Source organism: Puccinia triticina, chromosome 6A (assembly GCF_026914185.1).
Source record: "Puccinia triticina chromosome 6A, complete sequence".
In the NCBI taxonomy this organism is placed as follows: Eukaryota; Fungi; Basidiomycota; class Pucciniomycetes; order Pucciniales; family Pucciniaceae; genus Puccinia; species Puccinia triticina.
Window position 1 is genome coordinate 950,323 of NC_070563.1, and position 70,451 is coordinate 1,020,773.

Here is a 70,451-nt window from a genome sequence, read left to right on the forward strand (position 1 = left end):
TGAGGATTGGATGACGATGGCTCGCGAGCAATACTATGCTCATGTTAAAAAGCATTTTCTTAATGAGCGACCCTGGCAACTCCTGAGGCACGTGGCCAAGTTCAAGATGTTGGGCGGCAAAGCGAAGACAGGTCGAGTTGTGGAGGCAAATCAAGATGGTTGCGCAAGAGAGGGAGCCACTGTTGATGTCACCACTGAGTCTCAACGCTCTCAAGACGCCACCCATAATTCTTGTCCTGATCCCAATACTGATAACAATTCAAGTGCAAGCCCTGTGAAATCGAAGGAGTGGAAGCGCCCCATTGGAATTAAGACTGTGAAGCGTCTCGAGGCAGAGGAGCTGTACAAGTGTAAAAAGATGAAAATGCTTGAATTGGCTCACGATGACGCGGTCAAACGGCTGGCTGAAGCCAAACGCGGGAACGATATTCAATCCGAGCTCGTCGAGATTGACCGCCGCAAAACCAACTTGAATTGCATGCTTCAAAATATTGAAGACTGCCCAGATGAGGTATCGCGCGAGTACCTCATCTCCGAGAAAAAAATGATAATGGAGGAGAGGCGACGGGCCATAGCTGCATCAACAACTCAACAAGCAGGACCAAGAGGTCCTGGATCCTCGGTAACACGTTCAAGGCCTCAGTTGCAAGATTCCAGCGAGTATCAACAACGCTTCGATGAGAATGAGGACACTAGCAAAGACGAATCATCGGACAACTGCTCGGACAGAGACACTCTCCCAACTCAGACTCAAAACTTTGGCCCCAATGATCTTCTCCCACTTGACCCACTTCTCTCGTAATTTAGGTTGTACTCAACAGGGTTTTTTTGTATAGTTTTTCCCTGTCTTCAATCAGTCTTTTATAGGATCTTCATTATTTATTGCAATCAAGAATCCACAATTATAATTCTTAAAATAACCACAAGAGAAGAGATTACGAGTGACATAAAGTGAGAAAAATAAAATTAAGAAGCAAGGAGTTCATCCCAATCGATGAACCCCTCCTTGCGAGATGAGTTCCACAAGTTTTTGATGAGATCATTTGTCAGGTTGTGATGGAGCAACTCGGACCTCATTTTGATACCTCGCATTCGCTGCTCTAGAACTGTGAACGGTACCTGGCGCGGAGGAATGAATTTAGTCGATGCCGGGAGTGGTGGGTAGGATTGCGGAACTGCTCGGGTCTCCACAATCATGTTGTGGAGAATTATACATGTAGTCATGATAGCATTTAAATCACCTGGGTACCAACTCATCGCTGGTACCCTTAGGATTTTGAATTGGCCCTGAAGGGCTGCAAAAGTCCGTTCAATATCTTTTTGGACTGACTCTTGCCGCTTCGTAAAGAGTTTCGTTGCTCGATCTTGTGCAACTAGAGATTTGGATTGTATCAAATTCGACCATGGGTAGTAAATACCATCAAAAAGATAGTAAGGCCGCTTGTAAACATTGCCTTCAACCTCAAACTCGACACCCCAAGACGTCCCCGCAAGTTCCGCATCAAACAGAGGCGATCAATCCAAAACATTCTTATCGTTCAGAGCTCCGCACGTCCCAAAAAAGGAGTGCCAGATCCAGGTGTCCTTTGTGGCGACTGCTTCTAGTACGACGGTCGGGGTATGCTCTTTGCCTTGGAACTGTCCAGTGAGTGCTGTCGGGCAGTTCTTCCATTCCCAATGCATGCAGTCTAGGCTGCCAATGCATCCCGGAAAGCCCCTGGCTGCATTTTCTGCGAGAATTTTTTTGAGGTCTTCTTTGTTTGGGGCGCGTAGGTAGGTTGGTCCATATGTTTCTTGAATGGCAGCACAAAACTGTTCCATGTTTTGTCAAGCTGTGGTCTCTCCGAGTCGACAGTACTCATTGGTCGCATCGAGGGGAATTGCATACGCCAACTGTCGAATAACGGCGGTGAGCTTTTGATGCGGGCTCAAGCCCAATTTACCAGTACAATCCTACAGAGAAGGAAAAGATCATTAATCAGATATGCTGCCGTGGATCTTTGAAGAAATAAAAACCAGTCTCACCGGGCGTTGAACAAAGTAACGGTATCAAGCCGTGAGATAGTTCAGAATACGCAAAAATAACCCCTTCTCCATGCGATAACACCGAGCAAAATCGTCCGAGTCATAACGCAAGCCCTCCTTGAAATAGTCGTTCATAAGCTCTTCATGGTGTTTCAGGTGGCACCGGTCCTTGTTGGGCGCTCGAATTAACTTGATTGATGGTCGTGTTTCATCCTCAGAGCTGCTAGAATCAAGGTAACTGTTGTCAACTTCTTTCAGGAGTTCTTGGTTCGTTCGGTGGATGTATGACAGGTGTCGTCGAGTGTTGAAGTCCTCGTCGTTGAACAGGAATCTTGGTGCCATTGTTTGGTAGTAAAATCAAGCCGATGTGGATGACCAGGGTAGATGAAGTAGTAGCCAGTTTACTCTTGTGTTTATGCCGGACTGATGCGGTTGACAGGCTGGATTAGCGGTAATCCAGTATTAGGCTAATCTACTCCGACCCTATTTACTCCCGCACCGATGCGGATGCCCTGAGGACAGGAAATCTTCAGCCCAAAATTTTTGGCAGCCGGTATGTAACACTAACTTAACTGATTTGCTTTGCTACCCAGGCGGGGTCGCATGCCCAGAGTCTAGGCTTTGAGTTCCCGGCATCTTCTTCAATTTATGAGGTCGATGCCGTTCACCTTGGCATGTAATTGTAGGAGTTTGGGGTAGCCAACATTTAATCATCCTAGTTTATCCTCAGTTATGCATATACCATTTCCTGTAGATACATGCATAACTGCGGCACAGTCCACCTTGTACCTACACCCGGGGAGTCCTTTGACAAGGACATCTCGAGGAATCCTCGGGGATTCCCCGTAGTGCCCCTGCGCGAGGTTGGACCAGCGGCTGCTGGTCCACACGTTCACGTGCTCTCCACCAAATGGATCACGGGGGCTCCTTGTGATGATCATCCGAGGATACCGATTCCGCCCGCCGTGGAATCCACGTGGAGCACGGTACCAAACTGGTGAAAAAAGGCCTGCACTCAAAAATGACACGGATAGGAATCAAACCAGAGCTGCGTGCCAAAGGCCACCCAGTGCCGCTCATGATTAGCGGCTACACTATTCCAGATTGAGGGAACCTCTCATTTTCAAAGAGTTGACCCACTCAAGAAGCCGTTTGCAAGTTGATTTTCCATCAAAGGTTTTTTTTTTCAACCCTTTTTTTTTCTTCCTTTCAATGACATATTTTCTTGAACTTTCAACACTTCAGGACCAGCCTGAGCTAGTCCTGGTTGGAAGTGAAAAAAAAGGCTGTGGTGGTGGAACCAACGTGAACGTGGTCTCTACATGTGTTACAGGAGTGTGCTTTGTGGAACCAATGGGGAAAAGTGACAACCCCATTGGTTCCATGGGGAAAATGATGTTCTGTGGAACCAACAAGCTTACTGAGCACTTAGAGCATCCGCATTGGTGCGGGTGTAACAGATCTGCTTACTCCCGGATTAGCGCTAGTCCCGACCGGCAACCGCATTGGTGCGGGATAAAAAGCTGTGTAAGTACGCGGTATGCACCTACAGCTTATGTAAGCTGTGTTTGGTGCATACTTTTGGGTGGGGAGCAGTGTCTGCATGCAGCGCTTACTCCCAGGATTAGCAAGGAGTAACTTTACTCCCGCTTACTCCAAATCGTACTCCCGGGAGGAGTTTAGTCCGATTAAATTGGACCCGATGCGGTTGCCGAGGAAGATTAGTTACGCTAATCCTCCCTTAATCCGCAACCGATGCGGATGCTCTTACCAAGCTGATCCTCGTCGGTTCCACGGATCAACAGCTCCTTGTTGGATCCACAAACCTGCTCGTGAGAAAGTACCCCCGGTGTGTAGTCTAGCAAACACAGCAGTATTGGTTCCCTTCTCTCCTCGCCAAGATTGGACCCAATATTGCACGTGCTTGTACTCACCAGCAATGCATTTCTTACTGTCAGGTGAGTAGCAATCAATACCAAGATTGGACCCAATACTGCGCGTGCTTTTACTCACCAGCAACACATTTCTTACTGTCAGATTTGCATTCACCCCTTGGGCGTCTTATAGTAATCTTACAGAGTGTAGCACACAATTTGTGGTAGTTGCGGCGCGCAGAGCTCAAAGCCGGGGTTAGGGACTGGGGGAAGCCCTGGCAGCCAAAGCACTTCAGCAGACGTAGCTGGGGCAGAGGCGGTGTAGAAATACAGGTTGGTCACTGTAAGAAATGTCTGCATCTACCTTCTTCAAGAATGTTTTATTCAGGCTTGAGTGATTATCAATGATGTCCGCTCCGCACCACTATGGTTCACTAATCTTCAGCGCTCTGCAATGATTCTGATTTTCAACGTAATAGTCTGTGTGTAGTGAATCTCTGAACTCTGCAAGCACAAAGTCCACAATAGCAAGTAAGTAATAAGCTTCACATAAAACTCTTCTAATACTCAAGTACCATCCGCAAGTGTAAGTACAATAGTGAGTAGTAAGTAAGATGATGATAACAGAAGAGAAACCATGACTCCTTCTCCTCCCTCCCCTCTATGCTTGTCCATTTCCCATTCCCACTCAAGTCCACACTAGTCCACAAAATTCCGCATGCTTTACTCCCAGGCTCTGCTCCTCTCCATTGCCTGGCCTCCCACATCCTCTGTCTAGCCCCCAACAGTCAGTCTTTCACCAGTGCCTCCAACCTAGCTGCCCTGTCTCACCTGATTTTGTGCCACTGCTATCCAGCCCACACCTTTGGTCTTCCCAAGTCCAGTTCACGCCCTCCGCTCTGGTCCAACCTCCCACAGTCCGCAATCTGCCAGTCATCCTGCTCTGTGATTTTTGTGCGTTCAACTCCCTGTATGCTTTTTTTTAATTGTGCATTCTGACTTCAGCCTCAGTGATTATGTCACCAAATGCACAGTGAGCTAGCCATGTGTGCATTCCCCCCTGTGCTATTGCTGGATGGAAATTGCCTGACACTTGCCTATATAAATCACTAGACAGGGGCGTGGTGTGAAGCCCCTGCTGTCAATAGGGTTTCACACAAAGGGTCACTGCATCATGTGACCACTTGCGCAGTCAAGTACATATCCTTGTCCTCCTTGCTTTCCAATTATGGCAGAGAACATATTATCTCCCAGTGTGGAGCTCTGGTGTGTACTCAGGAGCCTACACAAGATCATCAAGACACCAAACTGCCTCAAGATCCCCAGTTTCTTTTTCTTCCCTTTTATTTTTTTTCCTTCTGTCTATTCTTTCATCTCTTGACATTTCTTATTTTTCCTCTTATAATGTCACAGTCTTTTGCTCTTATTTCCTTTCTTCTTGTGCTTTTCATCCTTCATGTGTTTTGTTCTCTTCATGTGTCTTGAATGTTATATGTAGGTTTCAGAGAGGTGTTTTGGTTTTGGTTGAGTTCTGTGTTTTCTGGTTTTGTTTTTGTTCTGTTTCCTTGTTTCCTTAAGTTCTCTCATCTCATTTGTACACGCGTGGCGGGCACTGGGGCTTGTCGCGCAGCATGTCACGGGTCTGGAATCCAAGTTCAGCCAAACTTTGAGGGAGGATCCGCATGGTATTCTGCTCTCCCCAACAAGAAAAGATATCATCATGTTTTTGATCTTATTGATCCAGATTGTGTTGATCCCACCCCACATTCCTCTGAGTTTTGGAGCTACCTGAGTTTACTGAGTCCCTCCATTCTGAGCACTTCCATTCCCAATATTCCAATCATCCCAAAAAGTTTCATTGATCCTCTTTCCCGATTCCCATCCAATCAAACCCGCCAAGGCCCAAGGGCATTTGAATCTCTTGTTTTTCTCTCACAATCCTCCCCAACCGCTACCTCATCTTTCAATCTGTATCCAGCATTTCTTGCATATCAACAAACAGGGCAGCACCAGCACCATCCCCTCAACCCTGCCTCAGCTCATCCCTGACATGATTCCATACTGGCCAGGTAGGTAGAGAATGTAAAAAGGTACCCAGCACCGCCTGGCGGGTACTTCCCGCACACGCCCAGCAGTGCTGGTTGCCTGTCTTTTGGCAAAAAGCGGTGCGGTACCCAGGTACCGCTTATCCCCAGCCGGGGAGCCGGGTACTCTGGCATGTGGGCCACCTTTGGTCGGCCATTGAGGGGATCAATTACTGCTCTCAATGGCCAGCAGGAAATTGTGTCTTCTTCTCAATGCCATTGAGAGGAGTTAACCATTCCCTTGATGGCATCCAGAGGGGGATGGATTCCAATTGGTGCCATTGAGGGAGGTGTGTACTCCCCTCCACCCCCCCCCCTCAATGTCATTGAGAGGACATACTCCCCTCCATCCAGGGGGGGAGTGCACCATCCCCTCAATTACCAAGGGGAATATCTAGAGACCTTGATGCCATCAAGGGGATTATATCTTCCTTGCGATGCCATGAAGGGGAGTGTTTCCCCCCCTCAATGTCATCAAGGGGGTGCACTCCTCTCAATTACCGGTCTCTGCCGGCCATCAAGGGTGTAGTAAGTCTTCATTCCCTCCCTTTGGGGCTTGGGAGTGACTTTTGATAATTAAAAAAAAACCCCGGCTGGTACCCGTGGTAACCGCCTAAAAGACCATTGGTGCCAGATGTGGTGCCGGGTGCCCCTTTTTATCAAAAAACGCGCGGGTACCAGCGGTGCAACCGGTACCCGGGTCCGTTTCAACATTCTCTACAGGTAGGTCATTTTCCTTTCTCATTCAGTTCACATCATTCTAGCTGTACTTAGAACGGAGAGAAATTCTTCTCTCCTGGCTAGCCCCACCATTTGGAACTAGAAGGTCCCTTGACCCACTTTTCTTTCTGTCTCCAGTGATAGTCCACCTGAATCTTACATGTGGATGATGGGGTGAGGAAGTAAGATATTGGTCAAAGGCAAGCTGATATGAGCCATAGCGTGGGCTCTGCAGCACAGAATCTCATGTACATGCTTACATGTACATGTCACAGACCACACTCTCAAGGCTTCAGAGTCTGAAGATCCAGACTGATTCCACATCCTGCAATCTATCAACTTGGATCCTGAACCCCCAGAGCCCCAGATCTTATTTTTTTCTCCATAGACCTGACCATAACACAAGGGGCGGAGGTGACAGGTGTTGAGAATAAGAGTGGAGCTTGCTGGATGTTGTGTGTGTGTGTGAAAGTGGGTGGAGCTTGGAAGATGAGGTGCCTGTGATGAGAATGTGTGGGAGGCTTCCTTGAGGGTCTCTCTGCTTCTTTGGCGGGGACTTAGTCCCCCTTTTTACTCTCTTATGTTTTACAGAGGAGGCATCTCTTGTACTTTAAAATGCTGGTTTTATTTTGTAATTTTGGGAAGGAGTCTTATGGTTACTACTTTCATTATGGCAGCTACCACTCATGTATGGCTATTTACTTTATTTTACAATAATATGTGCATGAAATTAAATAGAGTTTCTGGCATGGCCTTTACAGTTGAGGCCTTGCCAAAGGGCCTGCTGATGCATGAATTTCTCAAGGTTTGATGCAGGCAGACAGCATCAGCAGTCCCACCGTCCATGTAAATTCCTTGCAATGAGCCCCAGGTGGACCACTGGTGCACCAGGGGAGAAAGTGTGGTACTCTCTAGAGAGTGCCAGACCATAACTTTATCTTTGACTTGGTCAGAATTCAGTTCAATGTGGGTGGGTAACTTGCGTTCAAATTTGTTGGAAAACTCATTAGAAACAATTGTATAAGAATATGATGAGTTCAGTTCAACTCATCTGTACCTCCTGATAGTATCAGTTTGGATTTTGTTTTATCCTTTGGGCATCTGGATTTGAAGATATGTCATGATGACTGCCAGATACTTACCCAAAATTTTCTGATGCTGTCCACATTACAGGCCTTTTGGGTGATTTGTGAAGATTTTGTTTTGTGGCTTCCTCATCAAACATATTCAGCCACCTTATTCACATGAGCTATTTGGATGCAGATGTGAATTATCTGGTTTCTCCCTATGACCCATATTGTTTGTCTCCTAGTGGTTTCCCGAAGCTGTTGCTTGACCATGATGACCTGGAGAGTTGGTGATGGTGCCCATTCAGGGGATTGGGGAACCCTCTTGATGGCATGGTTGTACTGGCCATTGAGGAGACACACCCCCTTTGATGGCCAGTACAGCCCAGCCATCAAAGGGAGTTGCCCCCTAGTTGCATACTTGTCAACCTTAGAGACTTTATAAAAGTCCAAAAGGTTTCAAACAGAACATAAATGTACAATACAAAGCAAAGAAGAAGCAAAGAAGCACTAGCGTTAGTACCGCAGGAATTTTTAATGCTGAATAATGTGTGAAAATGGATAATATGTAAAACATGACAGATTGAGCGTGAGCGCTACAACTAAGCAAAGCGCTGAGCACTCCAATAGAACAAAACAAACAAAAAAAATATAAACAGGAAACACTGAGCTGCAGTCCAAATAGTGTCCACTCAGGAGCTAAGATTAGGCAAGATGAGGACATTGATCACACATGATTTGGCTAGTAAAGAGATGACTTCCTGTGATTGAGAGAAGGAAGCCGCTCTCTGGAGTCAACCAGAACACCAGAACATTCACAAAAGAAATCCTTACTCAATCTCAACCTTACTGTTACATTTTTACTGGCTTGTTGCAAGACACAACCTAGTAACGGTCCAACTCTAGTATAATCAAATCACAGTAAGAATTCCTTAGAGAAGTTTCTGTTTAGGATTACTCCCGCTGACTGAATAAAATCTATTACTGAATAGTAACTCACCAACATAGGCGTTTGAAGACCTTACTAACTCATTTTTGGATTAAAAAATTAGTTGTAAGTCACTGTTATTGACTAACTCATAGATATATCATTGAAATCCATCTTGAATCCCTTTACTTTCTTTATACCACTTTCTACTCTCAATTGATATTAAATATCAAATCTCTGGGTTTGATAGTAATAACCTGTCTTCCTCTTTAGACAACTCTAAACTATTGTGATCTGAAAGATATCTTGATTGTTCCTTTGATACCTTTTATCAAAGAGGCCAGCTAATTCAGTCTTCATAGACTAGCATTAAACCACTATAATAGTGTGTAAATAATAAACGTGAATTATACATTATACTTTCTTTCTCTTCTTCCTCTATTTCACTCTTATACATTGTAACTAGCTCTTTATGGTAATTCATATCCAGAATTATCCTTCACTCTTGTCTAACTTGCTCTCCACAAGAGAGCACCAGTTGACAATACTACATGTCCACCTGTGACATAGGCCAGCAATGTCACATGAAGATCCTGTACAACATTGTCACCCTGATGTTTGCCCAAACATCAGGGTGATCAGGGTGACATTCATGGCCAGGTTTTACCTGCCATCAAGAGGAGTTGATGGCAAGTACAACTTGGCCAATGATTTGGATGGAACCTGGCCATCAAAGAGAGTACACACCCTGTTTGATGGCTGTTGAAACTCATCCATCAAAGGGCTTCTATGGCCAAGTTGTAACAGTAATCAAACAGAGTTTGTACTTCCTTTGATGTCCGGTGCAACCCGGCTACCAAAGGGAGGCTGCCTTCATTAATTGTCTGCTCTGTACCAGCCATTGCGGGGAGTTCACACCCCCTTCAATCGCTGGGCTGCAGCGGCCATCAAAAGGAGTACACACTCCCTTTTATGGCTGGTACAACTCTGCCATCAAAGGGAGTGGGGGAGTGGTAAATCCTCTTGATGGCTGGGTTGTACCAGCCATTGAGGAGACACCCTCCCTTTGATGGCCAGTACAACCCTGCCATCAAAGGGAGTTGCCTGCTAGTTTCATCCTACAGGTATACCTGTGACATAGGCCATTGATGTCACATGAAGATCCTGTTCAACATTGTCACCCTGATGTTTGCCCAAAAATCAGGGTGACATTCATGGCCAGGTTATGCCCACCATCAACTCCTCTTGATGGCGGGTACAACTTGGCCATCGGAGGCAGACTCCCTTTGCTGGCCAGGTTGCACTGGCCATCAAAGGTAGTACACACCCTGTTCAATGTCTGTTACAACTCAGCCATGTAAGGGCTTTGATGGCCAAGTTGTAACAGCCATCAAACCAATTTTGAACTCCCTTTGATGTCCTGTGCAAAACAGCTATTTAAGGGAGTCTGCATCCAGTTTCTGAGCTATACCAGCCATTGGGGGGAGTTCACACTCTCTTTGATTGATAGGCTGTATCTGCCATCAAAAGGAGTATACTCTCCCTTTGATAGATGGTACAACTCTGCCATCAAAGTGAGTGGGGGGGGGGGATGGGAAATCCTCTTGATGGCTGGGTTGGACCAGCCATTGATTGAGGAGACACAATCACTTTGATGGCCAGTACAAACCGGCCATCAAAGGGAGTTTTCTGCTAGCTGCATCCTACAGGCCCAACTGTGAAATAGGCCAGCAATTTCACAAGATCCTTTTCAACCATTTCCACCCTGAAGTTTGACCAAATGTGAGGGTGAAATTCATGGCCGAGTTGTACCTGCCATCAAGAGAAGTTGAGAATCCCTTCAATGAATGGTACAAATCAGCCATCATAAGAAGTTTGCCTCCCATTGACCAGCGCTCTGTACCAGCCATGAGGAGAAATTCACACTTCCTTCAATGAATGGGTTGTAGCAGCTTTTGAAGGGAGTACGCACACCCTTCAATGGCTGGTAAAACTCTGCAATTAAACAGAGTGCATACTCTGCTTGATGGCAGGTTTGTGCTGGCCATTGAGGAGACACACTCCCTCAAATGACCAGTACAACCTTGGCATCAAAACGCTGTTGAATGAAGGTTGTTACAAATAGTTATTCACCGGACCACACTTGTTCACACACTTTATAACTTAAGGGACAATCCTGGATAAGGTAGCCACTACTCAGGTCTGGTGATGATTGACTGTTACACTGTGGAGCCCAGGGGATCATGTGTTTCCAGAGGTTGGGTGATTTGAAAAAATGATGCTAATTACATCACATATGAACAATGTTTGGCCTGGACACAATTGTTGCAACATGCCAGGCAGTTAAGAGATGATTCTGGTGTCTTCCACCTCCTCCCACTTCAGGTCTATCTGAAAGAGAAGTTGGATTGTACCACCCTGAAATGATAACCAGGAGATGCATACAACTTGAGGTCCCCTTGTGGCTTGATTATTAGAGCTTTCCTGGTCACAGTGAAGCTGACCAGGATTTACCTTTTCTGATGGAAACATGGCTTTCAGGATCCTCAGCTGGAACACCCATTGAAATTGGTGAAGTTTAGTCAAGCTGGAGTTGATCATTGGTTCAACTTCAGGTGAAGATATGAAATTTGCCATGAGGTTAGGATAAAGATCAGATCAGCCTGAGGTGAACATAACATTCCCATTGACACAAGCTTAAGTTGCATATGTGTCACACATGTTTACATGCTTGATACCCGCCAGGGTTGCTAAAGGAAGTTACTGTCTGGCACTCTCTGGAGAGTGCCACACTTTCTCCCCTGGTGGTGCAGATTGGAGGCCTGGGAACTTCCATCTCACCACCCCCCCAGAACACACTAGCGTGCCCCCGACTTGCACACCACAGATCCACATGCCAACCGCAGAGATGAACCACGACTGAAACAGGCATGGTTCTGGCAGACGCGGTCGAGATGGATGAATGATGTTCAATTACTTCGAGTTATAGCTAGAGATACACAAACACACACACACACACACACACACACACACACACACACACACACACACACACACACACACACACACACACACACACACACACACATGTAGCCGTGCGGGGCTGGTTGGAATGGCTTGGACAACAAAACAAAAGAGGGGATAGGAAAGACGAGGGAATTACGGAGACAGGTGGCGCAGATGGCGGGCGATGTGTGTATGGATGACGGGAGGGAGCTTTACCAGAAAGAGAAAGCAGAGACAGGTGAACGAAAAAAAGAGGGACGATGGTACATCTGGGTGGGCAGCAGGGGCGGCGAGGGTCGCCAGGGGGAGAAGGGGGCCGACAAGCGGACGGGGAAAGAAAGGACAGGGCGCGGCTGGAAGAGCGCGGGAGGCGAGGGCAAGCGGGACGTGGTGGCGGTGGAGAGCGGCGGATGGGTGGCGGCCTGGCCGACGACCTCCGAGGCTCACGCCATCCTCGTATGGGAGATCGTGCCGATATTCGGGCGCGGAAGGGCTGGAGGGAACGGGCCGGAGACGGCGGGGGCTGGAGACAACGGCCGACGGCGCGGCCACGAGGGGCGTGTCTGAGAGAGCGTGAGGAGGGTATGGCCAGGAGAGAAGTCTATGACGAGGGGGCTGGTGTTGAGTATGAGTGTAGCGGAAAAGGAGAAAGAAATCGGGGGGCGGGGGGATTCGTCGCGCAAGAAGGCCACGATCGGCCGGGCGACCCGGGGGCGGGAACAAGGAAGTGGCGGGCGTTACTGGGGCACCGGGGGAGGCGACAGGTCGTCGCGGGGAAAGACGAACGGCGGGATGAGAGGGGCGCGGTCGTTGGGCGAGGGCGGCTTGGAGCCGGCGGCCGAGGCCGAGCCGGATGTGGACGCGGGGGCCGACGACAACGAAGCGACGGGGGGGAAGCTGTGTGGGTGGTGGTGGAGATGGTGGGGGCGGGGTGTGAGGGAGATTGGGGCAGGGGGGACGCGGGCTGGCGACGGGCGTCGAGGATGGGAGCCCGGGGGGACGGCCAAGGCGCCTCCCCCGCCCCCACCTCCGCCGCTGCCGCTGCCGGGGCCGGGGGTGGCGGAGCCAGACCCGCTGATCTTCTTGAGCTGGCCCAGGGCGCCCTGGATCTCGGCCTTGGAGATGGAAAAGACGTCGACATTGAGCTCGGAAAGGTCGATGGTCTCGAGCCTGTTGGTCACCTTATTCTTGATCGACAGCTGTGTCCACAGCCCACATCATCTCGTCAGTTTGTTTATTGGAGCGCCAAGGGGGGAGGGGGGAGGGCACTTTACTTTGAACTGGAACGAGAAGTTGACGGTGGCTAGGTTGGTCTTGCAGGTCTCGCCGATCGAGTAGTGCGACTTGGACTTGACGAGGGGGACCTTGAGCTTGACGAGGAAGCCGTACTCGTATCTGGCCGGCGGATGCTGTGGCTGATGCTGGTCGAGGAGCGAAGGGTGAGGCTGGTGGTGATCCAGATGGTTGAGGAGGACGGATTTGGAGATGCCTTCGGTATTGGTGATGAGGGTGTTGACGGTGGTGAACTGTCTCTTGGCGTTAAGATTGCTACCGAGGGCAATAGAATGCGGGGTGCTGTTGCTGGTGGGGGTGGTAAGGGGTTCGGAGGAGAGGGGGGCGGTGAGGATGGAGGATGGAGAGGGGGCGGAGGCGGAGGCGAAGGGGTTGATGGGGCGCAGGGCGGGGTTGGCGAGGTGGCGGGCGAGGCGCCATGGCTTGTGGTCGATTGGGATGGGCTGTGTGGAGGAGGGCGAGGGCTTGAAGAGCTCGATGGCGAGGCGTCTGACGAGGGAGACCTGTAAGCGTTTGAGGATCAGCTCGGGCTCGCCGCTGCTACTCTCGGAGCTGGATGATGATGTTGCTGGTGCTGGTGAATGATGGTGGGGGTGCTGTTGTTGTTGTTGTTGCTGTGGTGGTGGTGGTGGCTTGGTTCCGATGAGGATCTTGATCTGGATCTCGTCTCCGCAGCAGACGGCGGTGGGTGAGGTGATTGAGTACCTGATCCTGGAGTTGCTGCTCTGGATGGTCGTTGTGGGTTCCTCTGGGCTGCTGTAGTACTTCTCGGCCTCGCGGTAGTTGATGAGATAGAGTGGATGTGATTTCATCAATTTGGAGCCCATGATGCCCGCTGGTTTATGATAGATGACTGCAGCAGTAGAGAGGGTCAGTCAGATGTGTGTGTTTTCGGTTTTGGAGATCGTTTGCTTACCCGTTTCGACCTGCCACCAGGATCTCCAGGTCTTGTAGGTGATTGAGCCGATGGCTGGGCAGGATTGCTGGGCGTTGCTGTTGTGGGTGGGGTCGACGGCATGGGTGGGGATGGTGAGTTTCCAGGGGCGGTTGGAGTCCCCGAGGGGTTCGTAGCCGGCGCTGCTTCTGGCGGCCCAGAGGGTCTGTTCGGTCTGCCAGAGGACGTTGAGGTTGGAGAGCTTGTTGAAGGAGTCTGGCAGTTCTGGGCGAGTGCCCTTGGAGAGGGTGGATCCGACGGCCTCGTAGCATCGGATCCGGACGACCAGCCGGCTCGCCTCGAGGGGCTGGTTGTCCTCCTCGAGTCTGGTGTGGACGTGGCCGGCGAGGATGACGGGGGAGAGGCCGAGGAAGCCGGCGTGGGGGAAGTAGCGGGTGTGGTTGCCGTGCTTGGGGGTGATGGTGAGGGCGACCATGCTGTGGGGGGAGAGCCATCGGCTGGCAGTGGGGCGAGCGGAGACGATGGTGTGCTGGAAACCCCGGGGGAGCCCCCTGGAAACCCCCGAAACAGAAAAAGGAGCTACATAACCAGACCCTCTTTTGAATCTATGTATACAGCTAGCTGGGTGATTGCTCCAGCAAAACAAAAGCGTCATTTTCTGACCACAACTATCATCACTTGAAATGTCTGCCAGGTACAGATTGACTATTTCACAACCCTCACAAAAAATGGCCACCAAAAAGGATGTATGCCAAACCACTTGTATCACACACAACCAACCCAATCACCAACTTCTTGGACATTAGACCCTTGGCCACAGCTCTTTGACTTGGGCAGTGACTTATCACCTGCCACATTTCTTTCCACACTGCTGAGGAGGAAGATCTTGGCCACTCCCTTTAGGCCTTGACCCTGCAACCCCAACATTGACAATCTTCTCTGCTCCAAAGGCACTCTAGCATCCTGTGTTCAAACAATCTTCCAGGAGGGAAAGAATCTCCGTTGTAAGCAGCTTTAATGTGGAGTCAACTCAAGAATCAACCTGACTTGTGATGCTTGGACTTGGGGCTGTGACTGTTATATTCAGATCTATGGATGGAAGGATGGGTCTGGGATTGGGGGTTCTGGATCCAATATGATAGATTGCAGGATGAGGAGGATCACCAACCTCTTGAACCATAAATGTGCAGTCTGTGAAATGTACGTGATAGCTATGTACATGTGAGTCTGCCCTACAGAGCCTGCACTACAGCTCATAGTCTTATCTCCCTTTAATCAATGATGCATCTATTAGGCTAAATGTAATTAGCACCACTAGAAAAGTAGTGTAGCGCTTGTTGCTAATAATCTGGGGCCGTAATTTTTAGTGTAATACCAACCCGCTAACACCAATGAAAATTGCACTTTTTTGCCCAATCTGAGTTAGCTTTAATTGCAATAGTCCATCTGCTGCAATTTAGTTGAGCATTGCGGCTCTAAAAAACCCTCTAAATGAGAGTATTGCACGCTAACCATAGCATAGTAGATGCCTGGTTTCTTTAATGCCCAGCCCTCCCCTTTCTCTGTTCTGAATCTGATTGATGAGAAAATACAAAAATTAAGCAAAAAATTCCTCCTCTCTTGGCTCTGCATTCTATCCACAGGCAGCATTAAAAAGCTTGCCCTCTCACTTTCTTCTCTGCATCCGTTGATGTCTGGCTGTTGCCTCCGGGAAACTCTGCCAATAGGTCTCCGCAGTTCTTTGGTTTGCCTCTGGTTCCCACCAGTTCTCCGCCGGTCCAAATCCAGCCCAACCAACAAGGTATTGAAGGGTCCCCCACTAGTGGCAGTCCAGGATCCCATCCACTTCCCACTCATTTCTGCTATTGATTGTGACTGGTTCAGGGGTCTGCACGGGCTGCTCCGTGATTCTGTCAGGTTTGTGCTGGCGGAGTATCTCCACATGGAAGACAGGTGAAGAGTTAGTTTGTCAGTGGAATTAGGAATTTGGCCAGCCAGCTATTGGAGATGCTGCCATGTGCACAGCGAGAGCGGCAGGCAGGCAGGCTGCGCAGAGAGAGAGCCGCAGCCATGCTACGCCGGTGCTCCCCTTCAACGGAGGCGGCAGTGGATCCCGCCCGGCGCCCGGCGGTCGGCGGCACTTCGTTCACCCGGATATGTATGCAGGGGGGACTTGAGTTCGCGCCCCGGATACAACACCCTTCGCAGCCAACCACCCAGGAGCCCAGAAGCAGGATGGTGTTCGCTCGGCTGGGAAGCGCATATCTCCGCCGGCTGCAGACCCACACCCTGCCCACCCAGATGGCCACTGCCGGTAAGTCCATACACAACCCCCACCCGCGATATGTAATCCCCCGCTGAGCAGGATTCCTTCCCAGCCGTCGTCTTCCCGCTCGGCGATGCCATCTCCCAGCATCTTATCGACCGGCGCCCATGGGCCCAGCACAACGTCAGCCAGCCACTGACCATCCCCAGCAGCCTGCGCTGACACCACCATCTGCCCAGTTCAACCGCACCCTGCGCTCGATCACCTACGGCAGTCTGGCTTGGGCACCCATCGGTACGCCAACCGACTCACTGACTCCCTAGCTTGACCACCGGCTCATGACCATCTCTTCCACACACATCCAACAGCCTACAAATGGTCCGTACCACCCACACCACCACCACCATCATCCATCCAACATCCATAATCACATACAACAATCCACAGGAACAAGCTGCTCAGCGGGATCACCTACCCCTCATCCACCCTCAAGAGTACGCCGTCTACATACTCCCCTCTCACACACACACACACTGCAACACTGACCGTGAGACGGGCGAGCAGCCGTGCTGTGCAGGGTAGCCATCGACATGGCCCTCTTCACCTCCTTCGCAACCTGCTACTTCTTCACCTGCATGGGCCTCCTCGAGGGCCGCACCTGGAAGGAAATCCAGGCCAGGATCGACAGAGTATGCTCGCACCCACAACAGCCAAACTGGCACACACTGACACTGACTATTTAAATAAATAAATAAATATGTAGAATTACTCCACCGTCGTATGGACCAACATCAGCATCTTCGGCCCCGCACAGATCATCAACATGAGGCGAGTCACACCCATACACACACATTCATCAATACCCACTAACACCACTAAAAATCCATAGCCTCGTCCCCGTCTACGGCAGACCGCCCTTCCTCAACCTCGTCTCGCTCGGCTACAACTGCTTCCTGGCCACCCTCAACAACAACACCCCCGCCCTCGCCGCCGGAGCAGCCGAGAACTAATCACACTGGAACCCCGCCCCCGCTCATTTCCTCACCATCATACTCTCTCTCTTTCGGATTTTCTAGAAGTGCCCTTTTTTGCGTGGATTCCGTTGCCTGCCCTTTCTTTTTTCTTGCAAAGCCGGCCCAACCCATGCCCCGCAAACGGATAGAATCAACCTTGTTTTCTCTTGACCAGATAGAAACACATACCCTTTCCTCTCTCTCACAATCACTCAGGCATCCTCAATAGACCGATAGAGCCCCTCTTTCTTCACTTACACTCATCGAATACCCACACACACACTCTCTCTCTCTCCAGATGTTCTTGTTTATTCTGTTAATTTCTGATCATTCAAAGATGGCCGTTTGCTTTTCGGTCAGCTTTTTATGCTCCTGCAGAGCAGAAATAAGATCTTCAGAGCTCCCTTTATGAAATACTTGCCTAAGATACAGTACTAGAATTGGCCCAGGATGCATGTGTAAGTGTAAGGATCAATGGATGATCTGAGGTTCGAATTGGTGGAACATGATCGGAGGCTATGTGAGGATATTATTGACAAGTGATGGCAGTTCGATCTTGTCACTTGATAATGCAATAATCACCAAAATCGTCTAAATCTCTATACAACGATGGTGAAACCCTTCTTGGGGTTCATCAAGCAATGGAACAAAAACTGAATAGGACCGGGTCCAGGCAGGAGATGATAACGACGGGTGGAGATCTAATCACACATTTAATGCACACATCAAACATTTACGAAGAAAAAAAAAGGGGGGAGGCAAGAAGACAAAAGGACGAGCTGAAGCTGATACCGAGAGGCTAAGCCATCGAGCGATGAGGATCAAGGAGCAGGATGTGGACAGTTTTTGTTTTTTCTGGTAGGCGTATGGTATATAGGATAGTGCGTAGTCGAGAAAAAAGGAGTGGTCGATGGGCGGCTCGACGGTCGACTTCAGTGGTGCTCAAGGCAGGGGACGGACGTCCTTATAGTCCTTCACGAACGGCTCCGAGCCTTGGATCGATGCCCGCTCGTCCATCCTACACATCCAATCCAAAAAGTCATCAATCAACTTCAACAACGTCGTCTTCTTTTTTTTTCGGTCAGGGCTTACAGCTCGTGCGCCCAGCCGGCCACTTCCGGATGCTTGATCAGCGGCACCGTCGTCTCGAAGAATGTCTGGATCGACGCCAGCTTGTCTCCTAAAAACAAGTCAAAACAAACACGGGCGTTCAGTCGGGCGGCTCTGGACCGATGATCGGCTGGCTGCAAGAGCCAAAAGGGGGGCTGACTGCGCTCGTATTCTACGCCCTGTAATGCGAGCTCGAAGCGGTCCTGATGAGAGACGAGCCATGAGAAAAGCCGAAAAAGTCAATTTGTTGTTTTCCCCTATGGATAATCAGGGAGGAGATGGGGAAGGGAACGGACAAGGTCCTTGACGAATTTGGCCTCCCGAGTCTGCCCGTCCTCGTACTCCAACCACAGGGATTTAAGACGCTGGCTTGCCACCGATTGGGCCGGCAGGAGATCCGCGGTGAATTTCTCGATCGCCAGGGCCTCCCTCCTGTGTTTCTCCTCGCGCGAAATGCCGTCGTGTGGTGTGATATCTGCATGGTGTATTACCTCCCATCAACATTTCGCGCTCATGAGCCCTGCCGAAGTCGATCACCTACCTCCTACTTCTGCTTCCGCAAGGTCGTGGACTAGCGCTAGCATCACACATCTGTTCGAGGAGACAGCGCGTCAATTCCCTCTACATTCGCGGAGGAAGGGATAGGGACCTACTTTGAGATATCGAGCTGCGCGTCTTTCTCAGAAAGCATCGCCAACATAGCCATCCGATACATATGGTCAGAAATACTAGACGCGGAGACAGAAGAAGATGAGCATCAACACGCCAGCCGCATTTCCATGGCGCGCTCGAGGGCGTGTGAAAGGGGAGAGGTGATGACGAGGCAGAGGGAGACGGACCTTTCCGGGCCTGGGACACCCAGCCTGACCCATCCACTCCGTTTGGTTGTCTTGAGCTTTTCGATGATGTGCATGAGCTCCAGGAGCCCCGATGTCGGGGGAGTCGGCGAGCTCATTTCGTCCTTCTCTTCTTGCAGGCCGGGTGAGTGATGCGTGCGGTGTGTTTGTCTGCTGGGGTGGTCTTGCGTCCGTGGTTGGCGGCCGTCTTGGCGGGAGGGCGGGCTGTCGAACGGCGCGAGTCCCCAGACCCGCGTCGTTTGGAGCTCGACAACGGCTGACAGACGAGGGCATGAATACAGTATGCATAAACACTGTTTTCCCAAACCTGTTGGGGCAAAGACGTCTTCAATGTTACGCGCTTCCTAAGATGTTTATCTACTGAGATAAGGAGTCTGAGATTCAGGGCAGAAGGCTTTATTCATTTGTAACTGTATGTGGGCAAAGTGTCAACTGCCAAGATAATACAATGTACTGCTGGTCTGGGTGGGTGAACTTAAGCCAGCACATGCGTACCAGGTTGCCTTACTCTATGCGAGCGTGTGGCATTGGGTCTGCTGAAACAAGAACTGATAAGGACTTGGATACCGCAATCAAGGCGAGCGGCCGAGCACAGCTGGTGTTTGTACATAGTGAATAGCTCAGGGTGATATTGATTTCTTTAAAGATTTAATGGCATAAAAACGACTACAACAGCTTGATCAGACAGAAAGAATTGAGGACAGGACCAAATTAAGAGAAGAAGGACTTTTGAGAAAAGATGGCAATTTTATGACCGTTCGCCGCGTAGGCGTCGGGCCAGCTGGATGTCTTTCGGTTGGATGGTCACACGCTTAGCGTGGATGGCAGCAAGATTGGTGTCCTCAAATAGACTAGGGGATCAAGGAGTTAAGAATCAGTACCCCGCGTGTAATGGAGAGTTGTAGCTGAGCAGGGGAGACATACCCGACGAGGTAGGCTTCGGCAGACTCCTGAAGGGCCATGACGGCGGAAGACTGGAAGCGGAGGTCGGTCTTGAAGTCCTGGGCGATTTCACGGACGAGTCTCTGGAAGGGGAGTTTCCGGATCAAGAGTTCGGTTGATTTCTGGTACCGACGAATTTCGCGGAGGGCGACAGTTCCGGGACTGTGTAAGGGAGACCGCAGATGGGTTAGGAGAGGTTGAGGGGGATGAGACAGGGGAGGGAAGAGCTACTTGCCGGTATCGGTGGGGCTTCTTGACGCCGCCGGCGGGAGGGGCAGACTTGCGAGCCGCCTTGGCTGCAAGCTGCTTTCGTGGGGCTTTGCCACCAGTTGATTTTCGGGCAGTCTGTTTGGTGCGGGCCATTGTTAGGGGGGTTGGTGAGGCTTGTTGGGGGAATGAGTTGGAGGGGTTGTGTCGAGGTAGGTGGGATGGCTTGAGGTGGTTGGTGGGGGGCAGACAGATGACTGGAAGAAGTGTCTCTTTTTATAGCCAAGCTTCTCCCTCCCAGATCACCACAAAGCATGGCCGTGACGCGCAGTTGGGATCATCCAAGCGCGCCGCGAGAGCTGAACGGAAGATGACACCACTGCCAATCCTGACCAATAGGAACGCGCGGTTCTTGGGACCGTTTGAAGCCCGGCCGGGGCCTCGGGCTTGAATCTCCGGGCCCGGTTAGAGTTTACAATGCCGGCGTCACCGAGCTTGCAGTTTAGAAAAACAGCTCCCACAAAACCCGAAACCGCAGGCACTGCCCGCCTCAGTGGCAGGAGAGCATTCCACGACTCGGAGGACCGTATTTGAGAGCTGGAACAGAATGTGTTACCGGCCTATTCGCTCACAGTACGGTGCCACTGCCGAACAGACAAGACCAATATAGAGTGACTGGTCGAGCGAGCCTTGCGCTACCGAATTGCACTTTTGAATGCGACGCAAGGCCAAGATGCATCACGGAGGTCCATTAACGCAAGGCCAAGATGCCTCATCGAGGTCCAAAGCAGATTTCGGCGAAGGCGATCTCGGCGTGACTTACTACAGCTGCCGAGGTATATGTAATATGATTGAGCGGCACGGAAACAGCAACGTCGATCGGCCCGGCACGCGTCCCGCAATTATAATCAACGTAAGTAATTGATGCTCATTGGTATAATCGACCCCCATGCTACCATACGGTAGGAGAGGTGTCTGACCTTCGCTTCGCTCACCCAGCTCCAATATGAATATTTGCTTCGGTAGGTTTGCCAGATTTCCTCTTAACGCTATCCCTGTACCAGTGAGCAGCTACGCTACGTCCAACTTGGCCAACACAATTTTAAAAACACAAATTTTCTCGTTCAGATTCCTAGTCCTCTAGTACACCATTGGTTTTCCTCAACTCATTAAAAAACATCAACTATTTACAAAAAACATCAACTATTTACAAAAAACATCAACTATTTACAGTTGCAATTAAATCAATGAAGCTTGCTACAACTTCAAGTTCCGGGCGCTGGCTCATCATCCTTACCGTCCAATTGTCTTGGTTCTGTTCTGGTCTTAGTGGTGCACCGTTGATGCGAAAATTTTTTGGCTGTTGCGGGGGTGGAGGTACTGTCTTCAGCTGTCCAATATGATGCTAAACATCTGACTGATCGAGTTTTATCTTGCACTTGAAGCAGCCAATCCAAAAATAATCAGACCGGACGAAATAACTGCAACTCCTCCAGCTGCTATTCCTCTGGATGAAAGACCGTTGCGTGCTAGTAAAACTCCGCCTGCAATTACTGTTGAAGGCCCTTTGCCTCCCAGTGATGATCTGTCTCCCTTGGCAGCACCGCGTCCCAAAACATCAGGTATCACTACACATATTCCTTCTGATTCAACTTCAGTATTTGATCCCAATGGAGGCTTGTCTGCAACAGGAAAAGCGGGAATGGGTGGGTTTCAGGCTATCAAGCTATCAGCAGTTTTTGTTGACTATTTGTTAGCATTAACCTCGTATCTTCATTTTTTGGTTGATCAAAGATGACAGGACAGAAATGGCGGATAAGCTGATGGGAATTGCAGAAGCGACCAATCAGATGTTGGAGAAGCAATCTAGTCAGTACAGGGCATCAAAATGTTTCAATTTTCCAAATCAATGTTATCATTCCAATCTCTATGAATTTTATGCTCACTGACTAGTCATTCTTCCCTTCAATCAATGTTCACTAGTGTATCCTGCTGCACTAGATCAATCAATCAGCCCAATCATTCATGCTGATTCCACCACGCTTCATCATTCCAATTTAAACACTCTTCCAAATCATGGTAGACATGATGCATCTGTACCAGTACCCCCATTTCCCTTCATTCCTGCAGAGACAGAAAGCCAACCCCTGTATCATATCCCTGGACATCTGGGTCAACCTCATGAATCTTTCTCACCTGAATCATTCAATCAGTACTCAAGCCCCTTAGGATTAGGTCAACAATTTAGACTTGTTCCATTGGCACAGCCAACTAATCATGGTGATTTTCAGATTTTCTCCATACACAACTAGTAGGATCAGTCCATTGCTAAATTTTAAATCTTTCTATTCATTTCCAATGATTATTAGTTGTGCCACCTCAACCTTATATATACTAAGGGGGTAAGTGTGAAGCCCCCACCATTGACTGGGTTTCACACAAAGGGTCACAGCATCACGTGACACCCAGCTGTGGTGTTCAGACCGGTACATGTGGCGGATTGCAGGATTAGCTTACCCTCAAGATGTTTTAGGATCAGGATCTCAAGCTCTGCCTTGGGCTCTTCCAATATATTCAAGGTTTGGACTCCACCTAAACCAATTAAGGTTCAGTTTCACCACACTCTTGTGTCTATGTTTCCTTTGGTTTTCTTTTTCTGTTTATGTTTCTCCTTGATCTCTCACTACACTTGTTTCTTATCTTTCTGGTGTTCTGTGGAATGCCTCTGCCTTGGCAGTTCCTTTCTGTTTATTTATTTATTTTCAGATTTTCATACAGTGTTTGTGTTGGTTGTTTGGTTTGTTTTAGGGGCTTGTTGTTGTCATAGCGGCCAATGTGCGTTGAACACAAGGGTCAGACGCACACCACTCATCCTTAGACTGTAGTTCAAATTCCTTGTGATCTTGGAAAAGGTCCCTATACAATTTCATCCTGATCAAAGGAGGATATCATCACTTTCTGAGAATTATTGATCATGATGCTGGTTCTTCCTGAGTTCTGCCAAGTTTTTGAGACAATTCCCTGATTTCTTTCCGCATCTCTGGCATCCAATCCCACAATCTGCATAGTTTGAACCTTGTTTATTGTCAGCCTGTGGGTAACTAACCGTGTCTGAGAGGATTGTTACTAGCAAGATGATAGCGTAAGATGCCAAGAATGTGCCAATGGGTTTGTGTTAAGACCTTCAAAAGGTTTTACTCTATCAGTAATCCTGACTGAGAGGCTTGCTCAATGAAGGCGCATCCAGATCAAAGGTGTCAAAAGGCATCCAAGCAACAAAGGGTAGTTACACTACACGTAACGCGTAGATAACGGTAACGTAACAGAGTTTTTGGTGTTATCTACACGTTATGCGTAACGGTGGTGCAATTATGTTATTGCACCACATCAAGCCGTTTTTTTTATGCTTTTTGCATTATCCGGTGTGGTGACCCATTTTGTGGTCAGCAAGTCAGGAGCATTGCCGCAACCAGCAAGATCATCAAGATACTCAGCAAGCATCAAGGTATAAAAGAAACCATCAAGATTCTCACCCATCCTCAAGACTTCAAGATCCTGAAGGACTTTCCCCTTCCCTATCTCTTTCTCATCCTTAAAATTCTTTCCCCCCCACTTTTCCATTCCCATCCCCAAACTTCTTTCTTTTCTTTCCACTGTCTCCCCTCTCACCCACTTCCATTCCATCCTTCTTGGTCCTAACACAGCATCTGCTGTGGATTTATTCTATGTTTTTTTATGATTTCCATTTCATCTTATTCTCCCTTCTCTTTCTCCCTCTCTGGTCCTGGTTGTTCTCTTTCTGTTTCCTCTTTTCTTTTCTTTTGTGTTGTGTTTTCTTTGGTCTTTGTTCTTTTCTTTCTTTCTCTCTGCTGTTTTGTTGGGTGTGTGTGTGCGCGCATAGCGCGCGGAGGATGTAATGAAATTCATGTGACAGGTCGCCTCCCTGAGTCCAAGTTTGCAGAACTTGGAGGAAGGGAGCGGTATGCCATTCTGATCCAAGAATAAGGGCATCACCTTTTTGATCATCATCAAGAATCCCAAGTCTGAGTCCTTCATCCAATCCCCTAGTCCCTTCCAGAATCCTCACACATCCAAACCAACAACTGCTGTCGAGACTCCACAGCTCAATGTTACCTCAGAACCACTTCCCCCCAGCTATCACTTTGAATCCTCACAACCCATTTCTGGACCATCCGAGAGGGCAGTCTCACAACACCTTTTCCCCTCCCAGCGCTGCCGCCTGCCTAGCACCAAGAAGAGCTCCATACCAGGCGCCCGGAGCCCCTGAGAACGGTCAAAAAATGAGTCTAAAAAAGCCTTGAATGGTCAGTTATTGCGTTATCTGGGGGATAATGTGATAACAAGCCTCAAAACTGAGGTGCGTTACGTTACACACGGGGCCTAAAATGACCCCGTTACTAGTAAAGTAACGGGGGGCCCCGGATAACGGGGGTAGTTACTTTACCAAAATTGTGCGGATAACACAATGTAACATAACTACCCTTTGTTGATCCAAGGAATAACTCAACTTGGGTTCATGGTTTTACTTACAGAAAGGTAAGGGTAATCAAGAGTTGATGTTATTCCTGAATTGAAAGATGGGTGAGAATGAAAGCACTGTTTAACTATAGTATGAGTTAAACTTTGCTGTAATAATATTCTGAGGGATAAACAGTCCTGGGGGGCGTGTTGATATAGAGGGGGAAAAGAGCAGGAGGGGATTGGAGGCGCTTGGAGGTGCTGCAGGACCAGGGGGGAGCTGGAAGCAGATCATCATGAGGATCAACATTGGAAATGATCAGGGCAGTGTAATGATCAGTAGTGTACTGATCCTAGATCAGTGGCTGTGGTCAGTAGCTGATCATAGGGATCAGTGATTCCATTCAGTGCTCTTTTGAATTAGATTACATCATGTATTGTGTATGTATGTATATCATAACCAATATTTTATGTAATTAGGGAATGAGGCGTAACAGGGGATAAATGAATGATACCTGTCTTGGGGTATTTCACGTTTACATTAATGTTACAGTATATTCACCAGGAAAAAAAATAGTCACTTGATGACAAGTGACATCATGCCAGCTCCAGCGGGCTACCCACCATCTACCCACCATCTACCCATCATCTATTCATCATCTACCCACCATCTACCCACCATCTAACCAGTTTAAGAATTTCCACAGGAGATCCTCAGTTTTTGCTGGGCACCACTGATCCCCATTTCCGGTCAGCTGATACTCAGCTTTAGCTCGCAGCTTATGCTCAGCTTTGGTGCCCAGCTCATGCTCAGCTTTGTTGCCCATATCAGAACCAGTCCTGGCCCAGCTTATTTTCAGCTTTATTCCAGTCATGGCTCAGCTTAGACTCAGATTAGGACTATCATTGGCCCAGCCAATGCTCAGCTTTGGGCCAGTATTGGCTCAGCAGATTTTCAGCTTTGGATAAATCTTGGCCCAGCCAATGCTCAGATTCTGAGTCTGACCACTCCTGTAACAGCTTATGCTCATCTGTGGACCAGCCATGGCTCAGCTGATGCTCAGCTGTGGACCAACCTTGGCTAAGACAATGCTCAGCTGTGGACCAGCCTTGGCTCACCTGATGCTCAGCTGTGGACCAGCCTTGGCTCAGGTGATATTAATCTTTTGAATAGTCTCAAAAAATCTGGTACTCAGCTTTGGAACAGCCTTGGCTCAGCCAATGCTCAGCTTTGTACCAGCATTGGCTCAGCCAATGCTCAGCTTTGTACCAGCATTGGCTCAGCCAATGCTCAGCAAAATTTTGGCCCAGCTGGTGTTAATCTTTGGAACAGTATTGTCCCAGCTGATCCTAAGCTCTGCACAAGCCTTTTCCAAGATGATGCTCAGCTTTGGACCATTGTTGGCTAAGCTGATGCTCCAGATTTGGAATATTCTTGGTCCAGCTGACACTTGGATTTGTTTCAGGCTTGGAATATCCAATGCTCAGCTGTGGCTCAGGCTCAGCCAATGCTCAGCTTTGGCCCAGGCTCAATCAATGCCTACTGCTCAGCTTATGATGAGCATCAGCTGTTCCTGGGAAAAAATTAGGATCAGCTGACTGTGCCACATTGAGTGCTCTGGTGCAGTCCTGCAAGCTCTACAAGTGCTGGTCGAGCAGACTTGGAGCAGCTCTGGAGCAGAAACCAAAGCTGCATCATGTCACTTGCCATCAAGTGACTATTTTTTTTTCCTGGTGATTGTAATCTTACTGTTTGTACATAACTTAACTCTCATAACAACATTGCATTGTGGTAACTTTATTTAATTATGGTTATCTGTAATGTAATGTATAACAAGAGTACATTCTCAACCTTGTATCTAATGATATACATATGTGATAAAGGCGTAAAAGGAATGTACTATATGTAATGTGAACAATTGCAGGTACTTGGTACGTGTAAGGTACTGTGACATGTACTCTGTGGCTGACATTTATCCATTTTCCCCCTCTCCAAAACCATTTTTTGGACCTTATTCCCCTGATTCTAATTCCTACACATCTGCCAAGGGTATTCAGTCACTCTGTCATCTCAAACAAATCCCACCCACCTACACTATGATTTTTTTTTATCCTTTTTTGCTTGAGATTTTACGGACTGCCACAAGGGCAGCTCTATAGCACTTTTCCCTCACTGCACTGATTATGGTCTGACACCGTAGGTCTCAAGCTCCATACTGCACAGACAAGTACTTATTCTCAAGTCTTTTTCTCTCCTACTCTGGCAGAGACCTTTTCTCTCCTGCTCGGTGAGTATTTTTCTTCCTTCCCTTCTCTCAACAGTGGGCCGCTACGCTACACCAAAAAATGAGCTAACAACGGATCACGCGGCCCTTTCCGCAGCATTGAACCACTTAAAATGGTGAGAATATTCTAGGAGCCTCCCTGATCAAAATGGTCCAGCAGGACCATTGAATCAGGGAGTCAGGACATCCTGGTTACCAGATGCAGAGCCAAAATTCCATTTTGAGGACAGTTCAGCCAACATGGTCTGTTTTGCAGCATTCAACTGCTTGCCTTGCGTGAATTGAACTATAAGCCTCCCTGAGGGATCAGTCAATTAGGACTGCAAAATTCAGGGAGTTTGTTGCCAGCTGCGCCGCTGCAATTGGCAGTTAGCTGATTTCTACCGCAGCGTAGTGGCCCACCATTTCTTCTCTTTCTCCTCAATACTTCAAGTGTTGTATGTACTGAAGAGAGAACTGGTCTCTCCCAGCTCTCCCCAAGCAATATACTCACTTGCATATTTTGCTCTTATACATACATCACCTTGCATATTTTTCTCATCAAACTCCTGCCTCACCTCATCCACCAGCTTGTGGTATTCCAACTAGACATTGATAGCATAAACCCCTCCTCTCCCACTACCAGAGCTCACTAAGGATTAGTAGAACCCAAGCCACAAATTTTCTTTCTTCTTTTTCTTAGTGTAAATCTCTTCTAACTCCAGCATTAGTCAGGAGGTCAGCCTCAACAGCACCCTTAGCTTCAAAATACATTATTACTGGTCTAGTTGTCTATTTCCCCTCCAAGCTCTTTTCTGTTTGTTCAGGAGTTCCACAGCGTATTGGAGCTACACTACTGACAATCATTTTTTCTGTTAGCAGTCAGTGATTGAATGCTACCACTAACGGGCTCCCCTGGGAATACAGGGGCCTCTATTGGCGCTATTGCTGCTAGCAGTGCTATCCAAGTTTATTAAAGCCTTGAAATCACAAAACAAAAATTCAAGGGTTTCCCCTACAAATCCCCAAAAATCACAAAAAAAAATCAAGGGTTTCCCCTCTACCACCTCCAGAACAAAAAACATGAAGGGTTTTCCCTCTACAAAAGCCAAAATCAACAAAAAAATCTATGAAAACCAAAAACAAAACAATAATCTGCACCCAGCCACCTAACATCAGCAAGCTGATGCACCGTGGCCCACCATCCATCCCTGTCTAGCAGGGTTAAAAAATGGTGAGAGGATGACCCCCAGCGCGCCGCATTGAAGGCATTATGCAAGGGGGGGCCACCAAGTAGAGCCCCTCAAACTGTGCAAGTGCAACAGCGGAGGGGGTGAGGACAAACCGCACGCTGGAATTACAGCGGCAGAGGACGCCCTGGGGATTAATCCAACCCATCAGGACTGGCTTTTATATCCAACTCTGGTTAGCCTTGCCCTTCCACTCGACTCCGCCTATTGTTGAAGCCCCACCGCTACTGTATCTTCAACCTGCGTGGCACTGCCTACATACATGTACATCGAACCCGAACAGCAGATTGTGCCACAGTGAGGCGTATTCACTCATTGTCATCTGGGTCCACAAGACCCTTGGTCTGATGGTAATGAAGTACATCTTTACTTGGAAGGTGCCTGCCGCCGGGGCAGTCACCAAGGTCCAAGCACACCCAACTTGCCGCTGGTAGCTACCACTCGCCACTGCCTGCCCCTCACCGTATCTCCACCGCCTCGCCCGTGGCCAGTCTCTATTGCGACCATTCATTCAGCCTTTCTTCCTGCCCAGCTCAGGCCTCCCCTATGTACATATGACCTTGGCGCTAACGCTCAGCGCGCCCATCCAAATACCATGACAATCTCTCCTGAATATCACACAAAAAAAATCAAAGAAGTTGGCCACTGCGTTCCCCATCCAGTATCGCCAATGAGGGGTCCAGCGGTTCTCATCCGCGTTTTTGTGGCCATGGGGCTGGCCAAGCCTTAAACTGTCCAAGTATTCTACCTCTGTCATCCTGTTATGCAACCTCATCAATCTTGTCCTGGGAAATTCTGTTTCAAAAACTAATGCTGATTTATATGTTTTTAAGGTTTGATCAATAGATAGTCGAATTACAGATTCAAGCGGCACAGGCCTCATGCCTCTTGGCTCAGTACGTCTCTCCCTGCCCATACCTGCTTCATGTCTTTGGTCAACCACCATGACCCTTTCAAACCAGCTGACGGTTCCCAATCTTTACTAAACCGCACAGTGCAAAAATTCCCCAATCTGATCTACACCACGGGAGAACGTTGAGTTCAGCTTGTTGGTTGTTTTTGCCGGCAATATGACCCTCCCCAACCTCTGCTAAACTTTGATGGTGGCCGCTGTCGTACTGTCGAGGTTTTCAGCCAGTATGCCGGCCAGTCGACAAACGCTGTTGCATGTCTGACGCCAGCAGGGGCAGGCCGTTGACACTGGACAGTGTCTCAGCAACTCTTCAAGGTTGTATGATTACATATGTTTTTGGGCAGCCAAGATCGGCCCGTTGGCAAACGCACATGAGCTCTGAGATGAGGAGGAAAAACTGTGCTGGGGGAGGCCTCAACGGCAACCCGGCGGCAAAAACCAATCATCCCAACCCGGGTGAGCCTAGGCAAGACAGCTCCCGAGTTGGTAATTTGACAACCCTGTCAGCTCAAGTCTCGAGCGAGTGGCTGGAGATGCAGGTTTTCCAGGGTTTTCCTGAGTTACAGCCATCATGCTATCAGATGTTTTGGAAAAACTCCCACCCATCTGAAAGCACGATGGGGCGGCTGACAAACAGCCCGAGGTGGGTCAAGCCACAGAGTGGCCGCCCGGCAACAGAACGGCAGACTGAACGTTGCAAGACCCCGACAACGTGCTGCCCCACATCCGCACGGCAGCCCGACAGGGTGGCACCTGTTGTCGGATAGTCAGTCCAAGGGAGCCCAGGACGAGGTGAGCGATTGGGCGGCGGACAGTCAGCCCGAGGTGGGCCGAGCCACCGACGCAGGGCAACAGACCGGGAGACCTGCAATGAATCAACCAGAGTCCTCCCGCCGCGCTGGAGTCTTGGCCACTATTCATTGGAGATTGGTGTATGTTGCCACCCATTGACAAGAGAAGAGTAAGGTCAGCAGCGCCTGGTGGACAGGTCCTGTCTGATGCTCCCATCAGAACCTCCTGATGGCACCAGAAAATTTCTTTGCCCACAAATCATCAGGCAAAGTTTTCTAGACTTTCTCCTGTCTCAAAAATCCTCAGTTATTTATAAATAAATTTCTCTTTTGAACACAAGAATGCTTCAGTGATACTGGGCGCTCAGCTGAAGGGTGTTCCTTTATAAGGTCCAGGGAGGTTTTTCAAGTTTGAATCTTATCTGAAAGGGCAGGCTGAAGGATGTGGCCAAAAATTTACTGGAGCTGGAGCAGAGGGTTTGCAGCGGCAAAGCCGCCTTGGCCTCTAGTTTAATCACTAAAATATTGGATAGCAGTTAGCGCAGCGGCCCTGTAGTGATACTACTGCTATTGGCATTGTGCTAGGAACTACAAAAAACTAAAATAGCGGTGTGGTGATTTATATGGGCAGGTGTGGTAGAATGTCCACTTGGCGATAGCCCAGGTGGGAATGTACAGAGCAGCTGAGCGCAGAGTGCATTTCAGTGAAATAAGCAATGAGGATGATGTCAGAAAAGAACACCAAGAAAGCTCACAGAAAGTCACCCACTGACAGAATGCACGGATTGCGGACCGCAGTCTGGGACAGAGCGGATGGGCAGGGCCAGACTGCGGCAGACCAAACTCGTGGACTGATAGCAGCAGTGTGCCAGCAGGTGAGCCAGGACAGCCAAAGTGGGTTTCACTAGTGGATGGAGCTGGGGCAGAGGTGTTGGTGAGAGACTGACTGGTGGGGCTACACAGAGGACAAGGGAGTTCAAGCATTGGAGAGGGACAGAGGACAAGGGAGGTCAAGCATTGGAGAGGAACAGAGCCTGGGGCAATGACGTGCGGGAAATTGGCAGGAGATGACAGACTAGTGCGGGAAAGTGTCAGATCTGTGGAATTGGGTGGGAACAGAGATGTGTGTGGAGGGAAGGAAGGGGGTGGAGTTTCACGGTTTCTCTTCTCTTTTTCTTTTCAATCATCTTACTGACTACTAATCATTGTACTTACAACCTACGGATGTACTAGAGTATTAGAAGAGTTTTATGTGAACTTCAATCTTGCTTACAGGATTGCTATTGCGGAATTGTGCTTGCAAAGTGTGGAGCTTTACCACTTGCGGATTATTATGCTATCAATCAGGCTCATTGTGGAGCACTGAAGGCTAGGCGAAATCAGCAGTGCGGAGCCAAGACATCCATAATCACTCAGGCCAGACACATGTATTCTTGAAGAAGGCAGAAAGGGGCCATTTTTAACCACTAACCATCCTTTATTCTCACAGCAGATAGGGCATGCTACCACTATTTTAGTGTAGTGGCCCAGTGTTGCTCCCAGCTAGTCCAATGTTGAAGTTCAAATGCAATAAAGACCTTTTAAACTAGAATCTCACCTCATGAGTCCCCTGAGACCCACTCAATTACCAGTGAAGGACTCTTTCTTGAGTCCCTACACTTTTTTTCTAGCTCCACCCCAAATTGTTTTTTTATTCAACCACCTCATTGCCTTAACCAATTGACTCTTTGTCTTTGGCAATTGATCTCTGTGAACAAAAATTTTCCAACCTCCCTTTTCTCAACAAACAATTGATGTTTTATTCCCATCTTTCCTCTTGTGATCACAGCCCTTCAAAGGATCCCTTTCAAAGCCAAGCCCAAAGAACCTCAAAGAAAGCCCTTATCTGAGCTGTCCCATCTTCAAAGAGCCCCTCTCCTTCCAAATTCTCACCAGGTTCACCAAAGTACTGGTGGCTACTTCTTCCAAATCTGACAAAGCTTTCAAATATTTGATGCATGTGCCAGAGAACAATGGGGATGAACAGGTCACAGGCCTTCAGCCCATTACCATGGCATGATACAGATAAAATCCTTCTGGAAAAATTAATATGATGGCACTGAGAAAGAAAAGTGAGAAAAACTGACTATGGATATTGCCCTGCCATTACTGCCAAGGGCAGCTGTAACATGGCAAAAATTGACAAAATATTACTCTTCCATGAAATCAGCAGTGGCACAGCCGCCTTGGCCTCTATTCAATACTTTAACCACCAACAGAATCATCTTGAGCAAACCACTCTTATCATTAAATTACAACTTGCCAAGCTTAACTTGGTGTGTCTTGTCAGCTGATATGTAGCCAGAAGGCCAAATTTTGCAAAAGGCATTTTTTTTTCTTAAAAAAAAGCATGGGAAATACTGGTAAAAAGTGTGTGGTAAGCTTAATTTACCCCCTCAAGTCACCCCATTTTGATCATCCAGCTTCACCCAACTCCAATAGTCTCCATCCAGCTCTGCCGTCCCATTAGCCCGGTTCACGTTGGGCTTCAACCAGCAAGATTTTAATTCCAATCATGCTTGTTTAATAGGGGGGTTCACATTAGGATAAAAGTAAAATTTTAGAGTCAATTTTAAGGCCTTTATCAACAAATTTTTAAAAATCTGGCAAGATGTACAGGACTGGGTGCCCCTGAGAAACAGAGCAAGTTCTTCATTTTTTAAAAAATTGTTCATAAAGGCCTTAAAATTAGCTCTAAAGTTTTATTTTTATCCTATTGTGAACCCCCCTAATGTCAGCTCTTGCTGAAAGTCAGACTCCCACGGCCATTTTTAAGCTTTTTAAGCTTACATTTTTATCAATCAGCAACACCAATTTTAGTCGGGGGCATAAAATGCCCCAACGTGAACCGGGCTGTTGGTTCCAAACCAAATATAACCGCAAAATTATCTTTGGTTTGAAACCAATGGATCAAATGGATCAAATGGACAAATCTCCAGGGCAGCTCAGTGATCTTGAGGGCAGTGCAAAAAAAAGCTGTTGGGTGTGGAGATAGAACAACATTTACACATACGCATCTCGCATGTCAACTGGTGGCAGTTGAGCAATTTGTTGTTGCAGATTTCCTGGACAGGTCAAGATGCCGGAAGCCAAAGCACATGAGCAGCTTGTATTGGAGGAGGCATCAGCAATTGTCCTTGGCTTGTCATTGGTAAGCTAAAACTGACGTCTTTTTCTAGTTGTTTCAGGTGATCTGGAGGTTTGGTTCTTTTACATTGGTATACTTAGTATTAAATATACAAGAAGAATAATCCTTCAAGGAATAACGACTGTAAACGAATCCATGGGTTGTCGAAGGGCCCATGACTGAATCGCACGCAACCCGAAACCGTTAACCATTTAGTGTGCCACATCCAGCAGTTAATGCGGATAGAAGGAGGGAGGGGGCATTAGAGTGAAGAAAGATTGAAGAAGATCAAATCAAAATCAGTGTGCAGACAATCCCGATGAAAATGAAGAATCCCGGGTCGGTTGCACTGACCGGTCTCCGTTCGTACATGATCCAATCAGACAATCGAGTGGGCAACAAGCCCATCCCATTGACTTTCCACAGCCCGAGAAGTAGTAAGAGCGATTGACAAGCTATGAAGGTCAATTTCTGAGCGACCAACGATTTGGGCTTCGGAGCTTTCGCAGACCGTTTTGAGGCAGCTGGCGATGGGGTCGAAGTCGACGACAGGGTGGATTCGAATGGTTGGAAGGTCTTGTTGACCGAGATCGAGGCGGTGATCGCTCCCTTGATCAACATATAAACCATCATCACACTGCGCATGTCAGGTATCAGTTTCTTTCTTTCTTTTCCTCCGGAGCGAGTTGGCAAACAATCAGTTGGACGAAGTGGAATTCACCTGAAGATTTGCACACCACTCCCGCTCATCCACATCATAAATCCTTGCATGGGAACCTGCTTAGCCGGCGCAAGTGCAAGATCCCATGCTTTCTTCTGTCGCAATGTGTTCAGTTCGATCTCGTCCTGTGTCTTGGCGATCGACGTGGCCCGATTCGTCGTCAAGTTCTGTGTCGATTGTTTGGACTGCGGTTTTTGAGGTACGTCAAATGCAAACAAAAAAACAATATTTCAATGGGTGAAGTGATTAACTTCTTGAAGCTCTTCTTTGCGTCGTCTTACCGATGATTTTGAGGGATCTTCTTTACAAAGAGGTGGATTAGGAACACGGAATCCCAAGGCAGGTCTTGACGAATCCAAGGAGCGAGTAAGGAGTGTTTCTCAAGAAGCTGCTGATGTTTGAGGAGATGGACTTACCTCGATCGTAGGTCGATCAGTGGGAGAGCTTGCTGGGTTTGAGGTTTGATTGAGCTTGACATCGTGGACTGAGTCTCGGATGGTGATGGTGATGGTTGAAAGTTGGCTGGTGAAAATCACTGGGAAAGTTGGCTTGGCTCGAGGCTTCCCCTTCTCTCACCTCGAAATTTCCAACTGCCGGCTCAACAGATCACAACATCGATAATCGCTTGCAAGGACGTTCATACTTCAGAGACGGGGCTGGGTCGGAACCAAGACTCAGGAGGGCAATCACGAGTTGGCCCTGCTTATCTTTAGACAAGCACATCGAGCACCCTGCTAACGACGAAAAACAATCGATGCCGATGGTCATCAACAGGCTCACAGGCTGCCAATCCGTTGGAATTCCTCGCGGACAAACACCAGCGATTAACCATCCGGCACGAACGAAACAAATCTGACACTCAAGGACTTCCTTCCGAAAATCGAGTACATACCTGCACGATATGACAACGAATTTTCTCCCTCGAATCAAACACCAAACCCATTCTCTTTCACTCGCACTCGACCTGCACGATTCGACAAGACATTCTAATCCGAGCTTCGAATAGACGTTTGATCTCTCATTCAATCTCAATCCAAGCTTGGATACAGCGACCGCTGGGATCGACTATATTGCTCTTTAGTCACCTTTACCAGCCGAAAGCCATGACCATTACTTGGGCCCATGTAAACAATTTCGATTTTCTCATCTGTTCCGGACAATCAAAGCTGTGATCGAAGGTGACCTTTGCACACTATGCAGGACTTGTGTCCAGCTTATTCGAGCCTGGGAGTTCTCAAGCAGCCATCCGAGCAACTCTGAACATCAAGCGAATGCAATCAATAAGAAGAACGAAGTACTCAAGATCACAGCTCATTCTGGTCATTAACTCAATAAGATAATCAACTTGATCCCCAAATCCGACTTTCGTTTCCTTCAAGAAATGTAGCTGACGGAGGCAGATGTGGCTCAGTCATGCGCTGGAAATTCGAACAAACCTGCCGAACCCAAGGAGGAAGTCGAATCTTGCATTAGATCCGGTGGATAATACAGACGATGGAAAGAAGAAGAATTGTGCTGTTGAAGTGGCCAGATCTACTATCCCACTCACCAAACCAATGAGAACTTTATTAAACACACTCTTCACCGCCGACACAAGTAAGATGCCATTCAGGCTGGATGCAGAGCTTAATTTGGAGACACTCAACCAGCCTAGATTCAACAACTTCTCAAAACACCTCAACGCATTCCTAAGAAATCTACCAGATCTGTCTCTTATTCTCTCGACTATGCCAATTTCTATTCCTTCATCCACGACTAAATCCAACGCTTGGACTATTGTTGGGAAAGATCAATGGCGAAATGCTATCCATATTCTCCTCAATGTTTGTTCCTCTGAAAGTGAAAATTAACAAACAATCGGGCAACAGCACTGATACGTAAAACAAAGATAGGAGAGCAATAGTAGATAGTGTGAGCTTTTACAATAGATATAGTCAGATCAAAATGTGAGCCCTCAAGACAAAACAAGACACATGCATGTAAAAATGGCTGGCACTAATAGCATCCTGAGGGGCTGCTCAGAAGGCTGGTGGGCGTCCTGTGGCCAACAGCATGATTGAGAAGGGCACTCTAAACCTTACTTGCTGGTGACAATTGATTGAGATTGAGTTTTTACCAGCAAATGAGCTTTAGCCATTCCATCTAAATTAACAATTTTGGCCAACAGGAAGTTCTCCACTCAAATCAAAACCTTCATTTTTTTTTTCCGACTGCATTGATGTGTATAGCAGATAAATCCATACATGCCAAACAATTCAATTGCCTATGGTGCATTTGATTGAATTTGGAATGAGAAATGAACCCCTCACTTGTTTTACATACATGCCACTATGCTTCAAGCAAAGAAAGAAAGAAAACAATGGAAGAGAAAAATGAGACAGATAGGGAACACCCATTTCCTGGATACATACCATGAAGGAAGAAAGAAGAGCAGAGGCTTATAACAGTTCAACCTGTGGCGGACGTAAAATAAACAGTAGGTTGAGTTTTTTGACCTCAATGAGAGACAAACAGCTGAAAAAGACGGAATAAAATGGACGAGCAGGACAGACAACGACGCACATAATTACTGGGCACAATCCCTTTCCGGCTGTCTTTGATAATCTCATACCATCCTCCTCCATAAGCTTCGCCCCCTTTACTTAACGTCACTGTCTCCCCGACCGAAAGGGAATGTTCATCTGGAGCTTGAGCGTTCCAATTGTAGAGCGCTTTGGCTGTAAGGTTAATTGTGATTCCCCACGAATGTGAACAAAGCCAGTTTTGAATAAGCATAAACTGAAACTTTCGTGTGCTTGTGGTTGCCGACTAACCTCGTTTCAATCTCGTAGGGACAGGGGTAGGTCCCGTTGCCGCTCGGGGTGGAGCAGAGGAAGGAGTTGCAGCGTCGGTGGGGACGATTTCAACATAAGTAGCAGGTACCAAGCCAATTTGATTGGATGAAGTTTCGACTTTGATCCAACCCGATCCATCATCGGGGGAGACCACAGTCACGACTTCAGACTCTGTCATTAGCCAAATGACAAGCAAGGAGGAAAATATCAGGTGAGCCAAAAACTGTTCAAGGGTTGAGTTGGATGAGGGAAATCAAACCTACCCGAAGCACTGACTTCGAAGCCACTCGAAGCTTCATAGCCATAAATCATTCGGGCTCTCGCTTTGGGTTCACTACGGTGAAGTGCGTTTCGGTTGATGGGGGGAGCGGCGGTCTTGTTAATAGTGGTAGCAGCCCGGGCGAGTCCACCACCGTTGGACACTGCTGCCGGTCGAGTGCTGGTCGAGACTGCCCTAGACAAACCTGATTGATTCTGCGGTTCTCGTGGGATAGGATCAACGCCTTCTGTAAAATTCATGAGGGAAAGGGACTTCAACATTGGGCTGCTCGGTTAAAATATATTTGCAGATCAGAAGAAAGGCGACCTACGCTGTCGACTATCTGAAGCCGAGGGGGCGGCCAGAGATACATTCCGCTTGAGGGGCGCACTTCCAGCACAATTTGACGGGACCTTGGGTCCACACTTGACATGTGCACTTATTGAGCATGCTTTGCACGTCACGCCTTGCTTGGTGATTCCCCATATGTTCGAATTGCAAAGACAACAAGAAGTAGGTGTGACAAAGCTTGCAGACTTGAAATTGTGGGGCCTTTGAGAACCCTGGTCGTCCCCGAGAGTCTGCTCAAGGACTTCAACCTCTTTCGTCAGGACCGAGTACTGAAGTTCCAAGGTGATCGTCTGGCGGACACTCTCAAGCAAGTTTTCGACCACTTCGTCTGGGTCCCCAAGGGATTCGTTTTTACTGTAGGCCTCTCTAAGATTCTCTAATCCGGTGATTTCATGGCGCTTGGCCCCTATCGTTGGTTCTAGGTCAGTTGCCTTGGACCGTGCCTGGCCTAAGCGATTTTGCAGCAGGACTTTAGGTTCCGGAGCTGAAAGAGCAAACTCAGCGGAATCATGCCAGATTGGACAGGGTTCAAAGACGAAATCTGGAGGGTCGGTAAATGGGCGTCGGTTGTATTCAATATAAAGTGCTTGGTTGGATTGGGCATCGATAGTATTGGTGGCAGCTAGAAAATTCTCATTATGTGTCCGAAGCGCGTCCAAACATCGTCCGTTCAACGTTGAGAACGATTTTAAGAGGGATACTAATTTTGAGGCTGTCAATGACCAGATAGACTGCGACATACGAATCCCTAGGCATTAGTCAAGAAACTTGATTTGGTTATTAGGTGATAATAGAGGTATAGATACTAGATTTGCAGAACACACCTGAAAGTCGTCTTCTAAGCTTGGCAAATCAACATGATAGAACCTCCGTTTAACCTCATTCGCCACTGAGATAGAAAGCAGGTAGGCGTTTTTGGCACTTAACATGTCGTTGGTATGAACGTCCATATTCTTAGCAGCTTTTTCAACATGTCGATCGTCCTTCGCTTGACCTTGCTTGACTCTAGTTGATTCGACGAGGGAGCAGGCTTCATCATAGCGCTGCTTGGCCTGCAAGACAAAAACAGTTTAAGTAGATAAATTTGTATTCATTTGCTTAAAATATCAAGAAAGGGTATAACTGAGAAAATGCTGACCTTCGCCCTGTCGTGGTATATTTTATCTCGTTCAGCTAATAGTTTCACGCCAAATTCGACATGTCTCTTCCTTGTAGCCTCCTTCTTTTTCTCGCAAGTCTTCAAAACTTCACAGACTTCGTTCTGCAATGATTCCGCTAAGTTGGTATGATCTGACGCTTCCTCATCAGCCTCCGAGAGGATTTTCGACCATGCTGTATCCAAAGTGCTTGTATGGAGATGAGTATGAGTTTCTTGGTTAGAGCTGGGATTGTGCCAGTTGTGTGATTTCTTTTTTGCTGAGAAGAAGGTGGAGTGTGTTTACCTGCTCGTCCCATTCCAAGGTTTACTGGTCTCTAGACCGACTGATAATGCTTCCTCCCTTTTCGTACGCTTGTCCATGGCTTTGCGAACTAGAAGCTGAACCAAGATTGCAGATTGTTGAGCTCTTTTGGTATCGAGTTTTTGTGAACGAGTTTTTGAAGGAATCAATGGTCAAGATACCTGGAGTGAAGCACCGTATTGTCGCTCCAGTGCTACCCGCTCCTTGAAGTAATCCCGCACGTCACCGTAAAACGCGATCTGATCATGAACAACGTTTTGGATTCGATTCAGTTGATCTGGTAAGTCACGGCCGAAAGAAGGTGGCTGTGCGATCGCCATGTGGGTTTATTAACTGGTGCTATCGTGTTGGTTGTTGTTTAACCTCGCAATGCGTTCGTGGTAAGCTGGAGTGCAGGGACCGGACGGTCAACAAGCGAGCTCGGGGGTAAGTATTGATGTTGTATGCGGGCACCACGGCGAATGAAACTTGAACAAGTTTTAGAGCTTCTCCAACGGTCCGGAGGTGGATTGGCTCGCCTTTAGAAATTAGCCGCCTGCAAGCGGATGTCGCAAGCTGTCACTGAGGTGTCACAGTGGTCGATATTACAGATGCCGGACGGTCGATGCGGGCGGCACGCTGCCAATACAGCGAGCTGCGGTTTTTGAATCCACACAAGAATGTGTGGATCAAAGGCAAAATCATCCTGCGTAACCCCAAAAATCCAATAAAAGCTGGTTTCTGCCGGTTTTAGCGGATCTAACTGAATCTTGGCCAAAATTTCATCAAGTGATGTCATGATTGATGCCTCACCTTGTGGGTTTCAAAGCCCATTTCATACCAACTTCATGTCTAACATGAACATGTCCCTTACATCATCTGAAACATCATTTTTCTGCCTGATGATTTGGAAGTAGACTTTCAAGTTTTATGACGGCTTACTTACAAAAGATTATCCTAAAAAACATGTTTTACAATCATGTTAATGTTTTAAACATTCCGCTGCCAAACACAGCCTCATATATTTACATTACCCACCTATTTTGAGGTTTTCCAGGGCCTGTTGCACAGCCTGAGTCCAACTTTGGCGGCCCCGGAGGCATTTTGGCCTCCAGCGGAGCCACCAGAAGGGCTGCCAAAGTTGGTGGGGTTGAATCAAAGCCGCCATACACACCAAAGTGTGTGAATCAGCCAAAAACAAGCCATTCCCCAGTGCTCCCTCAAAGTATGAAATTTAGCCAAAATTCTGGATTTTACATCAACCACATTTATAGAGAGTTTCCAATTTCCAGGTTCCTGTTGAAATTCATTTGTATGTATTTGTGTATACATGTACATAATTAGCTTCAGTGTTACATAAACCTTTACTGTACAACAAGAAATGATCAGTATGAAAAATCAAGATCCCTGATGGCATACTCAAACCTGAGAAATTCCAAATTCCACGCGCAGGCTTCAACCAAAAATTACAAATGCAAGAAACACATTTCTATGTTTGGGTGAGGGGAGGAAAAGCTTAATTTATGGCTGATACAATTTTGTTTGTTTGTTTCACTTTGGAATGTTGATAAACACCCACACCATTGCGGCTTCACTTGCCACCAACTTAAACAATAAGCTTTCTTGATTTTTCAAAATCACATCTGTCCAACTATTTGCAGTTGGACAGCCTTTTCCAAATCATCATAAAATCTCACAAGCAAAAAATATTGTTATTGTGATGATTGCATTTTGGTTTCTTCTTATCATCTATCCTTCCTTGATCCCCAGTACCTTGTGTGCCACCAACAATATAGGCTCCAATTTGACTATATCAAGGAATGGGGTTGGTCCTAATTCTGGCCGATTGCGTGGTGAATACTATTTCTCTTGATAGAAGAAAAATATGAATAATTGTTGATCTTTTTTCCTGTTTACTGATTGAATCTTTACACACTAATCAAAGCGCTTCATTACGTTGAAGAAAGTAAACACAAAGCTACATTAACAAGTATATTTTTCCCAAAGTTGAGATCGGCTCGAAGTCTTTTAACTGAGGAACAGTCCCCTGCAGAAAAACGTTAGTTCCTCCATGAGTTCATCCCAGCGGCGTTTTTATTCTGAAAGTTTACACATTTTGAGAGAACAGGTGCCAGAAGTAATTGGGACCTAAATCAAGGAAAGTTGAATGTTCCTTTATATTGATGTCTTCAAATCTAATTTGCTGTCTAGCTGACACAAGATGGCTGTGGTTCACAGACAAGCTTGAATTGCTTCACCAGGATTCAAAGGAATTAGCTACCTGCCAAAAAGAACTTGAGAAACAGTTGAAATGGCTTTCAAAGAAGAGGAAGAAAAAATATCGTGTGGAATTGCCTGAGGTATTGAAACTGTTTAAAAAGTCAAAGCAAGATGTAAAAAACCTCAGAAGATTAAGGCTCTTGCAGCTGGCAATTGTTGATAGAAGCAGCACAATTCTTGATTCAATCAGCCACTCATTCAAGGATTCAGAAATGAATCATTTCTCCTCCCTCCCTGAGGAGATGCATAAATTGATAGTAGATAAAACACAAAAATCATACCTATCAGTTTTTGAAGGAATAAAACAAATAATCACAAAGTATGGCATTTTATTTGAAGATGGACGTCTCAAAAAGAAACGCCAATTCAATACTCTTACAGCATGGAATTATGTGTTCAAGATACTTGATTTTTTACTTGAAAATGAATTTATAAGCCATGAGATGACCAGATCCTTATTTCTAGATGAGGGGACAGTGGTGCAGTTTGTTAGATATTCTCAAAGATTTCTGAACATGAAACAACACTACTTTCTAAACCGTGAATGGCAATGCATGGGAAAGCTGACTGAGCATTGGTACTGGCCATATATCAACAAATTCATTCAAGGTATTTACAAGTTTTTTTCCCATTAACATTTTTTTGGATTTTGGCTCACATACTTGCTGGTTTTTTTCATGGATGAATGAAAAAGTTCTGGAAGAAAAGGAAGAAAAAATTATCAACTTTGTTTTCCTGGTAGATAGGTTGAAGTCTAGAGAAATACCCCTACAATCTAGTGCAGAATTTGAAGAATTTGAAGCTTTTGATAGATCATTCTCATGCCAAAAATATATCAATAGAATCAATTCTTTTCATCAATTGGAGGATTCCAAAGTTTCTAGTATTGGACCAAAGAAAAAAAAATCTTCAGATTCCATTATTGATTCTGATTTGGATGTGGGAGATATGAAAGATCTGGTGAACAAGCTGGTGGCCCATCACCCTTCATACAAAAAGATTTATGGCTCAAATCGCACTGCCAAACTTCTGGTGTTTGATATTGTCAATCTGTTTTTATTCATCAAAAAGGAACTATACCCAGGGGTTGTCTTGGAGCTGTAAGTACTGCTACATTGTGTTATTTTCCTGAATTTGAATACATAAGCTGATAAAGAAAAATATGATTGCTTCTCTTGAGTATGCAGGTTGAGCTCGACTGAATTTTCTCAAATGTTACATGTATGCCTGGAATGTAACTATTTAACACAATATGAGGGAGATCTGAAAGAGCTGTTTAATCTGGTGAAACATCTGACAAGATATTACATTGCTGAAGAGGAAGGCTTTTGGTATGAATATTTCAAGTGGTATCCAACCCTGTTTGATGTACATTGGAACAAGACAGTTTACCAACAAAAACTGGATGAAATGATGGATTCCGCTCGCAAGTTTCAGCAAGAATATGGTGAGATTTCTTCCAGGGAAGACTTTGAAATTCCTTTCAGATTTTTTTTCAGATTTCCGTTTGAATTTTTCATTTCAGACAGCACAAAAACAATATGGAAAAGGAGAAATTATCTGAATGAGATTGAAATTCATGGAGATAGCAATGCCCATATTTTAGAGTTCTTACCAAGTCAATTCTATGCTTCTTGATTGCATGGGATTGGTTGGTGGCTAAGGCTTTCATCTAATTTTCATTCTACACTAGAGGCCAAGGGGGCTCCACCAATGCATAATCACCAGGCTCACTTGTTAATCTACCAAAGCTCCTTGTACTATGTGCACCACTGTAGCTCGCTAAATTAATATGTTGGAATATGAGGCCACAATTATAAACATTTTTTTGAGATATTTTTGAAAAGTTTTTGAACTTGCCCAAAAAAGAAATTGAACTTTTTTTTGAAAGCTTTTTAATTTCAAAAATACTGCAGATGCACTCAAATACACCCAGGAGGTGTGTTTGAACCATTTTTGGAAAAAAAATGTTTTCATTTTGTTTTCATTATGTTTTCAAATACTTTTCAGTTCATTTTCAAAAACTTTTCAAAAATATCTCAAAAAGGTGTTTATAATTGGGGCCTAAATTCCTTTTTTCAACCTGTTCCATTGCAGGGCTGTTTGGTTGGATTGAAACCATGCAGCACCTGTAAATAGATAAATGTATCCATTGTTGGTGTTGGAAGTCATGTGCCTAGGATTTATTCAATTCCACGGGTCCCATTAATCCATGCCGATTTATTTGTCGAAACCTTACAAGCCCATGAAAACAAATCTACCTGTACCAAAGAATGTGTCTGCGCACCGCGGACGGGGCCGGATGCCTGTTTTTTTTGGGTAAAAACGGGCGCGGCACCTAGGGTTGTAGACACATTCTTTGCAGCTGTACGCCCAGGGCCCTCCTCCAGAGAGGCTTTATTGAGCGCTGTCGGGCGGACAGCTCGCGTGGGTCCCACTGCGAGTTTGTCTATGCGCCTCCCAGCGCACACACTACAGTGACCCCGCCATGTAAGCATACACGTTGTAAGCATAATTTGCTGTAAGCATGGGATTTCCATCCACCATTTTTGGTTACCACAAATTTGATGCTTTTTATGCATAATGCATAATGCATAAAAAATTGGGGAGAGAAAACAAAAAAATGCTTATATAGGACTGGGAAAAGAGGCCGAGAGACTGCTGTTCTCCATCTCTGAAACCATGAGAATCTCCGAACTACAGCTCTTCAATCTCAAAAATTTTCTTTCTTGAAATGTCTGTGTGCAAGATAGTAATGGAAATACATACATATAAATACAAGCATACATGTGCGAATTGGCTATGGCAACCCACTCCTGGTGGTTGCCAATGTAAGCATAAACTGCCCTGGAAATTCACAATGCTTATATAGGCCAGTCCTATATAAGCATACACTAGGGTTTAAGGGCGGCTCCGCTGCCCCGTGACCACTATTGCATATCATGTAGTTATACAATTAACCAAAAACTGTCACTTTTTCCTTTATTTTCCCTCTATTTTATGGTACAACAGCAAAGGAGATTGGCATCACACTGAGATACGGTGAATGAACTTGTCTAACAAACGCACCAGGCCAGTGACCGGTGAAAATGCACGTATCTTGTTTGCTAGACTGGTTATGCATAAGCGGCCAACAATGTTTGGCCGAATAAAGGATGAATAGAGGGGGTCGGAAGTAATGGCCCAACAAGCTACCCCTACAATTATTTCAACACAAATGGAGGACTTAGAAACAGACTCAAGATTCAGAGTGCCGTTGAATGAGAGCCACAACCTCCCAAGAATAGGATCCTCATTAGACCGCTGGAGGCAAATTTTATAGAGGGGATCGGAAAGATGGGAGGAAGGTGTTGGGCACGGAGCTTTGGTTGGGGAATAGAGATAGGTAATGAAGTTGTCTTGAGTCGGGACATGGCATAGATTTGATAGAAGAATTGATGAGCTGACTGTTGGGGAAGCCATTGAATAGGACCAGGTGGTTGACTGATGAGAATGGTGGGGTTGGTTTGTCAGTTGTCTGCAAGAAGTTTATTGAGGAGGGGGGCATTTATAGGCCTATCCCGGTATGCGGTCTGAGATTGCCAGAATTGGTGAACATCCTCTTCAAAGGAATTGGAGAGGCCCAGGCAATCATTGTTTCCCTGGACACCGTCCAGTGTCCCGGAAATGACAAACAGACTCTTTCTAAATATTTGGGTCTCCGTTTCTGGGACCCAGTCTCAGCTTCCCAGAATTGGCAGACGTCTTCTCCGGGGTAGTGGCATAGGCCGCAGAAAGACAACATCCTGGGGAATTGGTGAACGTCCCCTTCCAAGGAATTGGCAAGGCCCAGGCAAACACTGTATCCCTCGACACGGTCCAGTGTCCCAAAAATGGCAAACAAACTCTCTTTAAATATTTGAGGTTCCGATTCCGGGATCCGGTTGCAGCTTCCCGGAAATGGTGAACATCCTCTTCCAGGATGGTGGCATGGGGCTCAGAGACATGATATCCTGGGATACGGTCATTTGCCGTTAAATAGTCTCAGTTTTCAGTTTCCCAGATTAGGAGATTGACCTCAGCTACAAAATGGAAATGGAAGTTTGATAATTGTGCGCACACAGACAACAGAGGGGGAAGTGGTAGGATCGGAAAAAGCAAAAGGATAAGGATAATTCATGGTCAGTTGAGCATGGGGGGAAAGGTATAAAAAGGGAGGGCGTGTGGAGTATGGGAGGTCACCGCTTGGCTCTTGCTCGGCGCCAATTGCTTAAAGAGCCAAGTGGTCCAGGGCTTTTTGTACCTGTGAAATAATTGTACAGCTGGCAGCCTGGGGAAATGCTGGCGGGGTTTTTTTTTTCCGGTGGGCTTGTCAGTCCGCTTAATGTTAAACCGCTAATTGATTTATGCTTACTTCGCTAAGAAGCATACCTCTATGTAAGCATAGGATTTGTGTGCACCATCCTTATGCTTACATGGCGGGGTCACTGTACACCCATGCGGGCAAGAACATCGCCAAGAACGGTCGAGCCGGCGATCCGCCAGAGGGGGCGGGGCTAAGTTTTTTTTTTTTGGGGGGGGGGGGGGGGGGGGATCGACAGCCGTGATGAGACGATGTGGGTGAGCGAGAGAGTTTTGTTCGCACGGCGATGATGATGATGAGTATGTAAGAGGGCGGGCCTGTGTGGAAGGAAGCCAGTATAGATAGAAGCCAGTTACAAGGATCCCATGGTCGTTGAATATTGGTGAGGCCACTCCCCGCACTGTGTAGGTTCTGATTTACACTGCTGAAGCTTGCTTGGTGGTGGGAGTTAGAGTTTAGAGGGGCCCAATTGGACGACGGGAGAAGTGTTCTATGTATTATCTGGAAGGCTCTTTCCATGCGCCGGAGAGGGCCGGGCTGTCGAGATTGGCTGGAGTCGGCGGCGGAAGGGGGTTGATCGCTTGGAGACTCGGCACGCGCAGGCCAGGGGTTGGAGGTGCGGGCGGGACTTGAGATGGTCGGATGTGGTGAGTGCTTCTCCCGTCCACGCGTGTGTACTGTGCATATGCAATCTGGGCTGATCTGGGATCTGGGCGGTTTCTATGAGCGCCTTTGCGTGCAGAGGCGGCGGCCATGTGGTGCCTCTTTTGCGCTGTATTTTGTTTTTCGTGATGATGTCTTGGCTCGCGGAGCACCAGTTGTGCCGGCGGCTTGAAGAGCTCGGAGGGGTTTGAAGGGGGGGCTGATCGATGAGTGCTCTGGTGCATGTTTTAGCTCTTTAATATTCCCGAATCGAGATAGGCCTATGCCTGTTCTGCAGGAAAGTATCCCCATAGCCGAGTTGTACTTGTTGTCGGCCCAGATCTGAGGGGTTTTCAGGCTGGCTCTATGCTCGTCCGCGCTTCATCACACTCCTTTTTTAATGCGTCGCCCAGCACTCCAGCAAGAGCTGCTGCAACTTCCAGCCGCGCAGAGTGATAGTCCTCTGACTCTTCCAGCTGGACCTGTCACACACCCCCATAAGCCCATAGCCCACCCCCCTCCCCCCTGCACTCCTCCGCCCACCCCCAGCCACCCCCACGCCCACCATCCCTCACTCCCTCCCTCCCTCCTCCCAGATGGACACACCCCAGCAGCCCCCGCACGCCCAGCCAACACGAACACACCACCACCCGCCACAGCCCATCGCCTCCCAGTCCCATCGGCCATGCCTACCACCACCACCACCACCACCACCACCAGCACCCACCGCACGCCCACAGCCCCCCGCCCAGCTCATCTTCCCCCCCACTAGCAACACCATCGCCCAAACAACACCCGACCTAGAATCACTCCGCCTGGCCCTCTGTCCCCCCAGCCCAGCCGAACACAGCCCTCCCCAGCACCCCACAGGCCCATACCTCTACGACCAGTCCCCCAGGCACCGCCGCTCGCTCCGCAAACGCTCCCTGCTCCCCCGCCAGTCCCTCCAGGGCAACGGCAGCGGGCCCAGTGCCGATGGATGTCCGTCCCCCTCTCTTCCACCACCACCATCCCCCTGACTGACTGGCTTATCTCTGACAGACCCCAGCTGCACCGCCGTATCCAACGCCATCCTCTCATGCTTCCCCGAACCACACACCCTGCTCGTCCAGCACAACTGGAGCAAATTCATCTGGAACAACAACTACCCGAGCTTCATCGGATCCAAGTTCAGTCCCGCTGCATCCCCCCCCCCCCCCCCCAACCTGGATGGGCTGAGCTGACTCCACTCTACCCCGCCCAGATTCGTCGACATCTATCTATACAACGCCAACTCGGAAAACCCCGTTGCGAACTGGACCGAGATCCCGAACGACCGCGGGATGATCGGGATCTATGCCGACGACTCGTGGTTCCCGCCGCTGACCAGCTGGCAGGCCGGGCGCAACCTGACCTTCCCCTACTTCTTCGTCATCACCACCGCCGGAGCCGCGCTCACCGGCGGCGAGCAGCACCAGGCCACCTTCCGCGTCGTCCAGACCGCCCCCCCGCAGGCCTTCATCACCGCCTCGCTCGCCTCGGTCTCCAGCCAGCTCGTCGCTTCCTTGGCCAGCCACTCCTTCCTCACCCCCTCGGCCACCCCCAACTCCAACCTCCAGCCAGGATCAAGCGGCGATGCCTTCCCGCGCTGGGAGATCGCACTCATCGGTCCGTCCGCTTCCATCTGTCTGATCTCTCCCCCTGCCGTAGAGTACTGACCACCGAACTCTCCTGCTCTCTCAGTCGTCCTTGGCTCCTTCGCCCTGCTCATCTTCCTGGTAGCCGCCTACCTGGCCTTCACCAATGCGCGCAAGCGGAGACAGGTTCGGATCTGGCAAGCCGCGGCTCTAGGGGGCAAGTCGGGCAGCGGCGGGAGCGTGGCGAGCCACAGCCCGATGATCCAGAACACCGAAGGCGCGGCGTTGATCGGCCACCCGAAGAGCCGCGGCGGCGGTGGCGCGCTCGGGGTGACGTCGGCCCGGGACCTGCATTCGCCCAACAGCTCGCGCCCCGGCTCGCCCCTCTCGGCCCACAACGCCCCCACCAACACCTTCGCCTTCCCCCCCGCCGACCACCACCATCCTGCGGCGGCCCCCGGCTCAGAGGCCGTGCCCACTCCCGACGGCCCGATCACCTCGGTGGATGCGACGATCATGGCCGACGCCTTCCGCAAGGCCCTCCGCAAGCCCGAGTTCGCCCTCCCCGACGCCGTCCCCCCCGGCGCCTCCGCCCGTCTGCCCGAGCCCCCCACGACCGCCGGCCACCCCCCGCCGCCGCCGCCGCCCAACTCGGCCCCCGCCCCGCCCATCAGCGTCCGCGAGTCGATGCATGCCCAGGTGCTCGACGAGGACCAGATGGGCCTCGATGGCCCCGAGGACGACGAGCTCGACGGCGACGAGGCCAAGGAAATCATGGACCGCGAGCTCGCTAGCGAGGGCCGCAGCATGACCTCGGTCGATAACCGCAAGCGGCCCCAGGTCCACGGCTGACCGTCCCCTCCCCGCACCTGCACTCGAACCCTTTAATCCCTCCCCCCCCCACCCTTTAATATCATCCTCGTCTTGTAACGCCCCTCACCCGCCAAAAGATATCCCCACATGCCCTTGACTACCTTCCTCCTTCTACTCCCCCAACGACGACCCCTCCGACGACGACGACTACGCCACCGCTCCCAGCTGCTTCACTCCTTCATATCCATCGCTGGCCCGGCGCGCCCCCCAGGCCCGGCCTCCTTCCCCGTCTCTCTCTCTACTCTCTTAGTTATCCGCCTGCTCTCCATATATGCCCTCCGTCTGTCCCCCCCTTCCCTCTATTTATCGCTCTTCCAATCACACTCATACATACACATACATACATATATCTAGTTACGTATTCGGCTTGTCGCACGCTTATACCCCCCCTCGCCTCGCTTTTGTTTTGCCGGCGGCTTGGAGGCGCGGCGCCCACGAGAATAATCGCCTTCCTTTCGTGTCCGGACCGCCCCGCCCCTCTCTTCATCTCTCTCTCTCTCTCTACACACATATACATATATATACATACTTCGTTCCTTGGTACGCTTCGCGCCGCCGGCCTGGCTCGTGGACTCTCGCCCTTCGGCCCCCGCCCGGCCCTCTTCTTCCCCAAAAACAGTCACTCTTTCCGGCTCTTTGTGTGGCGTCTCCGGCCGCCCCGCCCCGCCCTCGCCCCCATACCTCCGCACGCCCGCATCCTCTCTCTCGGCTCTTCACTCGGACCGCGCGCCCGCCCGGCCCCGCTCCGGCCTCTGGGCCGGTCTTCGCTTTCGCACCGCTCGCTGTTCTTCCTCCTACGACGCTCGTTCTCCTCCTCCCCCCCTTAATCTCCTCCCCCATATACACCCTTCTTTCTCTCTTTAACCCCCCCCCCCCCTTTTTTTGAAGAAGAAAAAACACACCTAGCATTCCTTATCGCCGCCCACGAAAAGCAACGGCGAACGCAGCCCGGGCGTCTCATTGCGGATGTGTACCGCGCTCTCAGATACCCCTGTTTAGTAGCTGTTTAGATAGTCTAATTGTTTCTCTTTTGGGTGGGCGGGCCGGGATATGTGTATTGTCTTTGGGATCTATTTTATTGTTTTTATTGGGTTGGTTCTGTGTGTGTGTATGATGAATATAACTTGGAGATCGCGGTGAACACATCTCTCTTTGAGCAGGTCACGCTGGCACGGAGGTTTGGCGCAGCTGTGCACGGTCTGTCGCCGGTTTATGTCCACAGAAGAACTCCGGAAGTTGTTGTTCCGGGTGCGAGAGCCCACTTGTTTCAGTTTACAGATTTGGTACATACATCTTTAGATTGCTATAGATTTATTGTCGAGTCTGGGAGCCTTCCAGATCTCAATAGGGGGGTTCACAATTGAATTTTTTAAAACTTTGGAGGTCAATTTAAGGCCTTTATGAACATAAATTTAAAATTTTGGCAAGATGTCCAGAAAAAGGTGTGACTGATCAATCAGTGCAATTTATCAACTTTTTAAAAATATGTTCATAAACAGGTTCAAATGGGTCCTAAAGTTTTACAAATTTCAATTGTGAACCCCCCTAATGGACACACCCTAACCCACGACTTCTAGCAAAAAGGAAAACATTTTCCTAAGCCTGTCATATTGCCTTCATGTGGGAAGCTTGCTGTTTTGGTAGGTGTCTTAATCCAGGAGGTAGAGGAGCATCTAGAGCTCTCGCAATAAATGCCAGCAGGAAGTTGGCCCTTGGAGGCCTTAATCCTGCTGCGCTGGGAACCCAGATCTGCTCAGATTTTGCAGGGACATCTGGGCCGATCTAGGCTTGGGCACAATCTGGCCTAGGTTTCAAAAATCAGGCCTTCCAGAGGGGCAGTCCTCCAGAGTCCACTGGATGACTTCCCATCACATCTGGAACCCTTGCAGGTGTGGATATAGACCCCAAAGGTCTTGGTTTTTTTGGCGGGGAATCTACCTCTTGGGGCTCCAGATCACGTCTGGGAGGCCCTCAGATCTTGACGGGAAGTCGCCCATCAGCTGAGCATTTGCACTGTGAAACTTCCTGCATCATCTTGGAATTTGGCTGAGAGCATCTAAAGCGCGGGTGATTGCTAAACCAAATGGACAGCTTCCTGTGTGATCTGCAACCCTTGCAGATGTTGCTCTATAGACCCATGCTGAAGTTTTGTGTTTGGTTGATCATGATTGCATTTGCGGAAGTGAGCTTCCATGCACAAAGGTTTTTCCAATACTGTGCCTATCCTTATGCTCAACCACATCCTCATCCAAATGACAGGGAATATTTTACATTGCAGATTTTTTTTTTTTTCATTCATTCAAAACACACGTCACATCACATTATGAGACATTCTGGGTAAAGTATAGCAACTTCAGAAGATTAGCCAACTGGTGGATGGATCCTTGTGGCATATTTCTGTCATGCAGATCCCCATGTTGACTTGGGTGGAAAGTGGTTTGACATCAACTCTGTATTCTTCACGTATCAAATAGGGTCAACGCTAGGCAAACCTGTGTCATGTGGAATTTTATGCCCAGCAATATCAAATGTGAAAATACCAGAGTTGGTTTTCCCTGCCTTTTTTACCAAGGTATGGACCATAAAAAATGTCTAATTTTGGAGTGTGAATAAATTTTCATTCGGGAATATGCACCTTGCCTAGTGGTATTACCCACATTGTACAATTTTTTGTAAATTTCAGTTTGTACAACTGACTGAACAAGTCAGGGCATAGAGGCCAAAATAAAGCTTTTCAAGGGAAAGAGATTGGTGGATATTGACAGGCACACCAATATTCCCTTGCTCCTAAACATGTAATTTATGGTACAGCACCGGATCAGAATGGGGTTTTACTAGTACCATTACCATAGAGCAGAAGTAGACAAACTACTTTAAAGGAAAAAGGAGCAAAATGGAACACTGAAGGAAGAGAATGGAAAAAGGAAGATCTTTGATGTCAAAACTGAGTTGTAGAAACATAGCTACCACAACAGGTAATCTAAGTCTACAAGTCATGTGTGCTAAGTCAACAAAAAAGACTTCTTATCTAGACATAAACAAATCTAATCCAATCAATCTTGGTTTTTGAAAAGAAAGTGAACAGGAGGTGATTTAGAAATGGAAGGAATTTTGAAGGATGAGTGAAAGAGTAGATTCAAAATTCCAACAAATCTAAAAAAAAAGAAGAATGATCAATTCTTTTCTCACTTGTGAATGGAAATCTTCCTTTTGAAAAATTCAAAAGAATTCCTTGCTCACCCCTTCTGCATATCTCAAGCTTATACTACTCAGGTATGGTACCTTCTTGGTCCCTCAGTCAAAGATTGGAAGATCCTATTGATCTGCCCAAAATCTGGCCCATGGTCAAATTCTTCCTTTCTTGGTTTTCCCTTCCCAAGCAACCTCTCAGCAGTATACCCCATGGCACTGGTGGTGTCATGTGAATTCCTCTAGAATCCGGTCCAGTGACAAATATTGTCCCAGTTATTTTAACATTTCCTTGAATTTGGAAGCTTGCCACATCACATGACTCACCAGGTCAGCATTATCCAATATCTCCAGGTTGGGAAATTTGGCGGCTTGTTCATGTTGATGGGCAAGCACTTCCATTCCTTTGGGTGATTCTGTGGCAAAGCATTTGCAAATCAACTACATAAATTCAAGAGTAAATCTTTGTTAGTCTGGAAATACCTGTCTCTCTAAGATCTGGAGAAAGAAAGATGCCTAACAACTAGAGCCAGGAGCAACTGAGTGATCATGATGCAAATTTCAGAAACTGCTTGCTTTTGACTTCTGTAAGTGTGCAATGATGGTAATTATAATTTTGAGAAATACACAGCAATCAGTGAGGACCAGAGCTGAAGATGTTTTTGACTCCTTGGTGTGATGATTGAGATGATGCAGAATGGCAGATCACCAAATCTGATACTCTAACAAACTATTGAAACTTTGATGATTTTGTTTTATCCAGAGACTGAGTCCCTTTTCAAGACATGAGGCATGTTACCTGTCATTTTGATATTGATGCTGCTTAGTGATTGTTTACACAGAAACTTTATAGTAGCAGTAATGATAGAAATTTACATGGATTAATCATTGTTTACATTCAGCATTGAGCAGGGTAGAGGCGCAGTTAAAAGGAAAAACTGTGTCCAATCTGAGCAAAACCTCTTGTGTCACAAGCCAAATCAGTGTGTCTCATAGCACTTCAATCATATTAAATTATCCCTCAAGGAAAATGCGACCATTGGGTGGTTTTCATTGGTAACCAATTTTTCAAACCTTTTCCTTCTGTGAAAACTTGACTATATTGAGAATGCTCAGCAAAAAAAAAAAAAAACACAAACTGAGCGGAATGGATTTTCATTCAGTCTAGCAATCTTTGGAGTGGTTCTGAGCATGCTCAGTTCAGCTCATTTTTAGCTCAATTTTTGTGTATATCCTGTAGAGTAAAATCAAGGCCCAGTGTTGGTCTGACCACTGAGATTTGAAACTTGCCCAACTTTCACACTTTCTGTTCAAAATTCAGGTGATCAGTTTCAACTGCTCCACAGTGACCAAGCTCTTCACAAATAATTCCAAGAACATATTCCTGTTTGGAAGGAATAGTGATGACAATCCAAGAACAAGTACTCTCGTGCTTCATAAGTCATCCATGATTCCATATTGAACCAGAAATCCAATAGACTTCCTCTTGGGTGATGGAAATTCATTTGATTTGAGGCCTTCAGGTCTAGACAAGGTTGATGAGAACACTTCTGCTTGAATCCAGCAGCCTTCCATAATTTTCTACTTTAGAATTATCCCAGTAATTACACAAAGGTTGGATATGAGGATATGAGGAGCTGGATCATCAAAATCAGCTGAGTTCATGCATATTTAAAGTAGACTATCTGCTATAGTTGCAGTGTACCAGTAACCACAATGCCATGTTATAATACCTTTGAACTGGTCATCAAATTTTGTATCATGAATTCATACCCACCATCATTCATTATCAACAATGTGTACTCACCCATGAAAGTTTAGGTTGGGGGTTTGATTCCTTCAGTATGCAAGTTTGTGGGTTCAACCTCACATCTCTTGAAGTTATCTTTTCACAAAGTTCAATAATGCAGAACAGAAATGGATTTTGATGAGGCTAACCACAACCAACAGTGTGCTGTTGAAATGTGTTATGATACTTGGGGGCAAGTTTTTACCACAATGAAAGGGATTACTGATAAAAATCTATTATTTTTTATCAAAACAAAAAATGAATTTCCAATACTTTACAAGAGATTACAAGGCTGTAAGTCAAAAAACAGTGTGTAAATGCTGTTAGCAAGGGTTATCAAGGGAATTGGTTTAACACTCAAGGTTATTTTTATCTAGGGTCTTGGGAAAACAACTCCCAACTTTTGGGAAAACGACTCCCATACGTCCGCGCGACCATTTTTTGACCAGCGCTTGACGTTGACCTAGACCCTTTTTTTGGGTACGGCTTTTTTGGGAGTTGTTGACCCAAAATAATTTTATTTTGGGAGTCATCAACCCAAAATAATTTTATTTTGGGAGTCGTCCCCACTAATATTTATGAATATTGTTGCTCATTCATGAACAACCATAACTTCTTTCTCCCATCTACCACATGCTTAAAAATTTGAGAGCACAGAGAAATATACATAAAAAGACAATACTGAAAGTTTTAGCAGTATTTTCCCATCAGAAAATGAGATATAAGGGATGTGCGCCAAAATTAGTAGGAAAATAACTGCTGACTGTGTAACTTTTGCGTTACACACCCAAAATGTCCAAAAATTTCAGGGATATCTTAAGACTGCATAAAATCTGTGATATAAATTTTTTGGCATTATTATTCCATCAGAACATGACACATAAGGGGTGTGCCAAATGCTTAATAGGAAATGACTGCTAACTGTGTAACTTTTGTGTTACACACCCAAACAGTCTAAAATTTTCAGGGATATTTCAAGACTGTAACTACTCTGCGCTATAAGGTTTGTGGCATTAGTGTGCCATCAGAACATGAGATATGAGGGGTGCAGCTCCACAATAGACATGCTCCCTACCAGCGCACAATTTGTACCTCATGTTTGATGACACAAACTCTCAGAGCTGCCAGAAATAATAAGGAAAAGAAAATAAAAACAGTGTTTATTCAAAAAATACTAGAGAGGAATAATCACAATATTTATTCAAAAAAGACTAGAACAACCACCAATACATGAAAACTACAAATGGAAATACTAGTAAAATTTACCAATCTTATCAGGAAAGAGGAGATTTCTTCCACCTGTTTAAGCAAAACAATCAGAGTATCTTGCCTCCCAACCTTGTGCCTCTGGGTTGGCATTTAGCTTCCAGCTCTTTTGTAGGGAAGGGGCAGGGAAGACATCAGGGGAGGATAGTTCTAGGGCCACAAAGTGATCAAGTCGCCGGATGAAAGCCAAGAAGATCAGGGGGTTTTTATTAGGAGGGCAGAAGGAGGGAAGGAAATTTTGAGACCACTCTTCAGTGAAATAAAAAACTGGCCGTTGGAAAGTGTTGGCCAGTGCTTTGCTGGAAGAGGGCATCACCATCCAATGAGCCATACCACAACCTTTGGTACCGGAAAATTTTATTCTGGCCAGAGTTGACTTGATGTTGTGAAAATGTCCCAACTTCACGTACCACTTGCCTTGTTTGCTGATTTTGTCGACTTGGACTGCACCCCAAGCGCCCTGACCATTCCCCAAGCAACATGCCACCGCGCAAAATCCACAATGGCCATCTGACTCAACATCAAGGATCTTCTTGACCAAGGTTCTGATGATGACTGGGAGTTGATTGAGCCAATTCAGTCGGTTGACTGGTTCTTTGGATGCTGGTGGGGGGAATGGAGCTGTTGGTGGTGGAGGGACTTGTGTGGCTCGCGCGGCTTGCAGAGGAGGTACCCGGCTTGATTTTGGCGGAGGGGCGGGGGCAGAAGAGGTTGATTGAGCAGGAGGGGAAGGTGAAGGTGGAGCTGGCTTCTTAGCGGTGGCGCGGGTTGGACGTTGCGGCCGAGGCGCGGGGGCAGACGAGGTTGATTGCACAGGAGGGGAAGGGGAAGGCGGAGCTTGCATCTTCCCAGCCAAGGGGCGGGGGCAGACAATGCTGATTTAACAGGAGGGGAAGGGGAAGGTGGATCTGGCTTCTTAGGCGCGACACGGACCGGTTTGAAGCACTTTGTTGGGACTTGGGCTTTTTGCGGCGGAAGAGGAGGAAGCGCAGGTGAGGAGGGTGATGGTGATGGAGACGGCGACAGAGAAGGAGTTGGAGAAGGAGACAGAGCAACGTTCTTGGCGGTCTTTGACTTTTGGGCTGGGAATTTCCTCTTCTTGGGCGCTGTAAGACTCAAAAGTGGTAATGAAACCCTTTTGCTGAATGGTGAAGGGTATGATGGAGTTGCAAGCTCTGCCCTTCTGTTATCAGTCAACAAGACCCACCAAGCTCAGCTTGGCAAGTTTTATTAAGTGATAGGTCTGGTCTGTTCCAGATGAAATCTGTTTGATTGGCAACGTGTAAGTGTTTCAATTACTTTGTTATAAGGGTTGAATTGCTGTTATAAGGGTTGAATTGCTGTTATAAGGGTTGATTTATTGTTATAAGGGTTTTAGGATTTGAGTGTGGATGAGTGTTGGGTGACTTGTGAGTTCTGGGTGAGGAACTGGGGAGCAGGCCATTGGGGGTGGAGAGAGCTCCTTTTATAGACAAAAGTGGAGCCCCAAAGGGGCTTGTGGGTTAGGGTTTCAGCTAATCTAGACAACAGGGTGAGGGATTTTAGCTGGTGGGAGTAGATAAAAATGATGTCATAACCCCTCAGGGGCGCATGAATGGTGTCAGAATATACAACAGAACATTCTAACGCATGCATGAGGTGACAGTAGACTGCATGAACTGTCATACAGGGGGAATTAGTGTATACACAAAGTCTGAGGCTGCAGAAACAGTGTAAATGATGTCATACTATGTATATAAAGGAGTGTATGTAGTTAATATGTAATGAGTGTAGCCTGACAGGGAGATGTATGTTTGTATCCTGTGATATGTATAAGTGTACTACTGTGAAACTTGGGTTGAGGCAGGTGACAGCTGGGTTACTGGGGCTGGCCGTGTGATATGTGTCCATGAGGTGTAACTTCCACACTAGAGGGGGTCCAGGGGTGCTTCCAGTGGTGACTAGGGGTGAAATTGGCCGTAGAATCCATTTCTGGGGTCCATTTGATGGTATCTTGAGGCCTAGTATGAGTAATTATGTGGCATAGAAAAAACTTTTTATTTTTCCACTTTTCCGTCTACCACAGCGCTGGTTCCTTCTTCTTCTCATCTTGCTTCTTCTTCTTCTCCTCTTCTTTCTTCCTTTTTTTTTGCTCCTTATCTTCTTTCTTCCTTCTCCGCTAGCTTCTGTTTCTTGGAATTCATCATCACTCCTTCTTCATTCTTCCTTTTATTTTCAACGTGTTTGAAGGCGGAGGGGTGTAAGGATCAAAGCACTCAATTTGAAAAAACCAGATGATGCTCAGCTTTGGCCCTGGCCCAGCTGATGCTCAGCTTTTACCCTGGCTCAGCTGATGCTCAGTTTTTGCCCTGGCCCAGCTGATGCTCAGCTTTGGCACTGGCCACCTGATGAACATCTTTGGCCCTGGCACAGATGATGCTCAGCCTTGGCTTTGGCTCAGCTGATGCTCAGCTTTGGCCCTAGCCTACCTGATTTTCAGCTCTGGTCCTGTCCAAGCTGATTCCCATCTTTTTCCCTGGCCTGGCTCAGGTGATACTCAGCAAGCTGAGCATCAGCTGGCCAGCTGGCCCAGGTGATACTCAGCAAGCTGAGCATCAGCTGGCCAGCTGGCCCAGGTGATACTCAGCAAGCTGAGCATCAGCTGGCCAGCTGGCCCAGGTGATACTCAGCAAGCTGAGCATCAGCTGGCCAGCTGGCCCAGGTGATACTCAGCAAGCTGAGCATCAGCTGGCCAGCTGGCCCAGGTGATACTCAGCAAGCTGAGCATCAGCTGGCCAGCTGGCCCAGGGCTGGGTCAAAGCTGAGAATCCGCTGGGACAGGACTAGGAAAAGGCTGAGCAAGGACTGGTACAAAGCTGAGCATCAGCTGCGTGAGGACTAGTACAAAGCTGAGCATCACCTGGGCAAGGACTGTTAAAAAGGCTTTATTCTAATTCTGAGAGTGAGCTGCGTGAAAAAGCTGAGTATGAGCTGGACAAAAAGCTGAGTATGAGCTGGGGACCAAAGCTGAGTATCAGCTGGACAGAACTGAGGATCAGTTGGGCTGATTAAAAACTGAACAGGACCTCCTTGGTAAATTTTGGAAGTTGAGGAGATGGTTGGGAGATTGGGGTAGATAGTGGATAGATATTGGATAGATGGTGGGTAGCCAGCTGGAGCTGGTGTGATGTCACTTGTCATCAACTGACTATTTTATTTTCCTGGTGTTGATTGAGCTCTTTTGGTCATATATTAAAAACTGTTTTATCCAGCATGTTTCTCCCTCAAAAACCAAGCTTATACAATTATCATCCATAAACAGATTATTGACGTAGCATTCAAAAATGCAACTCTTGGAAAGAGTGCCAGGCCCTTTTCCAAAAAGCTTGTGTTGCTTGTCCACTCCCAATGGTTTGCAAATACTTCTGAAATGTTGATTGACAAAAATTGGCCTACAAATTAGGCTTAGATGCCCATGCAGCCCAAAGGGCAATGAAAAAATATAAGTCATTGGCGGATTCCAAAGAATGCGCTGATGGACATACATGTCATTGGCAAATAAGCCTTGATCTCATTTCTGTTTTTCCTATGAATACAAGGCCTTGGTTATGTACTACAATGCTCCAAAACCCACTGTAAGTGCATAATATGTATACACTTAATACATATTCTATATGCATAATGCACCTCCATAGTGCCATACTATGGCCTGTAAGTCTATGTGTCCCAAATCCAACCCACCCAAAAATTGAAACTTTTTTCTGAGCAGTGCCACAGAGCTGGCGAGATATTTATAGAATCCCCTAGCTCTGTAGAGCTCAAAAATGTCACTTTGGTGTATTTTACATGATATATGTAAACCCTGATAGGTCTCAAAAAATAAAACATTTTTGCGGGCGCAGGCTAGCACAAAAGTGATGTCCCGCACTGTAGACCTCAGACAGCATCAATTTTCACTCCTGATATACTACATGAGAGTACACAACCATCATTCAGCACACCAAACATCATTCATAATACTCATTCATCACGTTATAACTTCTCCCTCAATAAACTCCACTCATCTCTTGCTTGATCACTTCAACTCATCACTGACCCACCCTTGTTTCTCTTCTTTTCAATGGTTTGTCTGCTTATATGTTTTTTTCCTGTCTTGTTGTGATATCTATGATAATGAAATAAGAGATCTTGGGCGGACATCTGCCTGGAGACTTGAAATAATTTATCTTATCTAAGTTTATTAAAACCACAGTTTCACCAAAAAAAAATTCAAGGGTTTTCTCCTGTTTATAAAAAATCACTAAAAAATAACAAAGGTTCAATTCTAACAAATTAAAAATGAGCAGTAATAATACAACAATATTCTACACATCTAATATACAAGAGGTTTGACTTATAACGATCCCCCAGCCTGTGACATGCCACAGGTAAAAAGGTCCCAGAGTTAACCCGCTCAGCCTGGCGCAAGTGCGTGAGGCAAAATTCAGGGCTGTAAACCCCTCAGCCAATTGCAAGTGCAATTGGGAAGTAAAGAACCCTGATGATTTTATTACGGAGAAACAAAAGCCAAATCTAGACGACAACAAGGAGTTAGATGAGATGAGATTAAGAACTAGAGCAGTGATAAACAGAAATAGCATACCCGATGATTGAGATGTATAGATAGCAAACAACTAGACAAGGTAGACAAAGGACAGGACACGGAACGAGAGATGGACTGAGAGTGAGATGAGATAGGGTTAGTGATTGATAGAAAAGGGATGAAGAGATAAAGAAAGAGGGCCAAAAGATGGTTGAGTTTTCTTCTCACCAAGATGAAGCAGGGACGAGACGTCCAAGAGAAGAAGAGATCGGCGTTGAGTTGCCGAAGAGCGATTTGATAGAATCGAAGAAGACTGATGATGTCTTTAGGCGAGGAGTATCGCAGAGATTGAGTCGAGGGTTTTTTGTTGGAAGGGAAAAGAAAGAAAAGGAATAGGGGGATGGATTTTTGTCGGCGGGTCGAGAAGGAAGGGATGACTGGGAGAAACGACAGAGACTGTCTTCGAGTGAGCTTTTTGATCCTGATTGTCTAGGTTTGAGTAGATGATATTCAGATCTCAAGTGGTCCGCAGCTATAGGTTTCACGGACGGATACGCGCAGTTGCCGGGGATTGTTGTCGAGTTTCAACAGGAAGGGGGAGGATTTCCACCAGTCCTCTGCAAATGCTGGGGAGGGCAAATCACCTGGGGCATAACTCCTGATGAAGATGATGCCCCCTTTTATATTGATCAACAGGTTGTGATTGCAGAGCGCTTGAGCGTTGCCTTGGCCCAGGATGGCCTGCAAAGCCACAATCGTTTTGTGATTCCCGCCGCTGTGGTTGCTAGACACTAGCTGTGATATGTGATACATTTCTCCAAGTCAACCAGCCTCCGCCAGGCCCACAAAAAAGCCGTCCACCCTCACAACAACCGTTCACAATGAACTATTGATGGTCAGTTGGGAAGGTGCATATGTATGTATTCTTGATGGTCAGGATACAGCGCTGGAGATATTCATGTTGTGAGGATAGTCGGAGCAAGTGGGGGATACATTGCGGCCAAATCAGCAATCATCAATCCCCTACGGGCCACAATAAATTTGTCGGTGTATTCAGAATTGATGAGTCCGGCTGTAATCCAGCAGATCATGTCTTTGTTGACCCTGATTTCTGGGCTCAAGTAGTCTGAGCCAACGCCGAGTCCCAAGGATCCCGCGGGGGGACAACGATGGCTGTGGAGCGGCCAATGGTACATACCCGAAGGTGGCCAGGAACAGCTCCACAAACTCGCCTTCAACACCCGCTATCTCTGCTTGGGGCTCCGCAAACTTGGGTTCATTGTCTACAGAGACCGGGACTCGCCGATCATTCCCTTGTTGATCTTCCATTGAAGGTAAGCACTCACCTTTTTCTCAACTTGCAAGGAGAGGAAGAAGCAAGACTAATAGAGAATGATATATATGAAAAATGCTGCAATTCTCAAGGATGATGGTAGAGCGCTATGCAATTGTTGTCTTCGTCGTCGCCTACCCAACAACCCCGTCCCAGGTTAGCGCATAGCCCCTTTCACAAATCCCTTAAAGCCCAAAGCTTCAATGAAAGCTCAAATCTGCTCAAAGGTATTTCTACTTGCAGTCCCGTACTTGTAGGAGCATCGGCGGTGTTCAACATGGAAGTTGGTGAGCCATTCCATATGAAACCCAGTGTGAAGCCTCAAACAGACACTGGAACTGATGGGTTAGAGCATAGCCTGGCTCTAGACAATTTTCCCACCTCTCTGCCAGCTGATGCACCACCTCAACTATCCTTTGACGCTGTGACCGTTGGTCTGGACAGGGGGAAGTTACATGGAGCAACGTTCTTGTTGTTTGGCTCGGTGGCACTCAAGCCCTGGCTGCTGGTCTCCCTTGCACTTCGTCGGCCCTCCTTCCCGCTCATCTTGCCCGTCTGGCTCGCCAGTAATTCTCTGTCTTCCTCCTCACCCACCACCCACTCGTCAGCCTCTTCTCCCGCCCCACAGACCACACCCCTACTGCCGCCTCCACCTGTAAGCCTCCTCTCAGGGTCCTTAAAAACCTGTCAAAAAAGACATGTCACAGATAGATATGTAGTTTGCACTTCCTTCCACGTCCTAGACGGCAGAGATCCGCCTTCCTCCATCTCTCCCGGCTAGGTAAGCCCTTTTTCCTCCTTCCCTTTCCTTCTTCTCTTATAAAAACCCTAGTTGTACATACTGAGAGATCCGCCTTCCTCCATCTCTCCCGGCTAGATTGTCCCCCATCTGCAATATACAGCCCCGTGAACTAGATCTTGTCTTGAGGTCCCCCCCTCTGTGCTTCCTCCATCTCTCCCGGCTAGATTGTCCCCCATCTGCAATATACAGCCCCGTGAACTAGATCTTGTCTTGAGGTCCCCCCCTCTGTGCCCCACTCGACGGACAGTGAAGGACTCCCAACTGGAGTCCTTACACCACCTCACTTGAAGAGGTTTGTTTTGCTAGGCTGGATTGCTGTATCCTCAGATCTCTCCACCTCTCTGACCTCACACAATTTTTGCTGTTTCTGAAGCTGTTGCCATGGCATGTCCTCTTCAATTCTGTACACAACTCAATCTACAATCTACATATAACTAAAGGAATAGCCTCTGGGGGCCAAATAACCCTGTACAGTTATCTGTCATGCGAGTAACGCTGGCGTCAATATCCTGTACAAGTCTATGTCATGCAAGTAACGCCGGCGTTGGTATGCATGTAACGCCGGCGTTGGTATGCATGTAACGCCGGTGTTGATGCTCTTTTTGTATTAAGGAGTCCGTTCAAGCAGCTTTGGGTGAGAAATCACCATTGCAGTTCAAATCAGACTGCTTGAACGGACTCCCGCAAGGCTCAGCAGCCAGCTCTGTACTCTCTGAAATATGTGTGCCAGTCTTCTGGAACGGAATAGCAATGCGGTGTGGAACTACTCTTGGGATGAATAGAGCTGGAGAGGGAATGGTGCTTTAATGGGCTGCCTCTCTGGGAACAAGAAAAAGAATATAAGAGTGTGGACTCTTATGGAAAGGTGTGGCTATAGAGGATTCTTGAGGTTTGTCTAAGGGTTTACTTTCTACTAATCTAATAGCAAGTTAAAGGTAATGTAAAGTCTGTCCAACCTGATATATTTGGCATAGACTTATCAAGCTTGTCCACTCTGATTTAATGGCATAAGCTAGGCTAGTGAATGGTGACCAGTGATCTGAATTACTTTGACAGGATCTGATGGGGAATAAATGAAGAGGAAAACAACCCAGTTTATATACACAAGAAAGAGGAGCCATGAGGAAACAAGGATAACCTGCAGGGAAGCATAGAACATTCTACTTCTATAGGATGAAACAGCCATGTGGTCAGAGTAGTGGTTCAAGGAGTCACATGATGGTGTAATAGTGGGTGGGGATGATGCCATCTTCTGGGGGCTATGGTGCAATCTTCCTAGTTGGAGGAGGGGATATGTGAGACATAATAGGGGTAGAATATTCTATGATCTAAGATAGGAGGAGTTATGAGTTTCAGGAAGTGTTTCAGGAAGAAGTAATCTAAGGATCTAAGATAGGAGGAGTCAGGTGTTTCATGAAGTGTTTCAGGAAGTAATAATCTAGGTGGGGTTTGGGGCTATGTCTAGCATAATGTGTATCATGTTGGGTTTGGAGGGTGAAGGGTTTCAAGGGTGCTTATACATCTTTGAGCACATGGTTCTAAAGAAACACTAGAAGAAGGGGGTAAAATGTGATCTGGGTAGATGTTTGAGACTAGGAAGAGGGTTTATCCAAGAGAGGGAGAGTGTGGGAAGAGGGAATACTATTATCCAGGGTATGTCCATTGAGTGGGGATGTTGAGGGGCTTGGGCTTTGCTGACAAGGGGGCCAGAGGTATGGGATTTATTCTTGAGGTGTGACAGCATTGTGATTGATGGTTGCTGGTTTTCTGGGTAGATCAGGATTGGCTTACCACAGCGGCACGCCCACAACTTTGTACGGCGTGCCTGTAAGTTTAACGGAATCTGTATGTCTGTAAGAGACTCCGTTCAGCACCGGATGCTTGAACGGACTTGCTTCCAGATGTGTCACCGGTAAAAGTGAACAAATTGATAACCAATTCCGTTACAAATCTGCTTCATCAGACTCAGCTGCACACCAACAACTGAGTATGTTGAAGCAATCTGCTTTATCAGGCTTGGCTAAATACACTCCAACAACTGACCATCAGACAGCACCCACTTTGATGAGTATACTGTCCCATTCATCAATTCACACCTCAATTAAATTCCCTATTCTGATTCTCAAATTTTTTCATTTTTCATTGCAAAAATGCAAAAATCCATTGAACATTTGAGAAGAGCTTATGCAGCATAAAGGCAATGTACATTCAGAAAAAGGAAATGATCTGTTGCAGCATTTTCTTCCCTTTCATTTTCTTTTCAAAATGCACAAAAACCAACCGACTTGCTTTGACTCCGTTCAGCGTTCCCTTGGGGATGTGCAGATTACTTGGACAGATATCCACACCTGGGTAATTGTCTTCAATGTCATTGATAACCACTTCCACAACAATTCTGCTTCATCAGACTTGGCTTCACACCGACAACCAAGTATGTTGAAGCAATCAGGTACCCATCTGAACCTTCAACATAACACATTATATAAACAACACAATCAACACCGCAAGAGCTACGCTACGCAAAGCGGTAAGCGTAGCAAAAACGTAGCAATTTGGGTCCCACTTTGCTGTGCTTTTAGTAGCGGACTGGGCGCTACGCTTTTTGCTTTTTTTTTTTCAAGCAGAAAAGATCCACAAAAATAGCAAGCTATTTTCAGCGGTGAATAGCAGAATTCCGCTATGCTTATTGCTACAGTAGCGGAAAAAACACTACTTTAGCGATTTTGCTGCGCTACTGTAGCAACATTCCAATATCAATTTCCAGCATCATAATTGATGGAGGATTGATGATTAATTTTCATCTAAGGCAGTTTCCACAGAAAGGCGGACTAGCCCGCTGCGCTTTTTCAAGAAAAGCTGCCCCATTTGCTACACTTTTGGCGCTACAAGGCGCTAATAGCGCCAAAAAGCGCCGATTTCGCCGCTACGCTCAGCTTTAGCAAAAGCGGAAAAAAATTTGCTGCGCTACGCGCTAATCATATTTAAAGTAGTGATACTGGCGCTTTGCTACCACTTTCAGTAGCGGCCTTCCGCTCGCGCTATTGCTAATTGTCATTTGAAAAAGCGGTACCCCCGCTTCGCTACACAAAAGCGCCGCTTTTTGTAGCAAAGCGTAGCTCTTGCGGTGTTGACACAATCAACACAATCTGCTTTTAGTTCCCCCCTGATGTGACCGAGAGAGAGAGAATGACAATGCAAGTGGGAAAAGCAGGCTCTTCAGCCTGTTTTCCAGCCTAGATATGGTCTTGAGGGCGAGGCGAGTGTCACAGGAGTGTAACCTAACAGGTTAGGTTACAACAGCCACCCCCTCGCCTAGACTCAAGACCCTAAATACACCAAATACTCTGAGAATCGCAAAAGAAAACAAAAGGTGAAGATTAAAGTAAAGTAATGGAGAAAAAAAAATTCCATACAACCTATTGTAACAGTTCCGACAACAAGAGAAATAGCAGAAAAGAATTCGTCCCTACCCATCTCTAAGTAGATGTCCTCTCATTCTGCGGAAAAGCTCAGGTGGCAAGCTTTTTGTGAAGACGTCTGCCTTCTGTTCTTCCGTCGGAACCCATGTCAAACTCGTCAATTTCCTGTATAGCGCTTCATTTGTAATGTAGAAATCTCTGTCAGTATGCTGTGTCCTCTTGTTTGATGCATCATCCTTTCCCACCCTCACTGCTGACTGGTTGTCACAGTGAAGGTGTCCCACAAAATCTGCTTTCAAAACGTCCTTCAGCAGATTCCTTATCCAGAGCGTATGTCGCGTTGCCGTCCCCAGAGCCATGTATTCTGCATGGCACGTTGACGCGGCCACAGTCGTTTGCCGACGTGCCACCCAGAGTACCGGGCACCCTAAGAAGAGAATCAGCACACCATACGAGGACCGGGAGAATTCTCCTCCCCATGACGCATCACAGTAATTCCGTAATGCTTTTTGATCCCTGTTTGGAAAGAGACACAACTTAAAGTGAGTACTGCCAGCAATATAATTAATCAGATGTCGTACACCTTTCCAGTGCTGAACACTGGGTTTGGCTGAAAACCGGGCTAGATAATTAACTGCAAAAGCTATATCTGGCCTCGTACCAACGGCCAGATAGCTCATCATCCCCAATAGGTGCAGATGTTGAGGTTACTATACCGTTGTCTAGTTCACTCTCTAGTTGTCCGCTTTGATCTCTTTCCTTCTCATGTCACATACATGTCACACGGTCTCTCTCTTGTATTTAACCTGAGGGTGCAGCAGTCGGAAGGCCTTTCCTTATCCTTCCACACACACTCATCACCTCGTGTCTGCTCCCTCAGGTATGTAGTTCTCTCTCTTTCTTCTCTTTTTCTCTCATGAAATGCACTATCCTTCCACACACACTCATCACCTCGTGTCTGCTCCCTCAGTCCATCTCAACAGCAGATACTTCGATGAAGTCAAAGCATCCCCATCCTCCGTTGGTGCGTTGAAATTAGGCCGGAGAGGGGTCTTCGCTTGTAAGACTCCATCCCATTCTTCCTCAAGCAAAACCCGCGTCAGTTTTGGCTGAGATAGAACAAAACCCTCTGGCGTGCGCTGAATGCTAAGTCCCACTATTGAGTTGAGTTGCGCCGACCACTTGATTCTTAAAACATCCTTGAGATCAGTTTCAAGCTTCTTCAGGAGGTCAATATTTGATGCAGTTACTACTCCATTGTCCACATGGATCCATACTACCCCATTGTGCAATTCATGGCGCAGAATGTATAGACTATTGCTGTATTGAGAAGGGGAATAACCTAGCTTATCTAGAATACCTTGTAGGTGTAACCACCAGCACCTTGCTGCTTGCCTGGTGCCATATAGCGCCTTTTTCAGTAAGAAAGCATGACCCTCTGGTAGACTGACTCCTTCCGGTGGCTTCACCCACACTTCTTCATTGATAGGCGAGTTAAGGTATGCCGCTACAAAATCAAAGCTGTTCACGCACCAATTGAATCTAGCTGCAATCGTCAATAGCAGGCGTAATGATACAAATGTTGCAGTAGGCGCGAAAGTCTCATTGAAGTCTTTCCCCGCAACTTGGCGGTATCCCTTAGCTACATACCAAGCTTTGTACCGTTTGGTGTTCCCATCATCTCCACTTTTCTTTGCAAAGATCCAGTGAGCATCAAGTGGTTTGGCTCCTGCTGGCATTTGTTGTGAAACCCATACATCCATCTGTTGCAGATTGGAGAGCTCTTTGGATATTGCGTTTGCCCAGTCTACTTTATCCTTTGACTTCATAGCCTGCTTATAAGTCTTGGGCACATCAACCCCGTAAAACGAACACGTCTGAAGCACTGCATCAACCAGGAACTCTTGGTTGTCAAACTCAACTTCGTTGATGAAGTTTCCAAGAGAGATTTGTCTCGCGATAAACTCCAGCGACATCTTGTTTGCTCCAGATGAAGGATTGACTGGAGGTGCTGTTGCTTTTTTTGGCAAAGTTACCCTTGGCACACTGTCGACAAAGTGGACCATCGCCGACAATACAAACTTGCCCGTCGATGGAACATAAAATAACCAGCCCTTGCTATCTTCCAAATGAGCTACTACGAAAGCTTCAAATGCTCTGTCTTCCAGTTTGTTGCGACGCTCTGCAGGCACATGGATGAATGCCTTCGACCCGAAAATCCTGAAATTACCGAAGCTTGGTGCCCTGTTGAATATCGCCTCAAAAGGCGTCTTCCCTTTGCTTGCCTTATTAGGTATCCTATTTAAGATATGGTTTGCCCACAGAAAAGCATACACCCAAAAGCTTTTAGGCAATTGACTATCACTCAGTACAGTACGGCCCATATCAGCCACTGTCCTGTTGAAACGCTCAACAACCCCATTTTGATAATGGTGGTACGGTAGAGAGCGTTCCGCAATAATACCCTTTTCTTTGAGAAAGTTGTTAAGAGCTTTATTCGCAAACTCTCCACCATTATCACTCCGGAGGATTTTTACCACGTCACCTGTCTGTTTCTCGAGTTTCTGGATGACATCCATAAGCACTTCATTTGCGTCCGATTTAGCTTTTAATCCCTTGACATATGAGTACCCGGAAGCCACATCCCGCAGCTTCAAAAGGTACTTGAACCCGTCAACTGCTACTTCTGGGAAAGGACCCATTAGATCTGTACACAGTATCTCTAAACGCGCTGGACTCCTCATTGTGCTTGTCAGAGGGTTCAGGCTGGTGCTTTTTGTGATGGCACAGATAGGGCAGTGAATCTTTCCCGGCGGGAGATCAGATGGTAAACCAAAACCTAATCGCTGTTTGATCAACGTGCAAATCTTTCTTAAGCTAACGTGGCCAAAAATCCTATGCCAGAACAGTAACACTTTCTCTGACTCTGTCAGTGCCTCAGGCCTCCACGATGACGGATAGATCCGCTCAAAAGGCGGGTTGAATGGATCATTTGGTGAAATTACAAGAACATCCAACTTTATTGTTGGTTGAGAAGGAGACACAACAGCATTTGAAGGTGGTGACGACGAGGGAAAAGACATTGGAGTAGAAGGAATCACATGAGAGGAGAAAGAAAAAGACGGTAGATTGAATGTCCCAGACAGTGATTGATGAACTTCGGATGGGACCCGTATCATTGGCAGCGGTATGCACCAGCAATTACGATCGCGTTCAAACGGGCAGCAAAACACCATGTGACTTGAACTGTTAAATATGTCGAAACAGTCTGTTTTGTTATTGTATGAAAAAGTCCAATTAGCCTTTCTGAGGGCCGCCAGTGAGATCAGAGTGGATGAAGCTCTCTCACAGTATAGTACTCCTTTTACGGAAATTGCGACCCCGTCAGCAACACTGGGTCGCTACGCTAACCATAGCGGTTAGCGTAGCGTAGCGCAGCGCAAATGCGCTATTTTTAGCGTAGTGTTAGCGCAATTGCACGCATATGCGCTAACGCTACGCGCACGCGGTGCGCAGCTATTTTAGCTGATAGCGTAGCGTTAGCGCAGATGCGCACAATTGCGCTAACGCTAAACATGCAGGGCGCAAAAGAGCGCGCGCTACGCTGCGCTACAGCGCCTTTAGCGGGAAAAAAGGGCTTTTTTTCCGCTAAAAGCGCTGTAGCGCAGCGCAGCGTAGCGTAGCGACTGTAGCGGCGCGCTAACGCTAACAAAGAATTGGCGCGCTGTTAGCGCCGCTGAAAATTAGCGTAGCGTAGCGGCGCTAACAGCGCGCTAACGCTATGCAAAATAGCCGGGCGCTTTTTGCCGCTACGCTAACGCGTAGCGCTGAAATAGCGTAGCGACCCAGTGTTGCCGTCAGGGTCTCGGAATAGCAACTCTCCTGCACCTGATATGGTGGCTCCAGCTTCTGCAGTTGCTACATTTAGAGCAATAGGAGTCTTAAGTTTTCTGAAGTTATGAAGGAGACGGCGATCACCGGTAAGGTTGTGGGTTGCCTCTGAATCAACAATTGCAGGGGTACTTACATCTATTTCAGCCGTCATTGCCTTGAAGTCGGTGTCTGCCACCCCGTCCGGCAGATCTGCAACTTCAGCCTCCTTTGCGGAAGCCCGACCCCCTTGTTGAGCACCCGGTCGAGCTCTGAAGTTAGAGCTTGGTTGGCGTTGGGACTGATGCTGTGTTGGGCGGTAGTTGTTGGCTGGTCTGAGATTGGCAGACGGGTATTGGATTGGAGGCCGGTGTTGAAAGTAGGCAGGGGGATAGGGCTTTTGATTTGGCTGGCTGAACTGACTCGGGTTGAACTGCTGAGCTTGTTGGAAAAACGGCTTCTGGAACTGGTATTGATGGGCGCCATAGGGAAGACCTGGAGGTGGATAGACTGCGCCTATCATCGGCATGAAAGGTGCCTGCTGGATTTGTTGTTGATGGGCTGTAGTAGGTTGGTAGGACATCGCACCCGGGCCCCTTTGTCTGCGGTTGACCGGGTTTGCACGGCTTCTTGTTGGGCAGTCCCGGAGATAATGGAACCTGTCTCCACAAGCCCAGCAGCGATTTGCTGTGACTTGGTAGAACTCGAGCGCTGCTGGCCACTCGGATTCAGGGATGTTGATGAGGAAAGCGGAGCAAGTTCGGCATCCGAGTGCATGATGGCTGGACTGAGAGATGGTGCCGCGGTCGTTTTTTGATATGGTCTTGTGTGATCATCCTGTAGTTTACAGGCCGAGAGGAGTTGGATCAGACGGTCGAATGATGGCGTATCGCACTCGGAACTTTGTTGAAGCTCGAGTTTGACTCGTCTGTCGAAATCTTGACCAAGTGAAGTGTCCCGGCCGATGCTGCTTTGCAGAATAAAGCCCATAAAAATGTTGGTCGTCAGAGTAATCTTCAGGTTCGTCCATTCTGTTGCCAAATCCTTCAGTTTGGCGGCCACCCCGGCTGCAGTCGGATTTGCCTCATTTTTGAACTCCAGAAACCTGTAGAAAACGTCCAGTTGCGCGGCACAACTGACCGTCTTGAATTTCTTGAAGATTAGCTTGTACATCGCAAAGCACGATCTTGCATCATGGACGTCTGACCTCAGGGAATTGTGTATTGTTGTTAGAAAGATTGCTTGCCCAATCTTCTCAAGGACCGAGTTGGTTTGTCGCTTGGTGAAGAATTTCTTGTCACTAAGATGGATTTCAGCTTTCTCTCCCAGTTCGCGGCTCCACGTTTCAAAGTTACTTCCATCGGCCAACAAGATGTTGTCGGTTGGGATGTTGGAGGTTGCTACGTGTACCGCCTGGCCAACAATCTTCGACTCTTCCAGTTGAGCTTTTGCCTCTGCAAGGTCCGCTGCTTGCTGAACAGCCGTCAGATGAGGTGGAGTGTCCATCACAACAGATGGAGGAGGTGGATGGTTCGGAGAAGGAGGAGAGGGTGGTATTTTGAGGTTGGAGGAGCTTTTGTTTCCGGAGGAATTGGTTAGAGAGGCTAAAGTCGGTGGAGGAGGTGGTGGTGGAGGAGGTGCTGGTGGAGGAAAGATAGGATTACGGAAAGTTGATCGAGGAAGGGGTATGTAGTGTTGTTTGGTTAGCACTGGTT

At 47.4% G+C, this 70,451-nt stretch overlaps 9 protein-coding genes across 9 annotated transcripts; 3 read left to right on the forward strand and 6 right to left on the reverse strand.

The window, feature by feature from the left end:
• Positions 1–11,857: 11,857 nt before the first annotated feature.
• Positions 11,858–14,367, reverse strand: PtA15_6A113 (uncharacterized protein; the record flags this gene model as incomplete). The annotated part of the gene is made up of 4 exons (XM_053169784.1): positions 11,858–12,601; positions 12,766–12,903; positions 12,979–13,850; positions 13,914–14,367. 4 exons carry the CDS (start codon positions 14,365–14,367, stop codon positions 11,858–11,860), a joined length of 2,208 nt encoding a protein of 735 aa, XP_053021040.1.
• A 1,595-nt stretch (positions 14,368–15,962) lies between these two features.
• On the forward strand, positions 15,963–17,168 carry PtA15_6A114 (uncharacterized protein; the record flags this gene model as incomplete). Its single annotated transcript, XM_053169785.1, has 8 exons — positions 15,963–16,206; positions 16,271–16,341; positions 16,398–16,452; positions 16,527–16,536; positions 16,606–16,652; positions 16,723–16,847; positions 16,922–16,986; positions 17,048–17,168. 8 exons carry the CDS (start codon positions 15,963–15,965, stop codon positions 17,166–17,168), a joined length of 738 nt encoding a protein of 245 aa, XP_053021041.1.
• Positions 17,169–18,113: 945 nt separating this feature from the next.
• On the reverse strand, positions 18,114–19,411 carry PtA15_6A115 (uncharacterized protein; the record flags this gene model as incomplete). The annotated part of the gene is made up of 7 exons (XM_053169786.1): positions 18,114–18,189; positions 18,264–18,351; positions 18,442–18,484; positions 18,578–18,756; positions 18,823–18,872; positions 18,935–19,009; positions 19,158–19,411. The coding sequence occupies 7 exons, from the start codon at positions 19,409–19,411 to the stop codon at positions 18,114–18,116; spliced, it is 765 nt and encodes a 254-aa protein (XP_053021042.1).
• A 475-nt stretch (positions 19,412–19,886) lies between these two features.
• Positions 19,887–20,443, reverse strand: PtA15_6A116 (uncharacterized protein; the record flags this gene model as incomplete). Its single annotated transcript, XM_053169787.1, has 3 exons — positions 19,887–19,989; positions 20,063–20,242; positions 20,316–20,443. 3 exons carry the CDS (start codon positions 20,441–20,443, stop codon positions 19,887–19,889), a joined length of 411 nt encoding a protein of 136 aa, XP_053021043.1.
• Positions 20,444–21,002: 559 nt separating this feature from the next.
• On the forward strand, positions 21,003–21,313 carry PtA15_6A117 (uncharacterized protein; the record flags this gene model as incomplete). Its single annotated transcript, XM_053169788.1, has 2 exons — positions 21,003–21,200; positions 21,287–21,313. 2 exons carry the CDS (start codon positions 21,003–21,005, stop codon positions 21,311–21,313), a joined length of 225 nt encoding a protein of 74 aa, XP_053021044.1.
• Positions 21,314–33,278: 11,965 nt separating this feature from the next.
• Positions 33,279–34,349, reverse strand: PtA15_6A118 (uncharacterized protein; the record flags this gene model as incomplete). Its single annotated transcript, XM_053169789.1, has 5 exons — positions 33,279–33,329; positions 33,505–33,787; positions 33,872–34,056; positions 34,153–34,216; positions 34,288–34,349. The coding sequence occupies 5 exons, from the start codon at positions 34,347–34,349 to the stop codon at positions 33,279–33,281; spliced, it is 645 nt and encodes a 214-aa protein (XP_053021045.1).
• A 1,960-nt stretch (positions 34,350–36,309) lies between these two features.
• On the reverse strand, positions 36,310–39,095 carry PtA15_6A119 (uncharacterized protein; the record flags this gene model as incomplete). Its single annotated transcript, XM_053169790.1, has 9 exons — positions 36,310–36,324; positions 36,434–36,588; positions 36,685–36,876; positions 36,969–37,211; positions 37,296–38,046; positions 38,140–38,367; positions 38,454–38,661; positions 38,758–38,852; positions 38,937–39,095. The coding sequence occupies 9 exons, from the start codon at positions 39,093–39,095 to the stop codon at positions 36,310–36,312; spliced, it is 2,046 nt and encodes a 681-aa protein (XP_053021046.1).
• A 6,778-nt stretch (positions 39,096–45,873) lies between these two features.
• PtA15_6A120 (uncharacterized protein) lies at positions 45,874–46,263 on the reverse strand (the record flags this gene model as incomplete). The annotated part of the gene is made up of 1 exon (XM_053169792.1): positions 45,874–46,263. The coding sequence occupies one exon, from the start codon at positions 46,261–46,263 to the stop codon at positions 45,874–45,876; it is 390 nt and encodes a 129-aa protein (XP_053021047.1).
• A 351-nt stretch (positions 46,264–46,614) lies between these two features.
• On the forward strand, positions 46,615–48,486 carry PtA15_6A121 (uncharacterized protein; the record flags this gene model as incomplete). Its single annotated transcript, XM_053169793.1, has 6 exons — positions 46,615–46,691; positions 46,791–46,999; positions 47,060–47,186; positions 47,262–47,665; positions 47,741–48,182; positions 48,309–48,486. 6 exons carry the CDS (start codon positions 46,615–46,617, stop codon positions 48,484–48,486), a joined length of 1,437 nt encoding a protein of 478 aa, XP_053021048.1.
• Between the last annotated feature and the right edge of the window lie 21,965 nt (positions 48,487–70,451).